The sequence below is a fragment of the Hibiscus syriacus genome, unplaced genomic scaffold, assembly GCF_006381635.1.
Source record: "Hibiscus syriacus cultivar Baekdansim isolate YM2019G1 unplaced genomic scaffold, ASM638163v2 tig00111402_pilon, whole genome shotgun sequence".
Taxonomy (NCBI): domain Eukaryota; kingdom Viridiplantae; phylum Streptophyta; class Magnoliopsida; order Malvales; family Malvaceae; genus Hibiscus; species Hibiscus syriacus.
The window spans coordinates 8,992,693-9,057,482 of NW_024063082.1; the positions used below are offsets into that span (position 1 = coordinate 8,992,693).

General features: G+C 32.7%; 1 protein-coding gene and 5 pseudogenes across 1 annotated transcript; 3 read left to right on the forward strand and 3 right to left on the reverse strand.

Annotated features, from left to right (window-relative positions):
* Positions 1-374: 374 nt before the first annotated feature.
* On the reverse strand, positions 375-2,624 carry LOC120161537 (annotated as a pseudogene).
* Positions 2,625-17,469: 14,845 nt separating this feature from the next.
* On the forward strand, positions 17,470-22,714 carry LOC120162564 (annotated as a pseudogene).
* Positions 22,715-23,386: 672 nt separating this feature from the next.
* On the forward strand, positions 23,387-25,172 carry LOC120162104 (annotated as a pseudogene).
* Positions 25,173-25,410: 238 nt separating this feature from the next.
* On the reverse strand, positions 25,411-28,104 carry LOC120161538 (annotated as a pseudogene).
* Positions 28,105-46,419: 18,315 nt separating this feature from the next.
* On the forward strand, positions 46,420-48,044 carry LOC120161539 (annotated as a pseudogene).
* LOC120162232 (sulfoquinovosidase-like) lies at positions 48,031-52,485 on the reverse strand. Its single transcript, XM_039172402.1, has 8 exons — positions 51,488-52,485; positions 51,257-51,389; positions 50,785-51,000; positions 50,383-50,538; positions 49,887-50,139; positions 49,005-49,402; positions 48,489-48,605; positions 48,031-48,385 (listed from the first exon to the last, which is right to left on the reverse strand). The coding sequence occupies exons 1-8, from the start codon at positions 52,483-52,485 to the stop codon at positions 48,050-48,052; spliced, it is 2,607 nt and encodes an 868-aa protein (XP_039028333.1). The 3' UTR covers positions 48,031-48,049.
* Between the last annotated feature and the right edge of the window lie 12,305 nt (positions 52,486-64,790).

Consider the following 64,790-nt stretch of genomic DNA (forward strand, 5'->3'; position numbering starts at 1 on the left):
AAAATATCTTCAAAGCAAAAAGTTTCGGCCAGCCCCGGTCTAGGCCGACTTGGCATTAAATAAACCGAACTTGATCGCCTTATCTATAATTGAAATGACTTAATCAAGCATATGCAACAAGATCGAACTAATGAAACCTTTAGCAAATAAACAAATCTGCATAATCGAACAAAACATGCAGAAGTGCAATCAAATGGGACTGTTCTGAATCTCATTCTGTAATGTTGCTTGCGTGCAATCATATATACATACATACATGCATGTCGAAAACTAGCCTAATAATCAAACATAATCACTTTACATATTCGGAAACAAACAGTAAACAAAAATGCATGGAAACAACGAAAGGAGCAATGAGAATAGCTGTGTAATACCACAATTTATTACTATCAAATAATATAATCCAACTTAAGTTGACTTGAAGACAGAAGGGAAAAGACAAAGCTAGGGTTACTTTCAAAATAATTCCAAAAACAAGTCAATTTTTACATTTTGATTTTAATGTCATTCAAGCCACATTACATGATATATGAACAGACGAGATACTCAGATTTAAGTACTCTCCTCTAGAGCATAAGTGTGGAAAAGTACTGCTCGGATTCTCGATCAATGGTAGGTTTCCTTTTGGTTTGTGGAGCCTCTACAGTACAGTATAAATGAAGGAACCCCAAATCAACAAGTGACCACATGGACATTGTATGAGCAACGCATATATTTTCGAAGTCTTATGAACTACCTCGGTCGACGCTCCATCGTCCAGATGAAAGAACATAAACGTTTGGATTCCCCCCGTCAGAGTTGAGGATTTCTTCTATTTCCTTATCTTGGTATTGCTCTATGGTGTAATTTCCATATCCTGAGTAGATGTAATCTACGTCGCTAGTCGCTATCCTACCATACGGCAAGCGTCTCCTCGAGATTCTCAGCTAGTCTGGAATCAGCTGTTTCAGGCTCGTCACCAGGAGAAGATAGTACATCCGTTTCCACACTGCTTGATGCAACAGTTGTACCATAAATGGGAACCTTGGGAGCTGGATCCCTATTGGATGACGAGGAGGAAGCACTCTTATGTAGCAAATACTTGGCATTGGCATGCATAGACATTGCAGTGTCCAAAACTTCAGCAAAGCTATTGCTATCTTTTGTCGACTCAGTTTCGGATACATCATAAACATTCCCTCCCTTTCCTTTGAAAGTGCAGGGACTTAACCCATCTACTTCTGCAATGCTGCCTAAGGTAGCAGGCTTCGGTGATACGCTTTGCTTCCGATATCGATGCTTCGATAACGGCAAGTCCAATTACTCGTCCTCTAATTTCCTTTTCTTGTTTATGTCTACAACGATGAATGACTGATGCTTCGATAACGGCAAGTCCAATTACTCGGCCTCTAATTTCCTTTTCTTGTTTATGTCTACAACGATGAATGACTTGTCGATAAGCCGAGAACGATAATAGAAATGGGAATAAGAAAAAGTGAGAAGACAACCTACATAGAAAGATCAATGATCTTTCTCATCAGCTAAACAAAGTCATAACATAGAAAAAATCTAAGACGCCTTGGACATTGATTATTTTTTGGCCTCATTGAGGTTTTAAACTAGAGCAACAATTCAGGTACTTAGAATCCATCGATAAACCTCTAAATGATCAGCATGAGCAGAAAGAATACCATCAAAGGACTAATAGTATTTTTCCTTTATTTTAAACATAGTTAATTGTTACCTCAAAACATATATTGAATGGACCCGTCGATCATGATCCGAACCAAAAACAAAAACCCGAATCCAAAAATAACCTGAAGAAAATGACTTAACCTGAAATGTCTTGAATAAGTAACTAAAATGACATATACCGATAATGGAAATGATCTGATCGGAAAAACTGAGCTAGCAACCCCAATTATCCAAACCCAAAATGACCGGTATATGAAATAGCTCAATCTCGAAACAACCCAAACCTGCAACGACCGACTCAAGTTGGTCTAATCCAGAACCAATCCGGCCACCTAATCAGGGACTGACTTAATATTTTATACCATGCGATAAACTTATAAAATTTATAGAAGAAAATAGATTATCAATAATAAATAAAAAATACGAGAATTTGAATTGTTCATAACCCCGCCAATACCTTCAGTCCATCCCTACACCTAACTGACAGGTCTAACTGAGAAACTAAGAGTAAAACCCCATCAAGCAAGAGAAGCCATAGCTGTTAAATGACAGTTGCAGAGCTAATAACATCAAAGGATGCAACACTAACAGTCATAAATCATTACTTCAATACACAAAACCCTCTCAATTTAGTAAAGATGTTAGCTGATTCATAAACAAAAAGAAAACAACTTGAAAAGAATGCTGTGACCTCAAAACAGAGATCCCATGAATCGAAAGAAAATTAACTAATAGGTACATGTCACTGAAAAAAAAGGTAAGAAAATTAAAGACCCAAAACCGAACCTCTTAATCCGAGATGGGTGGGTTTTTTATTATCAATTTCCATTTTCTGACAAACACCGCCGGAAAAAATCTTCGTTCTCAGGTGAAAGTAAAGAGGAAACTTTAAATAAAGTACTACCTTTTTCTTTCCCTTGTTCCCGGATATCCGATATTAAATCCGCCATTTTTTTCACTTATCATACAGTTGAAAATTTCACCGATTCTCGGAAACATTAGCCAATCATTTTTCGACACGTTGTCCTTGTTCATCTCATCGTCCAAGCAGCAAATGAACTGATGAATGATGATAACTCAGATAAGGATCCTGCTGAGGGCAAGAGAACTTATCGGCGGTGGCACGATGTGAAAAAAATAGGGTAAACTACAATATTAGTCACCCAACTATTAATTCTCTCCTAAAATACTGTGACCTAGCTTCTTATTGAAAAATGAGGAAAATATACGGGTTCGGTAGGGATCTAAATTAAGACCTAGGCGAAGTAAACATATGAGTTTGTATTATCAAATTTATCAAAAGCAAAATTATTAGATCAATTAAATAATTATTAAAATTTAATAAAAATATTTAAGTTAATTTTATTGAAGTTAATTAATATATTTTTAATCAACTTATAGTAAGTACAAATTATATTTTTTCAAAGATAACTCTTAAGTCTTTTAATATTAAACGCTCGCACCCCTAACATTATTGGTGCTCAAGCCCGAGACCTTAAGAACAACACAATTCATTTACTATCGAGGTCACAAAGATTCATGCTTGAATAAACATAAATTATTTTTTAATTAAAACGGATATTTTAATAAGCCAATGTTTGATGATTGGTCAATTATATATTTATTACATTATTAATAAAAAATATTTAAATAAATTCAAATTGAACCCAATTAACAAGGAAAATATGGATAAAAAATTAATTTTTTTAATAGTATGAGATGAATATGATTACAAGGTATTATTTATTCACAACTTTTTTAATTAATTGACAATACATACAGTAATGTAGTTGTTCGAACTTAAGACATCTGCAAAAGATAACATTTCATTTTACCGCGACGTCACTTGGTGAATTCTAATGAAAATCAAAATTAAAACATAGAATAACATAATGTTTAACGGCTAGGAGAAATTGAGTTAGGAAGATTGTCGTTACTTTTGCAATACTCGATTCAAATTAATCAATTAATATATCAAAAAAATTTATAAAAATACATAATAATATTAAAATAAATTATCATATTAAAAGGTAAAATCTTATTATTGGTCTATTTAACTTTTTTGAATGTCAACATTTTAAAGTAGTTGAAAATATTAAAAGTTGAAACCGGAGAAAGAGGGGCATAATGGCATAAATAATACATCTCTACATATTTAATTCCCAAAATAATGTACTTTTCAGATTATTTCCCCATATGAGGTGGAAAAAAAACTATTGAGCCAAAGATCCAAGATTACTTGGCTTCTTCAAGTCAACTACAAATATTTCAAGCTTATTTGGCGTCTTCATGCAAAATAAAAGACTCTAAGATTACCTGGCGTTTTCATACAAATAAGAAGACTCCAAGATTACCTGGCGTTTTCATGCAGAAGACTCCAATTACCTGGCGTTTCAGGTTGTCGGTTACCTCCGACTGGGAAACAAGTAAATAATAATGGCACCATTAATTATCCATTAATAACTCGAGTAGGTTGGTGGTTGGTGATTGAATGAGAAAGTATATTAAATACCCGGTATGTTATAAAATAGGTGTTTTGGTTGAGAATTGGGGAGTAAAGCAGTGGTGAGGAAAGGGGATAAGAGGCAAAATTTGGAGAAGAATTGAAAGAGTGAGCATCCGGAAGAATATTAGAGAAATTTTAAACGATTTTTTCTTTCAATTTTTAATATGTAAGTATTACTCGAATAAAATATCTCTATTTATCTTGTAATATTTAATATTAAAATATTAATTATAATATATTGTTGCAGGTAAAAAGAAGTGAGTAAAAATTCAAAATGTTTTTTTATAACATCAACTTGTCGGAAGAAACACTCAAGTAAGTATAAAAAAAATTATTTAAAGTATTTTACGATTTTTTGTTAGTTACATATTGACTTAGTAAATATCAGTTTACAATTTATTGTTATGTAAATATCATTATTATAATTTTAACATTATTGATTTAGTATTTGTATTATAATGTTAAAAATATTTATAATGAAGAAAATAATATTTATTACAATGATGAAATATAATGACACCATTAATTATCTATTAATACTATGTAGGTTGGTGGTTGAACGGAAAATATAATGAATAGTCGAGATGTTATAAAATTGGGTGTTTTGGTTGAGAAATTGGGAAAATAAATTCGAAATAATCATAAGTAGTTATAAAAAATTCAAAGTAATAAATTTAATCATTATTATATGTAATCATAATATTTAATCATTTTTTTATAAAATATTGTTAAATATTATATTTTTTTTGCAAGGTTAAATAATTGTAGTAATTAATTTAATTTAATTTTAATTATAAATTTAATTTTTACCTTATGAATCATTAGTATAATTTGAATAAGATTGATTTAGTATTTGTAGTAAAATGTTAAAATAATTAGATCAACATTTGATTTAGTATTTCTAGAAAAATGTTAAAAATATTGTTATATATTTACATTTTTATAAAAAATATTGTTAATATATTTACATTTTTGAAATTTTAATAATATTTATTATAATTAAATAATAATGTTTTAGTAATTAATTTATTTTCATTTAATCCTAAATGTAATTTATCGTCATTACTATAATTTATTTTTATTTATTCTAAATGTCTATATTTTGATGTGTAGAAAAATGAGCAACAAAATTTTTACGATTGTCCATTATAATAGACATATTATGGAAAATGAGGTTGAAGTTATTTTCAGTCTGAATGACTTATAAATATGATGTTTAAAAGTGACATTACATTTGTAGAAATTAAGGAGATAATAGAAAGGAAATCCAACTACAGTTGATGGTTTGAGGTATAGGTTTTGGTATGTCCCAATCTAGTCATATATGCTACAATACCACTTGAAGAAGATGATGATATACAATTATGATTGAATTACACGACTCAATAAATATTTCAATTATTGAGTTATTTGTTGATGTGTGTAATATATCTGATGTGTATGAGTCATCAAGAAATATGCTTGACACTTCATGTAACACCCCAATCCGTATCCGGATTCGAATCCGATGTGTCACATTGACTTTTCAAACATTTTCTTTACAAAATTACTAAAATTCAAATTCATAATTCAAGAAAATGATTTCTTTGCGTTAATAAAATCAATTGATTTTACAAAACATATCAGAGTGTATTCAACTCAATTCTATTAGTACATGTCACTATATTCAATAACAAAATACATAATCATATCCATTTTTTCTGATCTAAACTTCGTAAAAGAGATGATGACTTCTGGCTCCTCTTACCTTCTCTTCTCACTTTCCGAAACCTACGTGTGAAACACCCACACGCTAAGTCTAGTGAGGCATATAAAACATCTAATATAACTATAACTTCTAACAATGAATTCATGTTTCATGCTATCATAACCTCATATCCATTTTCATAAAATAAATTCATACATTCACATATATCATATCATATATGAGTGTTTACTATTCATATTCTTATAATCATTTATTTTACACCACTTAGCTTATATCACATTCTACTGTCATCATTTAAGTCGTTTTATTTACATAATTCCTAATCATATAATTATCACAAATTCACATATCTTATCTCTTATTTTCATATGTTTCTATTTAACATTTAACAAAATTCTTGTTACTATTCTATATCATATTCTTGTATCTAATTTCTTATATTTTATTAATTAATTTTCACATAATTTTGTTACATAAACATATATTTGCATAACTTATTGTTATTTGATTCCCCTAATGTTCTCATATGATTTCTTAAATCCTTACTAATTTCATATCACTTAAGAATTTAACAAGTTTATATCACAGTTCTATTTAAACGTATAGACCTTCTTATACAACTTATCTAAAATACTCTTATACTTATTTAAATACTTGTTCCTAGTTATATATATATTTATCTCAATTCATTAATATAGTCCACCACCTCATATCTATATATATATACTTATAGGTCACTATATTTCTCATGTAATTACTTATAACATATCATATAAGTTTTTATATTCTCTATATCAAATATATCAGACAAACATATTTCACATAGAAAAATAACTAAGGGGAACCATATACTCATCCAAGTGTTCAATCATATACAATCATATCATAATTTAGTCATGCACACATATGATCATATAAAAAATATAATATAACATATACTCATGTAAATACCTTTGATATCTTTTATAGGCCCATGTTGTAACATCCTGAAATCCGAGTCAGTGACTAAAATGAGAAATTTTTGAAATTTGGTGATAAAAGTAAAATAGTTTAATAGTTTAATGAGTTATTGGAAATATAGTTGAAGGTTGTTTGGTAATTATTGAATGAATTAAAGGGCAAATTGGTCATTTGATAAGAAAGATATTTTCCTCCTTTTATAAGAATGAAACACGTGGGGGAAAAGAAAGAGTTATCTGGGAAACTCTCTTCTTCTTCTTCTTCCTCCCGTATCTCCAAGCTCAAAGGTAAGTTTGTGAATTCTTGATTATTTGTTGATTTAAAGGTTGGGTTATGATCACTAGATGATAATTAAGCTTAAGGAAAGTTTAATTTGTTCTTAAACAACAAGATGAAAGATATATGAGAGATTAAAGATTTTGAGTTCTTGAATGAAATCTTGGAATAGAGTTCATTACTCATATTGGAAGACAAATTTGACTTGTCATCCACTTAATTAAGGGATATGATGTGATAGAATTGAATTTAGAACAAGTATAAAATTTAGTATGATTCTTGGATTTCATATGGAAGATATAATTTTGAGTTTAAAGAAGTGATTATGGAGTAGAAGTGAGTTTAAGTATGTATATGAAAGTTAGGAATATTAAAGGAGGTGAAAGATGAAGAATTAAGCTGAAAGAGAGTGAATTCGTGTTTTAAATGTAAATTCTGGGTTGTGTGCATCGATGCATCTTCAATGTGCATCGATGCACTCTCAAATAAATGAACATCGAATGCAATCAGTGCATCGATGCATAAGGAGTGCATCGATGCACCTTCTTAAAATACAAACATCGAATAGGATTTATGCACCTATGCATGAATAGTGCATCGATGCACCTGTCAAGGGATGTATCGATGCATGGTGTAGTGCATCGATGCATGCCTTCATTAAAAGATAAAAATAGCTTTCTTATTAGCCTAAGGAATGATAGTTTAGAATATATCAATTAGTATACTGATATGTATCAATGTATTAATATGTAGATTTAGAACGTGATCTCGTTCCGGAACAATTGAAGGATTAGAATCGAGTCAAGCCAGACAAAGGTGATATATTAGAAGTATGGTACAATGGAATAAGACTTGTGATAAGTCTAATTCCTATGTTGATTTTCATAGCACAATAGTTATGAACATGCATACATGATAATTATGTGATTACAAGAGAAATGACATGAACACATGAACACATGAAATAAGAATAATGCCCATGGTATACGATATGAGAGCTATAGGTATAATTGGCATGCCAAGAGTCGAGGGTTCTACGTGGTCATTCGGGACATATATGTATCCTTTGGAACATTTACAGTGTCTTTTGAGACAGATCTGATCCACTGGAATATGTATATGGTCTTAAGGAGTGTTCATTCGGGACAATACATCATAGGTCATTCAGGACAAATTTCATAGCCCCTAGTGGGACCTATACGAGCTGTGGTGACAGCATAGTGCACAACCTCAATGTACTCAAATACCTTGAGTTCTCAAAAATGTACATGGGCCTATAAAAGGTTATCAAAGGTAATTACATTGTTATAGTTATAGGTTATCATATGATTATTGTTTACATTGAATTGTATACGACAGGATTGAATGGATAGATTGCATGTTCATATTCATACTGAATGCATTATTGTTATATTTATATGTCTCACTAAGTCTATGACTTAGCGTGTAAGTGATTTACACGTAGGTACCAAGAATCAGGAAAAGTGGAAATAAGGTTGCAAGAACAGCAGCACTGCTAGAAGATCATATCAGAAGTAACGGATAAAGTATGTCTTTTGTCGTGTATAGGGTTGGCATGTAAGAAAAGTGTCTGTTACAAATGCTCTGATCAGTTTTGTCTTGTTTTGGTTAACTTGTGTAAAGTAACAATGTTATTTTAATGAAAGTTTTAAATTTCCTTGATTTTTTTTCGTCAATAGTCAAAGTTTGAAAAGTCAATATGACACCTCAGACTAGTATCCGGGTCGGGTACGGGTTGAAGGTGTTACATTTAACATTACTGAGAACTTAAGGTATGCGAGTATATTGAGGTTGTGCACCTATGCTATCACCAAAGAAATATGCTTGACACTTCATGTAACATCCCAATCCGTATCCGATCCGGATTCGAATCCGATGTGTCACATTGACTTTTCAAACATTTTTCTTTACAAAATTACTAAAATTCAAATTCATAATTCAAGAAAATGATTTCTTTGCGTTAATTAAAATCAATTGATTTTACAAAATACATAATCATATCCATTTCAACTCTGATCTAAACTTCGTAAAAGAGATGATGACCTGTCTGGCTCCTCTTACCTTCTCTTCTCACTTTCCGAAACCTACGTGTGAAACACCCACACGCTAAGTCTAGTGAGGCATATAAAACATCTAATATAAACTATAACTTCTAACAATGAATTCATGTTTCATGTTATTATATCATATAACCTCATATCCATTTTCATAAAATAAATTCATACATTCACATATATCATCATATCATATATGAGTGTTTACTATTTCATATTCTTATAATCATTTATTTTACACCACTTAGCTTATATCACATTCTACTGTCATCATTTAAGTCGTTTTATTTACATAATTCCTAATCATATAATTCTTATCACAAATTCACATATCTTATCTCTTATTTTCATATGTTTCTATTTAACATTTAACACAAAAATTCTTGTTACATATTCTATATCATATTCTTGTATACTAATTTCTTATATTTTATTAATTAATTTTTCACATAATTTTGTTACATAAACATATATTGCTAACTATTGTTATTTGATTCCCCTAATGTTCTCATATGATTTCTTAAATCCTTACACTAATTTCTATCACTTAAGAATTTAACAAGTTTATATCACAGTTCTATTTAAACGTATAGACCTTCTTATACAACTTATCTAAAATACTCTTATACTTATTTAAATACTTGTTTCCTAGTTAATATACTATCTATTTTATCTCAATTCTCATTAATCATATAGTCCACCACCTCATTATCTATATATATATACTTATAGAGGTCACTATATTTCTCATGTAATTACTTATAACATATCATATAAGTTTATTATATTCTCTTATATTCAAATATATCAGAAAAACATATTTCACATAGAAAATATAACATATGTAATAAAGGCAACCCATATACTCATATCCAAGTGTTCAATCATATATAACAATCATATCATAATTTAGTCATGTCACACATATGATACAATATAAAAAATAATAATATGGTAACATATACTCATGTAAATACCTTTGATATCTTTTATAGGCCCATGTTGTAACATCCTGAAATCCGAGTCAGTGACTAAAATGAGAAATTTTTGAAATTTGGTGATAAAAGTAAAAGTTTAATAGTTTAATGAGTTATTGGAAATATTGAAGGTTGTTTGGTAATTATTGAATGAAAGGGCAAATTGGTCATTTGATAAGAAAGATTTTCCTCTCCTTTAAGAATGAAACACGTGGGGGAAAGAAAGAGTTATCTGGGAAACTCTCTTCTTCTTCTTCCTCCCGTATCTCCAAGCTCAAAGGTAAGTTTGTGAATTCTTGATTATTTGTTGATTTAAAGGTTGGGTTATGATCACTAGATGATAATTAAGCTTAAGGAATTAATTTGTTCTAAACAACAAGATGAAAGATATATGAGAGATTAAAGATTTTGAGTTCTTGAATGAAATCTTGGAATAGAGTTCATTACTCATATTGGAAGACAAATTTGACTTGTCATCTACTTAATTAAGGGATATGATGTGATAGAATTGAATTTAGAACAAGTATAAAATTTAGTATGATTCTTGGATTTCATATGGAAGATATAATTTTGAGTTTAAAGAAGTGATTATGGAGTAGAAGTGAGTTTAAGTATGTATATGAAAGTTAGGAATATTAAAGGAGGTGAAAGATGAAGAATTAAGCTGAAAGAGAGTGAATTCGTGTTTTAAATGTAAATTCTGGGTTGTGTGCATCGATGCATCTTCAATGTGCATCGATGCACTCTCAAATAAATGAACATCGAATGCAATCAGTGCATCGATGCATAAGGAGTGCATCGATGCACCTTCTTAAAATACAAACATCGAATAGGATTTATGCACCGATGCATGAATAGTGCATCGATGCACCTGTCAAGGGATGTATCGATGCATGGTGTAGTGCATCGATGCATGCCTTCATTAAAAGATAAAATAGCTTTCTTATTAGCCTAAGGAATGATAGTTTAGAATATATCAATTAGTATACTGATATGTATCAATGTATTAATATGTAGATTTAGAACGTGATCTCGTTCCGGAACAATTGAAGGATTAGAATCAAGTCAAGCCAGACAAAGGTGAATACATATTAGAAGTATGGTACAATGGAATAAGACTTGTGATAAGTCTAATTCCTATGTTGATTTTCATAGCACAATAGTTATGAACATGCATACATGATAATTATTATGATACATGCATAAAGTAGTATATATATGTTCATATGATTTGATAAATGATATATGTGAAAAGACCCAAATGCACATGTGATATGATAAGTGATATGAGCTATGTGATTACAAGAGAAATGACATGAACACATGAACACATGAAATATAAGAATAATGCCCATGGTATACGATATGAGAGCTATAGGTATAATTGGCATGCCAAGAGTCGAGGGTTCTACGTGGTCATTCGGGACATATATGTATCCTTTGGAACATTTACAGTGTCTTTTGAGACAGATCTGATCCACTGGAATATGTATATGGTTCTTAAGGAGTGTTCATTCGGGACAAATACAGTCATAGGTCATTCAGGACAAATTTCATAGCCCCTAGTGGGACCTATACGAGCTGTGGTGACAGCATAGTGCACAACCTCAATGTACTCAAATACCTTGAGTTCTCAAAAATGTACATGGGCCTATAAAAGGTTATCAAAGGTAATTACATTGTTATAGTTATAGGTTATCATATGATTATTGTTTACATTGAATTGTATACGACAGGATTGAATGGATAGATTGCATGTTCATATTCATACTGAATGCATTATTGTTATATTTATATGTCTCACTAAGTCTATGACTTAGCGTGTAAGTGATTTACACGTAGGTACCAATAATCAGGAAAAGTGGAAATAAGGTTGCAAGAACAGCAGCACTGCGAGAAGATCATATCAGAAGTAACAGATAAAGTATGTCTTTTGGCGTGTATATGGTTGGCATGTAAGAAAAGTGTCTGTTACAAATGCTCTGATCAGTTTTGTCTTGTTTTGGTTAACTTGTGTAAAGTAACAATGTTATTTTAATGAAAGTTTTAAATTTCCTTGATTTTGTTTCGTCAATAGTCAGAGTTTGAAAAGTCAATATGACACCTCAGACTAGTATCCGGGTCGGGTACGGGTTGAAGGTGTTACATTTAACATTACTGAGAACTTAAGGTATGCGGGTATATTGAGGTTGTGCACCTATGCTATCACCAAAGCTCGTATAAGGGTCCACTGAGTGGCATGTGAAATATGTCCCAGAGGGCCTATGAATTTATCCCGAATGACTTATGAAACCCTCGACTCTTGGCATGCCAACTATACCTCTAGCTCTCATAACATATAACATGGACATTCTCTTTTATATCATTTACCATATTCATATAGACATATGGTTCACTTCCACATATCACATATACTTTTCTTTATGTATCTCATGATTCTTTCACATATCTCATTATCACATTTTCATATCATATGTCTTATAATAGATTCTTATATCATCACTTGTATCATTTATACTCATTCACAATTACACTAACATGTACTCACACATATCATTTAACATATGGAATAATCTATAACATACATGTATTAGATCAAACATATGCTCATATTAATGAATTCATGCATTCTACTATAGAAAATAGACTTGTCACAAGTCTTCTTTCCATTACACATCATATAACTAATAAGCACTCACCTTGGTCTCACTTAGTTTCCAAATCCACCTCTATGATTTCCTTCTTTGGATCGAAACCTAATTCGGTGATCGTTCCGGAACTTGCTTACATTTGATGTCTACATAATCATACATTTATATATATCAGTATTCCAAATAACATGCTCTAATTTCTCATTTCTTGAACTAAAGGAATGGCTAAATTTCATTTTCTATTTAAAGTAGTATTGGTACCCCCTATAGGGTATCGATACATTCCCTAATTGTGGTATCGGTACCATGCCTAGGAATCGATACCCATATTGCATTCTGTAATTCTCGTTTCAAGATGATATCGATATCGTCCTAAAGGTATCAGTACCCTTGGTATCGATACTATTATTCAGGTATCAATACCTCATGAATGTCTTCCTTATTTTTACTCCTGAAGTATCAGTACCGATACCCATAGCCCAGAAATCATTTTTAAGCCCGGAAATTCACTCATTTCAGCTCAACATTCCATGTTTCATCCTCTTTCATATTTTTAACTCACATACACATGCTTAAACCCATTTATACTCATTTATCACATCTTTAACCTCAAAATCCTATAATCCATATGTAAATCAAGAATTACACCAAATTTTTAACATGTTCTAATTCCAATTTTATCATTTTATATCTCTTAATTTAACTATTAACAAGTCGAATTTAGCTTCCAATTCTACTTATCAACTCTTTTCCAAGATTTCATTTAAAAACTCATTCTCTTTAATCTCTCCTAACTTGTTCATCTTTATGTTTAAAGCCCCCTAAAGCTTTCTTTAAACTTTCTTACCATCTCTAGAATCAAAATCAACTTAAAAATGAAAGGAAATCTTAACTTGAGACCAACTTACCTTATTCATGGTGCCACGAGAAGAAGAAAGAAAGTTCCACCCATCTCTAGACTTTTGTTTCCTTTTTCCTCTTAATCCCCACGTGTTATATAGCCCACAAAGGAAAGATAAAAATCTTTCTTGTCAAATGACCAATTAAATCTCTAAACTTTTAACTTATTTCGAAATTGAGCATAAAGTTTCCAAAATTTACATTTTAGTTACCAACCCTGTATTTGAGATCCTACAATTTATCTCAAATGGCTTTCTAAAGTCAGATTGAGAACCCGACATATAAGTCTATAAACAGTTTCGTGGCGATGTTGGAAAGTGCAAATGAAGTCGGTGGAACATTTGTAGCAGCAGAGTATGGGGCAAGAAGCATAAATCATATACATTCGACTATTGATGTTAATGTTAAAATCTGCTAAGGATAAATACTTGATGATTCCAGTGAAGATGAAGAAACTAAATAACCCGTTTTGGCTGAGGATAACAATATTTTCGATGGTGATGAACCTGATATCAATGTTGATGAATATATGACATCGTATCAACCTACCCCTCACATGCACAAGATAGATTATGATGCGATGTGGGCGCCTGAATTCCCAGATATGCCATATTTAACTTCAGGCTACTTAATTGAATCATCTGAAAACTCTGGTGAATTATCAATTATTAAGCAATATAGAGGAAGAAAAGAAGTTACACTGACGATTAAAGAGTATTGCATAAAAGCCCATGTAGATTGCAAGGTTGTAGAGTCGAACCAGAAAACTCTATAAGCGAAGTGTGTTAAATATGAGCCCGAGTGTAAGTGGTTGATCAGAGTATCCAAAATGTAGAGGAAAGATGCTTGGGTCATCACAAGGTACAATGGTCCATACACATGTTTTTTGAAAACTCTATCAAACAAGACCACTGACTACTAGATTTTGATGTAATATGTCAAAATGTGAAGGTGTTGGTTAAAAAAAATCCAAAGATCCCTTGCTCGATGTTAGTTACATCTATTCGAGACCAATTCAGATACAATGTAAAATACAAACTTATTTGACATGCGAATGAGAAGGCAATGAGGTTGATATATAGCGATTGAGATACATCATACAATGAGCTACCTGATTTGTTACAAGCTATGAAACAATTCATACGTAAAACCATCGTGAAGTCTCAGACCATGCCTATATACAACCCAGAAGGTTAACTTGTTCAAGGAAAGAGAATATTCCATAGATTTTTTGGGCATTCAAGTAATGCATATAAGGTTTTCCATTTTGCAAACATATGGTCCAAATAGATAGTACATGGTTATACAGTCAATATAAACCTTGAATTATAAAGCCACATCCTCCAAAGTGATCATACATTCACCACACGGAAGATGAAATATATGAGTTATTGTCTCCACAGTTCAATTAATGCACTGATCAAACTGGGGACCAACTTATATTCTCTTACAAATGTTACTTCGTAAAATCCCACCTTTTGCAAATTCTGGACAATAAGTTTATCTAGCTTATCACAAATGTTCACTCGACTATGAAGGACTCGTTGTTCATCATCCTACAATTTATTAATCAATGTAATTAGAATTAATTCATCGTTCTCAAATAAAATATATAATTCGATCATAATACAAGTGCTCCCAAATGACTATAAATATATCGATCATTTAGTCTCAAAAGAACGTTTTGTTCTGCCATGCTTCAACAAATCTATAAAAAATTAAATAATTCAATTTATAATATTAATCATAATTAAAGAAAATTTAAACAAAAAATATGTTAAATCAAAATAAATAGTCTAATTAATTTATATTTACAATAAAAACAAAAATAAAACAATAAAATTTAAACTAAACTTACCAAACTACTCAAATTCGATTTAATATGTAAAATAAAAATAAATAGTCCAATAATTTATATTACTCAATAAAAAGATAAAAATATAATTTAAACTAAACATACCAAACTACTCAAATACAACTTAATATGTGAAATCAAAATAAATATTCTAATAATTATAATTTAAATTAAAAACAAAAAACATACTAAAAATTACACAAAAATTATTTTTTAACTTACCAAACCACTCGAATACAGTTTAATGCGTAAAAGCAAAATAAATAATCTAATTAATTTATATTTACAATAAAAAAAACAATAAATGTTAAACTAAAGTTACCAAACAACTCAAATACGATTTAATATGTAAAATAAAAATAATTAGTCTAATAATTTATGTTACTCAATAAAAAAATAATGTAATAATTTAAACTACACTAATCAAGATTTACTCAAATACAACTTAATATGTAAAATCAAAATAAATAATCTAATAATTTAAATTTAAATTTAAAAAAATTACACTAAAAATTACACGAAAATTTAAATTAAACTTACCAAACCACTTGAATACAATTTAATATGTAAAATCAAAAATAAATAATCTAATTAATTTATATTTCAAATAAAAATTAAAAATGAAACAATAAAATTTACACTAATTTTATCAAATCGCTTATCATACCACTCAAATTCTTTCTTCCTTCAATCAAACTCCCTCACAAATGCTCTCCCGTAAATGCTACCTTTCTCTGAGCCTCACTCAGATTTAACCCAAATGCTCTCCCTCAGATTTCACCCAAAATCCAACTCCCCCTTTTATAACATTTCCCCGTACTCCATTATTGATTGATCTAATAATGACACAATTATTAGATCTGCTCCCCCACGCCATGCATGCACTTCTGTAGATTCCCACGCCATGCAGCAGCTTTAGTTCAGAGTCAGGGTTGCAGTTGAAATAAAGTTGAAGATGATACATATTCTTGAAGTCTTTTGCAAGGACCGAAGACCCCATGTAAATTTGGAGTCTTCATATTTTGCTAAAGACAAATAAGCTTAGAGTCTTCATGGTTGACTTGAAGACTTAAGGTAAGTTTGGAGTCTTTAATTTGATATTGTAAATTTTACCTTAGATGAAAAATAATCTTGAACATACATTATTTTGGGAATTGAACACGTGAGAGAATTATTTCGGCCATTTTGCCGAGAAAGAGGATTTAAATGCCACGTCTCGCTTACTTGTATTTGATTTATACATATTCATTCAAATTCAATGCATATTGTCACGGGCCGTGATTGACAATATGCTCTGGTCCACTCCCACGATTTTTTAAAATAGTGAAAATAATAAAATAATTTAATTTAAATATTTTTTTTAATTTCAAGAACTAAAATGTTATTTTAATTTTAAAATATATTTTTAAAATGATAGGAAGGTCACATAAACAAATTTAATAATTGTTATGATGTTTTAATTATTAAATGGAAATAAAATAGCTAGAATTCTGAAATAATATTTTTAGAATGATCACAATTGATTAAAATCTGAAGTAATAGGAACTTATCGGGTTAGAGTGAAGCATGTTGAGTTTGTCACAAAAAAAGCAGCTGTTGCTTGCAAGCAAAAACAACTAAACTCCAGTAGTCGTTTACGCATAGATTTCTTCTCTCTTTTAAACGTTTTATATATAGAAAGTTAGTTTCCCAGCGATCAGGATATTATCTTCTCCTTCATTTGCTTATCTTATTACACACACAATCTTCTCGGACTCTATCCGGAATCTTCGTTCATTTGCATTATCTCTTTCACATATCCCAAAATTTTCGCTTTCTTGTTATATTTAGCTGCCGAAGTATATCATTGCAATAGGGACTTTTCTGCTTTTCTTTTCCCGGGGTTTCCTTTGCGAATGTTGGATTGCCAAAGGAAAAACCCTTGATTTTTTAGTTGGTCATGCAAGTGAAATTTGATATTGCAGTCAAACTTTCAGGCCTTTTTGACTTTCTGGGTTTCGTTTCGTTTAGGTTCTTGATTCTCTTGTGTTGATGGGAATTAGAATTCTGGGTTTTCTTTGATTTTTTCTTTTTTTGTAGATATTAAGAGAATTGGGTTCTTGTTGGTAATTAGAGTCTGACGGTTCTTCTTTGATTTTTTTTCTTTTTCTAGATATTCAGAAAATTTGTCGGAAACCAGGAGCTGAATGATGTGGGAACTATTACTTTTGTCCCTTTACTGCGTCATACTATGTTAAAATAGAATTGCCTTTTTTCTGCGGACTTTCTATATATTCGAAGAAAAAATCTTCTCCTTTTCCTTTTCCTTTTCGTTTAATGCTATACGAAGAGGATAGTTTAAGCTTTAAGCAAGTATACAACGGCAGGAAGTGAAATTAGGCTTATAGGAGGATCAGCTTCTCTTGTTCTTTAGTGATTCTGAATTCAATTTGGTGCAAAACAAAACCAATACTGTCTTCATTGATCTTTAGTGATTCGAATTCAATTACTTAGATCGACGTTCTCTGTTTCCGTTTTTGTTATCCGGTCCTAGTTCTTGGCTGTTACCAAATAGAAAATCATACCAACACAGAAAAGAATATCATTGTAAACTAGCTATGGATATAAGTAACGAGGCCAGCGTTGATCCATTTTCAATTGGTCCCTGGACGATCATTGGTCGGACAATTGCTTTTAGGATCATGCTGTGTAAGTCAATGTCACATTTCAGGTATCGAATATTTCACGTGTTGTTGGATTTGTTCTATAGATGTAAGGACTTCTTTTCACCTATTATATCATGGTTGCATCCACGAAATCCACAGGGGATAATGGCATTGGTGACAATTATTGCTTTTTTGTTGAGACGATACACAAATGTAAAATTGAGGGCTGAAATGGCTTATAGAAGGAAATTTTGGAGAAATATGACGAGAAATGCATTGACATATGAAGAGTGGGCTCATGCTGCTAAGATGCTTGATAAAGAGACCCCAAAGATGAATGAATCGAATCTGTATGATGAGGAACTTGTGAAACAAGCTTCAGGAGCTCCAGCGTCGTCGTGAAGACGGATCTCTGAGGGATATAATCTTTTGCATGAGAGCTGATCTTATCCGAAATCTCGGTAATATGTGTAACCCTCAGCTTCATAAAGGAAGGCTTCATGTGCCTAATCTCATCAAGGATTATTTGATGAGGTCTCGACTCAGTTGAGAATGGTTGCAACTCTGATACAGAGGAGCTCTCCTTGGAAGAGAAACTTGCTTTTATGCATGAAACAAGGCATGCATTTGGTAGAACTGCTTTGCTTTTAAGTGGGGTGCTTCTCTTGGAGTATTCCATATTGGTGTCATTAAAACACTAGTAGAGCATAAGCTTTTACCCAGGATAATCGCTGGTTCTAGTGTAGGATCCATTATGTGTGCTATTGTTGGCACCAGGTCATGGCCTGAGCTGCAAAGTTTTCTTTGAAGACTCTTGGCGCTCGTTGAAGTTATTTGCTGGGGGAATATTTGCTGTTGTTAGGAGGGTCATGAGACAAGGGGCTGTTCATGATATCAGGTACATGCAATGGATGTTAAGACACCTCACAAGTAATCTTACATTTCAAGAAGCTTATGATATGACTGGACGGATTATTGGGATAATGGTTTGCTCTCCAAGGAAGCATGAACCACCTAGGTGCCTTAATTACTTGACTTCACCTCATGTTGTCATATGGAGCGCAGTAGGCGCTTCTTGTGCCTTCCCTGGCATTTTTGAAGCTCAGGAGCTAATGGCAAAAGATAGGAGTGGAGAACTTGTTCCTTATCATCCTCCCTTTAATTTGGATCCTGAAGAGGGTTCTGGTGCATCTGCACGTGCACGCCAGTGGAGGGATGGCAGCTTGGAGGTTGATTTACCTATGATGCAACTGAAGGAGCTGTTCAATGTCAATCATTTCATCGTGAGTCAGGCAAACCCTCATATCATACCATGGTTGAGGATGAAGGAGTTTGCAAGAGCCATTGGTGGTAACTTTGCGGCAAAGGTATGTGTATGTGGTTAAGAAAGAAAAAAGAATCCTTTTATCTGGGTTCATATTTTCTTTTCATCATTGTTTTATATACTTATCGTTGTCTATTTCTTTAGTTGACTATCTTACATGTCTGTGTTCAGAGTTGAGACATGAATGAAAATCTCTGACCTTAACTGCACATGGCCTTCTAGTTTCTCTCTGATGCATAGACATGCACCCACATATAGAAAAGTAACTAATCTTACAGTTTAAATAGTTATATCAGGCAATTTCACTCAAATGCTGTTTTGTATGGTTGAGTGGAGCTGTGGAGTCATTCTTAGAATGTCATTTTGTTGTAGTGCATTTTTGTAGGAACAAAATGATCTGAATGTACAGTATTACATTTTATTTTGAGGTTCTGTCATGGTTTAATAAATAGAGCTGAAACAAAGAAGCTTCTGAAAGAATGCTTATGCGTGTATTTAAAATACTTGATCTATTATGAATCTTGCTAGTCATTACAATATCTGTCTGTTTGCTTTTCCTATTATCTGCATGCTGAAATGAAGTAAACTAGTTTTATTGTTTCAAATTGTAGCTTGCACACCTAACTGAGATGGAGGTTAAACATAGATGTGGTCAAATACTCGAACTAGGATTTCGGATGGGGGGACTTGCCAAGATATTTGCTCAAGATTGGGAAGGCGATGTTACTGTTGTTATGCCAGCCACAGTTTCTCAGGTATGTTCAAAATTATTTTAAGGCTTGCCTTTGGTGACATTCAAATTAGAAAATGGTGAAAGCTTGAGCACTGGCATTCAGTGGCATTCAAACCAAGATTTGTAGCAGGGTGACTTCAACTTTTATGTATAATCCGGGTCTATCTATGCTGTTTTTCATATTCACATCATTCAATAATCTTTTCAATGGTGACCGACTGTATTTTTTTAATGGTTTTAACTGTTAACAGTACTTGAAAATTCTTCAAACCTTACTCTTGTGGAGCTTCAAAAGGCAACCAAGGGAGTAGATGCACTTGGGAGAAGCTTTCAGCTATGAAAGCAAACTGTGGCATTGAGCTTGCCTTGACGACTGTGTTTCAATTCTTAACCACATGCGTAGGCTTAAACGGAGTGCTGACAGAGCCGCCGCTGCTTCTGCTTCATCTCATGGCCCCACCAACACAGCCAGATTCAGTGCTTCGAAGAGAATTCCTTCTTGGAATTGCATTGCTAGAGAAAACTCAACAGGTTCCCTCGAAGAAGATCTTCTCTCAGATGTTACCACATCTTTGCATCATGGAGTAGGGGGTTCGTCAGGAATGCCAACTCCTGGGAGGAGTTTGCGAGCTCACTGCAGTGCATATGATGGAAGAGATAGTGAGTATGAAGGTGTAAACATACATTCTTGGACAAGATCCGGTGGCCCGTTGATGAGGACCACCTCTGCAAATTTGTTAATCAATTTTGTCCAAAATCTAGATGTTGGATCTGAAGTGTGTTGAGACCGTCGGCGCACCCCACGGCGCAGTAGAAATAAAAACTCGACGGTCTCACCAACGATCTAAGAACGTAAAACCGAAATCGGGAGAAAATGATGCAAATAGTTATAATGGATTCCTTGAAAAACAACAAAGACAACAACGACTAGTGGTGATCACAAACGGTTCAAATCAAAAACCTCCACGAAAACACGTCTCGCCATCTACTTAGTTCACATGATTGAGAGTAATTTTTCCCCCCAAAATCAATTTTGAGAAAAAGGGTTGCTAGACCCTATCTCATTTTAAATATATCAGTTACTCTAACATATTAGGAATTTTAAGTTATTTCGAATTAATACTAATAAAAATATTTTAATTCAAATTAAATATATTAAATACTTATAATCTGAATTAAAATCTTTAATGTTTATTTAAAATCTTATTTAATTATTCCAAAATAAATATTAATTAAAGAGTTATAATCAAAATTACATTCATTTAATGTTTACTTATTATATTTGAGATAATTAAAATCATATATATATCAAATATACACATATATCAACTCTAGATATATTTTAGAAACATACAATAAATTGTACATCTTTGCTCATTTTAATCTTAGGGTGTGACTTTGTGGGTTCTTTTAACGTTAGTAGTAATTATTAGAACAATTCTAATATTACATACAATGAGTGACATCTAGCAATATACCATTGTCACCTAAGTTACAAAAAATTATTAGAACAAATTGTCACATAATAATTTAAGACATATGCTCATGGTGGGTCAATCCAATACATTGTTCTCCAACCGTATAATCATGTATCAATTCTGACATCTTTATGTCAATGACAAATCGTTGTCATCAATCAATAACATATGTTAGTCTTAAGCGCATTTTATTGTCTATGCACATAATAATACTTGACTATGGATATTTTAATAATAACAATTATGTTATTATATAGACTTTATTATCTTCCAGTTTATGTTAAACACATATGTATAACTAAAAATAATAGTGGCAATGTCTTTATTCAATAAAATCGATAAATAAATGTATTATTGCAATCATCATATGATTGATCTTTGGGCATGTTATAACAAAGTGAACAAGGTCTGATGGCTCATCCTAGTTCTCCTGGATTTCAGATGGCGGTGGGGATCCTTTTAGTCACAGCCCAAGGATGACAACAAATAGAGGTTCAGAACAAGAGTTCGGTCAGAGGAATTTCGTGAACAGGGCACATGTTAATGGTTCAAGCATTATGGTCTCTGAAGGTGATCTCCTGCAGCCTGAAAGGCTCCATAATGGACTTATACTCAACATCGTCAAGAAAGAAGACTTGGCACTCTCAAGTAGAAGCTTCGGTTCAGAAAATTGTAGCACTGAAGTAGCTGAATGTCTGCAACTGGATTGTCCAGAGAAGGATGATAACTCGGTATCCGAATGTGGCAACGACGATGATGCTAATGCAGCTAACAGCCTGAGTCAAACAGTTGCTACTGAAAATCCCAATACATACCCTAGTGTCCATGATGGCGATAATCAGGGGGTGTTGTAGATGGTTAATTTTAAGATGAATCTGATACTTGCCAAGTTGGCAGGGCTATTTTTGGGGGTAACAAGTTGGCTCCTGGCATATTGAATGTCAAGCAGTTGACAACTTTCATTTTGACTTGTTTAGAGAGAAATTTTACTATGATTAATTATTTTTTTATTTACCATTTTAATTTTGTACGACATAAAAGTATTGTCCCCATTATTGTTTGCGTGCTCAATTTCATCCCATTGTGGAGAATATTGTAGGAAGAAATGAACTACTTAATTTTCATTACAATTCTTTTCCTTAGCCTCGTATATCCACAATTACTATATAGATGAGTTTGTTATCATTTAAATTGAGAAATTCTGAACTAATTATTTACATAATCTTTATTAAGAGGTGTCATTTAATAAATAATATTATTTGTATTTGTGTACCATTTTGATTAAAAAACGTTGATTCGGGTATTATTTCCATAATATTACCTTGAACTGAAGTAAACACGTGGAGTTCCATGCATCCATAAAACGAACGTGCTCTCTCCACTCTCGTACAGCAATGACAAATGAGGATTTATTGTATGAATTTATCTTTTTTTTTTTAAAAAAAAGGGAATCCACACTTCCCTTTGTCGTTGAGGGCAGACCACACAAGCTTTAGCTATTGCCACATATATCTTCTTTTTTTCATGAAGCTCCAAAAATGAGGCAAACCTCAATTTTCTCTACATTTCTTCAACTAATTTCCCTGTCTTGGTGAGTCTCTTCTTCTTCTTCTCACTCTTCAATATTCCTTTTCCAGATTCAATGCCTTAAGCTCAATTCTAGCAGTAATGACCTAGAAGTGTATTTTTAAGAAATATTTTTTGGATTTGAGTAAGGCACTTTGTTGGAACTCCATGGATAATTTACTTAGAACTCACAGCAAGCTTGAATTTTCGCGTCTTCTACTCCATGGGTTCTCTGAGAAAGCTTGTAATAAAACCCAGGAGGTTAAGTTTGGTCCCAAGAAATCCTGTTTGAGAAGAGGTATGGATAATAATGGTTGTGTTAAGATTAAGGCAAGTAGAGGTGCTCTTTTGGAGTTGGTTCCTGAAACTAAGAAGGAAAATTTAGAGGTTGAGCTTCCTATATTTGATCCATCAAAAGGTACTGTGGTGGATTTAGCCGTTGTGGGAGGTGGCCCTGCTGGTCTTGCTGTTGCTCAGCAGGTTTCGCAGGCGGGGCTTTCGGTGTGCTCCATCGATCCATCTCCGACTTTGATTTGGCCTAATAACTATGGTGTTTGGGTGGATGAATTCGAAGCTATGGATTTGCTTGATTGCCTCGATACGACTTGGTCCGGTGCCGTTGTGTATATTGATGACCAGAAAAAGAAACATCTCGATAGACCTTATGGAAGGGTTAACAGGAAGCAGCTCAAGTCCAAAATGTTGCTAAAGTGCATATCCAACGGTGTAAAATTTCACCAGGCAAAGGTTATTAAGGTTATTCACGAGGAATCAAAATCCATGTTGATTTGCAATGATGGTGCCACGGTTCAGGCTACCGTTGTTCTTGATGCGACTGGATTTTCGAGGTGCCTTGTTCAGTATGATAAGCCTTATAATCCAGGCTATCAAGTGGCCTATGGAATTTTGGCCGAGGTGGAAGGACACCCTTTTGATGTAGAAAAGATGGTTTTTATGGATTGGAGAGACTCGCATCTTGCCAACAGTAAGGAGTTGAGGGAGAGAAATAGTAGAATTCCCACATTTCTATATGCAATGCCCTTCTCGTCGAACAGAATATTTCTCGAGGAAACTTCTCTAGTCGCTCGACCTGGAGTGCCTATGGATGATATCAAGGAGAGAATGGTGGCCAGGTTAAGGCACCTAGGAATAGAAGTTACGAGCATTGAAGAGGACGAGCACTGTGTTATTCCGATGGGCGGTCCCCTTCCAGTGCTACCCCAAAGAGTTGTGGGAATCGGTGGCACAGCTGGGATGGTGCACCCTTCGACAGGGTACATGGTTGCAAGAACTCTTGCAGCTGCTCCAATTGTTGCAGATGCCATAGTTAGATGCCTTGATCCCGGAAGGAACTTGGGGGAAAAAAATTGTCAGCAGAAGCATGGAGGGATTTATGGCCCATAGAAAGGAGGACAAAGGGAGTTCTTCTGTTTCGGCATGGATATTTTGCTTAAGCTCGATTTACCAGCAACGAGAAGGTTTTTCGATGCATTTTTTGATCTGGAACCCCATTATTGGCATGGATTCTTGTCATCTAGGTTGTTTCTTCCCGAGCTCATAACATTTGGGCTTTCTCTGTTCTATCATGCCTCAAATACTTCCAGGTTAGAGATTATGGCCAAGGGAACTCTTCCTTTGGTCAGCATGATCAATAATTTAGTGAAGGATAGAGATTAAGATGATCAGGATATATCCATTTATTGCATGCTTAAATTTGTTGGTTGGGTTGCATTTTACTAGTTTTTTCCCTATAAATGTTTATAATAAACTTCGAATTTGTTTCTATATAATTATGATAGTTACATTATGAATTATGAGGAAGAAAGAACACTGTAATTTCTTACAGAACAGAATTATTAAATTTCTTCATTTTTGTACTCACATACATGTTGGATCAAAGCCATTCATGGTCTCTTGCATGTTGTTCTGAAAACATGAAAAGCCAATTTTTATTTTTGTTTTTAGAAATCGTTTTACAAATTAAATGAAAAAATGAAAATGAGTTACAGCGTGAAACGAAACAACTCTTTAAGACAATAAACCACAGAGGAAAATGTGGCCAACGCTGGGCAACAATGGTGGCAGGACAAAGTATACTATAAAGAACCAGAAGATTATTGGGGGAGAAAACACAGACAGAGATGACTGAAAGCACACTCTTTTAAAGGACTGGTTTCAAGGAGTTCACTGATTTTAATGTCGGTTCTGCGGCAACGAGAATAAGCCTGAGTAGCAGAGAAAAGAAGCCCTATAATGGCACCCAAAAAGGCAAGGATACTCCATGAGCTACTAAAATGGGTGTAATAGGCATAAGCCAGGGCAGCCGTCCATGGATTGTTGCAGCACTTATGAATGTCTTTTACCACATCAGAGTACCACTGCTGGTCAGGCACCAAATCCCTGCTCATTTTATTGAAAAGATCAGCCACCTCTTCGTCGCTGCCCAAGTAGTTGTGAAGCATTACCGTAACTCGCTGCTCCTTAACATCGTCCGCTGTATCGATGAGGGAGTTGAGGAAGCATAAGTAAGTGGTAATCCACATCAGAGTACCACTGCTGGTCAGGCACCAAATCCCTGCTCATTTTATTGAAAAGATCAGCCACATCTTCATCGCTGCCCAAGTAGTTGTGAAGCATTCCCGTAACTCACAGCTCCTTAACATCATCCGCTGTATTGATGAGGGAGTCGAGGAAGCATAAGTAAGTGGTAATCTCAAATTCGTTCCTGAAATCCCGGCACGTTTCTAAAGCCACCAAGTTCAGGAACTTGGAGACTGTCGAGTCATCCACCAAGAGGTGTGGCATCATCAGTTTTCCCAGAAACTTACAGTAGAAGTAAATGTTCTTGAGGTTGATCGTCTGGGTGGGCTTCACATGAATCCCTGATTCTCTAAGCTCCGTGATGCTATGAAAGGTTTTCCCGTGTCTTTGACTATCTGCACAATACAGAAGCATATTTCCGATCGTGCTACTCTCCCTCTTAACTTCGTCTCCTACCAGGTGCTCCGCCCGTAACCACTCCAGGAGGTGAGCATAATCTTCCCTATCTGGAACTTTTACTGTACTTCTCTTGTGCTCACCTGGTATGTTTGTTACAAGGTTCTGAGCTATGAAGCCTTTGAGAGACTTTTTCCACTTTTGGGGATCATTGGCTGACTCAATCAGTATCTGGAGGACTCCGTAATGAATTTGGTTTTCTAGCAAAAACAAATCAAGTTGCGCAAATACCAGAAGATCTGGTTTAGTATTCAACTTGTCAAATTCACCTTCCATTCAGCAGTTTACGGCATGCAACACCGCACAACCGTCTATGAAAAGCATCCATGCTAGCTTCTCGTAGTCATAGTCTTTAATGTCGTCCGGCTTAAAACACTTCCTCAAATCTTTTATCTCGGCCTTAATCTTACCGAACAGACTATCGTCAGTAGTTCTGTTCTCAAGGGCAAAGAAAGCGGCAAATTGAAGCTTCGAGACCTCTGCACTCTGGAACTTGGGGTCACCATGATGCAAGGGGCCGAGAGATACCAGCCTTGGCTCGAAACATTTCTTAAATTCCAGCGTCATGTTGAGTAGGACCGGTGGAACTCTTTGTATTAACGGTTTGGTTCTCTGAGATGACGAACCTCCTCCCTGGTTCTGAAAACCATCCATTGCTGACTTAAATTCCTGGCTCTTTTTCTTAATGAAATCCGATTTCTCAGCCTCGGGAATATTAATTGTATGATCCACCGGCTGGCCCTAGTTGCTCGTCATTTAGTATGTAGGGAAATTTGGAAATCTAATAGCAACAGTGCTTGCTGAAGGTGGCTGAAGGAACAAAGGATGAAAGGATCAATGAGAAAGGTGTGTAGGCTTATTTGTTTCTGGACATAGCTACAAGCTGCTGAATTAAAAGCTCTATAAAATAATAGCTTAATTTGGCTTCGAATTGATCCCATCATCTTTGCACTTTATTATGGTAACAAGTTTGGTATATAGATATATATTTAGTACATGTATGCTTTATACTTCCTGAAACAGTGACTGTTAAGACTTCATCCATGAAACTTGGAATAAATCTTTCTAATTACCATGATTTCTTTTTATCTGTACATCCTAATGTACCACTTTCTAGTCCCCTTTGTTGCTTGGGATGGAAGGTAATAATAACTACGTTCATTAACAAGGATGCAGTAAACGGTGATTTGGATGATGTTTGATCCTATATTGGAGTTTTATCATGTGTATGTTCGAATTTTTAAATTTCGTGTTGAATTAAAGTTGTATTCTATATAAGTTTCGTTCAGATTGATCGTGATTTAGGTTTGAATCGATGTATATATTTATACTGAATATAGTTGTAAATTATTGCTATGTATGTTTCTTGAAATGCTGTTATGTACTTTAGTTAACTAGAATGTCAAGTTTAGTATATTCGTACCTTTTTCTTACAACGATGTCTTGAGTTGAACATCCCCTTCTCTTACTGGTCGTATGATATTTGGGTTAGGTTAGATTTTAGGATAAATAGGCCTCTGGTGGCAGTTGAGTCAGTTTGGGATTGGGTGTAATGGTTAATGGGTTGACAGAAAGGGGTTTCAGTTAAGTATCTGGGCCCATTGATTTAATTTGAACCGGATAAATTAAAAAAGCTTAATAAAACTTACTTATCCAAAGGGTTGCCATTTGAAATGCTCCAAGTCCAAGCACACATTTAAGCAAATTTATACATATTTGTCTACACAAATAAAACTGAAACATATTAGATCATATCGTAACTATACTTACTTGATCCATTTTTTTTAAATATCTCGAATCATCAAATTACTTGAAAATCTTTGTTTTTTATTTTCGATTTCAAGTTTATTCAAACATTATTTTCTTAACAAAATTCACGTTCAAAGATACATCCTTGATGTAAACCCAAATTCAACATAAACACTAAATTGTCCTGAACTCCTACAGATGATTTAGGGTTTAGAAAATAATTTTACATCGATTAACCTTTAGAAAAATGACACCAAATGGAAGAATAAGACTTTAACTCTTGAAATCTCGTTTCGATTTGAATTTAAACCCTTAAATTCTATAATTCTAAATACATTTAGTTTAGGGTTTGATTATTGTAATTCGGAACAAGGAAGGAATGATATCTAAAGACGGGATCTTTTTAAATATGTAAATTAATTTGAGATTTTAACTATTAATTTAATTTAATCCTAAATACTGGTCAATCGTTCATTGACATTAATAATTGATGATCAGCATTGACTGACCATTATACAACATGGACCATATATTATATAAATTCAGTTTAGGGCTTTGATTCTTTTAATTCGGAATATGGAACAAAGAATACTAAATGATATCTGAAAATATAACCTTTTTAAACATATAATTAATTTGAAGTTTTGACTATTAATTTAATTTAATCTCAAATATTGATCAATCGTTAGTCGATATTAATAATGAGAAAATAACCTCAGTGACCGAAAATGCCTTATAATATACGATTTTAACCAATTTTTTTTTGGATTTGCGAAAATGACCAACAAATTCGCAACGCGATCTCAAATTCACATTGCGAACTCCTATTTCGCAACCCAGTTTCCAAATTCGCAACGCGAATTTGTAAATCGCAACACAGAAGTCAAATTCGCAACACTGAATTTCAAATTCGCAACTGAATTTCAAATTCGCAACTCGATTTTCGAATTCGCAACACGAATTTAATTTCGCAACAGGTTTTAGTTTCGCAACACAAATGTTTTGGGTATATAACTACGTAGCAGCAGCAACTCATAACCTAAATCCCTAAATCGCAACTCATTCTATCTCCATCTATCACTCTCTCCGGCGACATCTGTTCCTATATCCAACGTCATCCTTCCCCATCTCTATTTTTTTTTTACATAATTTTATTTCTATACAATTTTTCAATGATTTCTCTCCCAAATTATCAACTATCAACTTAATAAATGTATGTTTTTTCTCTAAGTTAGTGCTGATATCTAGTTTATAGCTCGTTTGTTTAGTAAATTAATTTACAATTTGTAGAATGAAATCATCTAATGTTGATCATGTTTGGATAGATTTGTGTTTTGGATGGTCATGGGAGAATGTTCATGGTGTTTTACAATATGTGCCTTTACCCATGAATCTTCAACTAAAATTGTCATTAAAAAAGTTAACTTATGAAACTTTAATGTTACGTGTTGCAAAGAAATTGAATTTAGAGCCTCTAAGTGTATTTAGGCTATCTTATCAGAAAAAAATGTAAAGTTTATTTGTTAACCGACAATGAAAATGTTAAACGATTCATTGCTTACATTAGTGTTTCGCAAGATGATGTTACATTGTATGTTGTTGAACCTAGAAGTAGTGAAGTTGGGTCAGTAGCGGGTAATAATCAACTCAGTTCTTCAACCCCAATTTATAGTGCTCACAATGTACAACATTGTTATCAACCTCAAAATTAATGGTTCCACCACAATTTCATCACCAAGAAAATTTTGTTTCACCACTTTTCCAATACCAAACACAATCTCAAAACCCACAACCTTTTCCTAATCCAAATCCCAATCAACTTTCAGCACCAAATTTTGGTTTTCGTATTGACCAGTTAGACGTTATGAGCCAACAGAAAAAATTGTGAGTACTAGTCAGTATTCGAAATTTGATCTTGGTCAATACCCGGATTGTGATCTTGGTCAATACTCGGATTTTGATGATGTTTCAGAAGAAGAAACAGACCCTGCGTGTAATGATTTTGATATTGGTCAATACCCGAATTTTGATGATGAAACAGTCGCTGCCGAGGAAGATGTTGTTGATGATAACGAGGAGGAAGTTACGATTGTGAATGAACATGTTGAACATCCATTCTGTAATTCATATAACCCTGAAGAAGAAAAAGAAGAAGTCCCCAAAGAAAAGAAAAAGAAGAAAATGTCACTGGAGTATAATTGGAATATGCCAGAATTACTTCAGATACCGGAAGAATAGTTGGTAAAGATAGCAGTTGATTGTTATACAAAAGTTATTTGTATCAAGAAAGATGATTGTTTTGATACAAAGGAAGACTTGAAGATAGCTTTGTATACGAAATGTGTGGAAGATGGCTATCAACTAAAAGTTAACAAATCAAGCAAAGATCGTTTCGAAACAAAGTGCATGATTGAAAAAAACTATACGTGGCGTATGATTGCAAAGAGGATAAAAGATTGCGAAATGTTTCAAGTTACTTTTATTGATAAACATACATGTTCAAGAACCCAAGTTTTTCCTCACCATAGACAGGCAAACAAAAAGGTGTTGGGTGGTTTTCTGGTTGAGTTAATGTTTATGAATGGCAGAGCGGGGACATGAAATAATGACTGACATGAATGCTCGGTTCAAGATTAGTATCTCATATTCTCAAGCTTGGAGAGCCAAATGTTATGCATTGGAATTGTTGAGGGGGTCTCCAGAAGCATCGTTTGCCCAACTGTCGGCTTATTGTCACAATTTAAAGCTGAAAAATCCTGGGTCGGTAACTCATATCAAAACAGATAGAGATGGACGCTTTGAGTTGCTGTTTATCGCCATTGGTGCTGCGATTAGTAAATTAATATAATTTTGTTGACTCATTTTTGTTAGTTACATGCATTTCACATTTAAATGATTATATTTCTTGTATATATATTATTTTGTAGATTCGTTCGTTTATTACTTGCATGCGCCTAGTTATTATAGTTGACGGAGCACATTTGAAAGGTCGATACCTTGGAGTAAACTTATTAGCAGTAGCCATGGATGCTAACAATGGGATACTGCCAATAGCTTACGGGGTTGGCAAATCTGAAACCTCTGATTCATGGACATGGTTTATGGGGCATCTTAGGGATTGCATTGGTCCTATTAGCAATCTGACAATCATATCCGATAGGGCAAACTCAATTGACAACGCTGTTAGAAGGTGTTTTCCAGATGCTTTTCATGGACTTTGTGGTGTTCATTTGTAAGTGAAAAGACGTCGACATAATAGTCCATAGAGTATTTCTTATTTTCCTCAATTTCCTTATTATTAGAAGACGTGACACCCATGCATCAATATGTTGTTTTATAAAAAAATACATATATTAGTGAATTTATTAATAATTAAAAAAACAATTAATCAAAATGCAATATAAGAAGAATATAAGACTTACCACCCCTTCGAGATAGCCATTATCTTCAACCCCTAATAAAATACCCCACCAAGACCGATCAAAAAACAAATGTATAACATCGTTGAGTTTGCATAGGTCAGAATAACACCCATTGCTCCGCTCATGTAGATAAAAATCAACTGCGGTCTTAGCCCAAAGGGTATTATCCGTAATTGTGTCCGGTAATGTTTCCCTCTCCTGCTGAGGAATGGTACTAGTCGGTAACACGTACGAAAGCCAACTCGCATCCATCATATCAGGCACGAAAGGGGGTTTATCAATATGTCGACATATGACGCCATGTGAATCGGGCTCTTGAACGGCGGGCGGGACCTCTTGAACGATGATAGGGGCCTCTTGAACGGTGGGAGGGGCCTCTTCAATGATGAGAGGGGGCCTCTTGAACAATATGAGGCGCCTTTTGAACGATGATAGGTGTATCAGGCTTCTTACGGAGTCTTGGCACTAGTGGGGTGAACGGAGACGTAATGACACGTGCACGATGTCTGATGCGTGAACCCCGTCGTGCAAGAAAAAACCCGACGTAAAACATATACCTTATCGGGCCGCTGAAAATAAATTAATACATAAATCAGTAAACAAATAAATAATACCGAAAAAAGGTTATTTGTATTTTTAGTATAGTATTAAACAAATTTACCTTATTGCGTAGAGTATGAACCTCATTCTGTAACGATAAAACAATCTCGCGTAGAGCGACAACCTCATCACGTAAAGTAGATACCTCACCACGTAGCGCACCATTGTCATCGCGTAAAAAATCCACCTCCCCACGTAAAGACCGAACCTCATCACCCCATGCACCATTGTCTTCACATAAAGTAAAGACCTCATGATGCAAAGCATCAACCTCATCACGCAAAGCACCGACCTTATCACGTAACTCCCCTAACTCATCCCGTGGAGGTGGAGAACAGGGAGATAAATGTCGTGGCCTCTTTGTCGGTCGCCTATCATGAGGTGATGGTGGAGAAGAGGCTCGATGATGTGATGGAATAGGTGATGGTGGAGGTGGAGAAGAGGCTCGATCAGGTGATGGCTCCGGGTGTTGAGTTGTCGAATCGGCCCGATCAGGTGATGGCTCTCGAAGTGGGGGGTGCTCATCATCCGTCCCATAAAAAAAATTGCTTACTAGCTTGCGACCAATCAGTGGCAAGCTCAGCCTCTGTGGGTGTCAGCCTCTGTAATGGATAGTTGACATCCTAACAATATAAAAACTCAAACAAAGTTAAACGTGTACTAGTAATAACTTGTTTATATATGGTATTATTTGTGTGTTAACTTACATCATTCATCGTCGTATATGGGAGTAACTCTTCCCAATCCAACATGCAGATCCTCTTCCAGGTAATAACCCTAGGAATATCATTTGATTTTTTTATCGCATATGTCCGCATGCTGGGGAAAGCCTCAAATATCCAAATCTACGAACAATAATATAATACACAAACATTAGTAATTGTTAAATAATTAATTATAAATTTGGAAACATTATATAGAAATTCTTACCTTGAAGGCCCAAGTAAAGCTTGAGTAAAGCCTGTCAAAGTGTATTTAGAACCATCGCCCCGCAAACATTTTCGGTCCTCAAAGGCAGACGAAAACTTCTTCCAGGTAGCTTTCTATAGATATGAACCCCACATAAACAGGTTCCATGCATTTTGGTCCTCTACCAATAATATTAGGTCCCCAGAGATAGATTGTCTGCCCTCTTTGCCTAAAAAGCTGGCATGCAAAAGTAATAAATGACATACTCGGATAACATCAATGTCATCCATCCGAGTAAAACCATCTTTAACAAATAATCTCTTCAAGTCGTCGACGTGTAAACTTGGCTTAGACTTTGCCAGCTCAGGAAAAACCCGAGATAACCATGATGGGCGGGAGATATGACTAGTGTACCGGGTTACATCATCGTGTCCGAAGCGTAGACCAGTGATTAAGCAAAACTCCTCCCGCCCAAAACAAGTATACACCGGAGGAAAATGAAATCATATCTCTTCATCACCACGTTGTATCCTCTCAAGTAGATCGTTAGTCATGGTCTGAAGAAGCAAATGTGTCAACATAGCATCTCCACCCGGATGTTGTATTTTCAACCATGGCCCGAAGCAAGTATCCTCAAACAATTTTCTTTGTAGAGGTGTAAGCGTCGACACAATTTTAGTGGCTATGTTTAATTTATTCCTTAAGGTCAATGCAGCCAAAAAAATTCTACAAAAACAATAAACATACAAAGTTAGATATACCAAAAACTACAAATTATACACTACAAATAGACATGATATTAAATAGTGAAAACAAAGCCAAATATGTTTCAAACTAGCACGGTATTCACCCAAGTCATTATTTCATCATAGTTCACAAAACATCATATAACATTCCAGAAGTAAGCACTTATATAAACATTTAAAAGGACAACATATAGGTTTAGTGCAGGTTCAAGGACAACATAAAGAGTAGTAGTTTATTTTTGAAACTTAAATTCGCAACACTGTGAAGTTAGTATTTGTCTTTGTTTTTTGGTTGAAGTAATGCAATTCATTCAAGTTTCAATTTGCAGAATAAGAGTAGTTTCTGAAACTTAAAATCACAACGCGGAAATGAAAATCGTAACGCGAAAATAAAAATCGATCGCGTTACGATTTTCATTTTCGTGTTGCGAATTTAAATTTCAAAAACTATTCTTCTGCAAATTGAAACTTGAATGAATTGTATTTCTTCAACAAAAATACAAAACAAAGATAAATACTAACTTCACATGGCAGTATTGGCAGCAACCGAATGAATTTACTAAGCAATCTAAGTGAAATGGTTATAGATTATATATTAAAATTACCAGTAAATTTATCATCAATATCAGAAAAATCTAATAATAATACAACAATTTCAAAATAAAAATAAGATATTAAACTAACCATCGGTGGTTGATTTTCCATTTATGATCGTGAATGGTTGTGAGGGTTGTTCTGAGAGATGGAGATAGACGAATTTCGCCGGAGATGGGGACGGATATCGCCATAGAGAGTGAGAGATGGAGATGAGACTGAGTTGAAATTTAGGGTTTTAGGTTATGATTTGCGATAATAATGTTTACATTTGTGTTTCTCAATTAATATTGTGTTTTGAATTCGAAAATAAAATTCGCGTTGCGAATTTGACTTCTGTGTTGCGAATTTGACTTCTGTGTTGCGATTTACAAATTTGTGTTGCATTTACAAATTCGCGTTGTGATTTACAAATTCGCGTTACGAATTTGGAAACTAGATTGCGAAATAGGAGTTCGCGTTGCGAATTTGTTGGTCATTTTCGTAAATTCAAAAAAAAATTGATTAAAATCGTATATTATAAGACATTTTCGGTTACTATGTTATTTTCTCTATTAATAATTGATGATTAGCATGGACTGAACATTATATAACATTGATCATGTACCCATATCTCCAATGGATACCAAAGTATAAAAGTTCCGAACGGATATCCCGAAATTCTAAGGGGGGCTAGAGTTTTTAAATTGAAAATTTTCTAACGAAATATCAAAATTATGGGCTTGATTGATTTTTTTAGCCTAATTTAAGGGCATAAATAATTTAGTCGAAAGTTGGATAGTATACTTAATTTTAATTGAATGTTCTAGGATCTATTTAATTTAAAAATAAAAATTTATTAAAATAAATAAAAATATTAAAATTTATAAAATAATAAACAATAAATTATTTAAAGAACAAAGTTTAAAAACATTTATAAATAATTTCATTGAAAATATCTTTAATTGTATTTCTAGTACCATTCTTGAAACATATTTTCAATGAAATCAAACTTGCATTATAGTAATAATATTTAAAAATATAAAAATTATTAAAGAAAATTATTTATATTGTAATTATATAATTATTAAAAATAAAAATAAAGAATATTTATATTTATAAAATATTCAGACTTTCACTAGAAAAGTCTTCGACTGTCTCGTCAGCATGAGTCTACTATTATTCCTTAAACATATATTTAATAGAATTAACATTGTGTTAGAGTAACAATAAAACTCAAATGCTCTTTCGTTTTGCTATCGCAAATTAATACTCATTTATATTATTTTTACCTCATTAATCTTATTTAATAATGGAGCAAATTAAAACTCATAAAATGATCTCAGTGGTAAAAAAAATAATATTCTCCTTAAAGATTTTGAGTTCAAGTACGAGTGTATTATCAATTGATTAAGAAATTTATAAATAAATATTACCTTATAATCACTTCATACTATTAGAAAAATAAATAAAATCAAGTCATTTTATATTGTTGTATCAATTATATCATAAATTAAGATACAAATAAGAGTCATTAATACTAATTTAGTGTAAACTCTATCCCATCATTTTTTAACATGGACTAGACCCATAAACATACGAAAATTAACGGACCAAGTACTCCACTTAAACTTTTTTAGAAAGAAAATATCTGATAATTTTTATCAAATAATCAAATCAATGAATTCAATATGTCAAATCAAATATTTTTTATTAATAATTAATCAATATAGTGAAATGAGATAATAAATCTCTTAAACAAAATCAAGAGTTCAAATCTCGTATTTACATAGCAAACAAATTGAATAGGAAGAGTTATCTATAATGAATCTATAAAAAATCTAATTTAAAATAGTGTATCATTATATAGAATTTTGATAGATAAAAAACCAATTACATTCTTATTCATAGAATCATAGCCCATTGATGATTAGACTGGTTGTAATTAGGGATGAGCATGGGTCGGTTTAGGTTAGGTTTCAACAAACTCGATCAGGTTCGAAAATTTATATCCTTCATCTAATTTGATCCGACCAAAAAAATATATATCATCCACCTGATCCAAATTGACCTAACTTTTCGAGATAAATTTCGAACCCGATCCTACCTGACCCGAAATAATAATAAAATATTATGTTTATTCAATAAAAATAATGATTTAATTAAAAATAATAATATATAGAGTAGTATTGTTTTAATTATTCATAACTATATAAAGTAAAATTATATTTTTTAGTGGGGTCTGGTATGGTATTTTCACTCTAAACTCAAACTCGACCCGATCCGAACTTTACCTTTAAAAAATCAGACCCGACCCGATCTCAATTTTTTTATTTAAAAAATATGACCATATCAGGTCAGATCGGGTCGGAATACTTCGAGTTTGGGTCCCATACCCCAACCTAGTTGTAATATTATATGTGAGAAAATACCAATAAATAAATGCTACAGTAAGTGGTATCAAATTTCAGTTAATTGAACTGAGACACAAAAACGGAGTGGGGTACGCCCACTTGTAATGACTATGGGCAGTTCTGACTTCTGACATATAAATCCAACTTTTCAATTGTTTAAACATTTTTATTCTTAACTATTAGTTTCTCATTATCTCTATATTTTACTTAAATTTTCACTTTGATTTTACATAATTTTCAAATTATCTTTCTTATTATCATTTTATTCTTAGTTAATTATATAACATCATTCTATTTTATTAGTTATTTCATAATATTTTTCTTAAAAGAAATATCATTTGATTTAATCAAATGTTTTATGTATTATAAAAAATTCGTAAAATTATAAAAATATAAAATTACTCTATAATTTTCAGAACTTATATTTTGAAATTTATATATTTCAAAATTGTATTTAATTTATTTTAAAAAAATAAATCGTTAAAATTGTAAAAGAATAATAAAAAATGAAAAAAAACTTTATAAAATTTATTTTATTTATATTTTTATATCTTTCGATTCTTTTAAAAAATTAAATATATTTTTTAATTTTTTATCACAAGTGACCATCTCTAATAACATCATGTGATCTTTTAACAAAAAATATTACTAAAATGACCAATAAATAATAATACAGGAATAACTGAGGAAATATACAAAAACAAAATATAAATTAAATTATTATACAAAGATAACAAGATATTAGACATATTTTTAATAAGGAAAACTGTAAAATTTATTTGATGATTAATACAGAATTATTATAAGTTAAAAGTTTAATATAAATGTTTTATCATTTCACTTATGATACATTTTAAAAAAAATTATACTTAATTATGCTTAAAGTTATAAGTCTTTTTACTATAATTTTAGATTTTTTTTATTTTTTAATAAGATTAACCACTTCTATTTAACTTAAAACAAATTTATATTTTTTATATATATCGGACAATTAATCATACAACTATATTAATTTTTAAAAATTTAATAAATATATTTATTTATAGTTTTTTAATACTAAGTACAAGTTTATAGATTTATATTGTATTTAGTTTTCAACTCACATTTCAATTCTTTAAACGCCAAGGAATTTGAAAAAGATGAGATGCTGTGAATGATGAGAAGGCAGGATTTGATTGCGGAAATCTAGTGCCATTGACCGAGTCGTGGATCTTAGGTTTATCGGAGCATGAGATGGATCATGATGGCTTTAGCAGCGGTACTGCTGTTGCTGCCGCTGCTTCTGCCGTCTCTGCCACCTCCGCCGTCGATGCTTCTTTTCGTTCCGCTCCTGATAATGATTCTTCTCCTTTTCTTGGCCTTGTCTCCGTCTCAAGGCCCCACCGTCTTCGTTGGTGCAGTTTGAACGTTGCGGGGGAAGCAAAAACGAAAGAATAAAATCCAAAATCCGCCGGTGACTGATCAGATGTAAGGTTCTCTCCTTTTTGTATGTACTTTCTTCAAGGATGTAAGTTTAATTCATTTTTCTTGTTGAATCTTTGACGGAGCAAGTTTGGATTCTTCTTCCTAATTGTCACTTAGATTTTTCATCTTTTTCCCTCATATTTTCTTTTCTTTCTTAAACAAAGATAGGCCTTCACTCGCACACTAACATTTCCAGTTTCAATATTTGATTGGAGAGAAAGAATAACGAAAGAAAGCAAATTTGATGCCATAGGTAATCATGCGATGCCACGTATTAGTAGTCGAGGGTATACAACTATAGATATAGCCATATAGGTGTTTATTGTTAACGATTGTTAAGCAGGTATCGTTACAAGTTTCACTATGATATTTAGGTCCCTTACACAATTCTTCATCTAGATCTTTTTCTTTCTCCCTTTAAACTTTTATCTTATGTAGTATGATAAGAGATTTAAATTGTAATGGCCGTCGTGTTTTCGATTGAATTGTATTTATCGTGATTACGGACATAGAAAATGCTATTACGGTAATTGTGAGTATCATAATCATATAATAACAGTTTCGAACAACACCACTACCATTATATAACGTATTTAAAAAACGGGCTGCTATTTAAATCTATGACGTAGATCTAGTCTGTCCCTCTATTAGGTGCATTCTTCGATTTGTGTTCTAAGTGACCCATCTGTAAATGTGTTTTTCTCACCATATCCTCTTTAGTCAAATCTATTCTTCTTTTTTTCAGCCCAAATTCTGCCCCCACATAACAAAGCAAGTTCAATAGTTATTCTATATAATTTATTGTTTAAACTCGAAGGTATAGTAAGATGACAAAACTTTATTTGTGTAACATCCTAACTAAAATTTGGTAAGTTTGATGGACATGCAAGTGTGACATTGAAATCGTCAAAGTGATTCATAAATAAAACTTTTAAATTTTTTGCTTTAAACGAAGTAATTTGAAAATTGAATAAGTTCAAACTAAAGCATAGAAATTTAAAATGCAGTTATTACAAAACCTGGAGTTCTAATATCGAATACTGTAATAATCGGCAAAATACATATAAAAAGATTTATAAACTAAAATTACATGGTAAGAATCCTACGAATACAAATGTATATTAAAATTATATAAATATAGTACCTTGGGATATCTACTATTAGAACTTCTTGATGATGTCGTTCCTCAAACTTAAATCAAAATTCAATAACATGTACACAGAATATAATTATGAACATTGAACTTACAAAGTTCAACTGTACACATATAATAGTCTACTTTACTTCATAAATCTCATGAACATATAATCACAATATAAGTAAAAAACAATTGGAGTATATACCTATAATACACGTATCTTAATTATCATTTATCATATTTATACACATGATATAATCCCTTCATAATTGTTATCGCCAATATGTATAACTTACTTGCTATCCAAGTAAACCTTAATATAACAGTGCATATAAATAATAATTAAATATCAAGTATCTGGATAGTCCTTCGTCACTAAAATTAAAAATATAATATTGAGTGTTCAAAAAACTAACTAACCCACAACACTAGGTCGACATGCAGTTAAATTAGTGCCTGTAAATCTAAATAGTAATAGCATAGTGATTATGGTCATTCATCATAACATCACACAATGGCAAGTTTATAGTCAATGCAAGCTCATTACAAACTTAATAACAAATAGAATATTTGTATTCACATTTATGTAACTCTAAACGTATTTTAATTATTCTAAGTCTTAGGATCTCATAGTAGATCGGTAGTCATTACATAAGAACATGAATGTAAAGCAGTCAAACTAGGCCTTAAAAAACGGAGAGTATTGATACTCTCATTAAGTATCCATACTTTAATATGGATATTGATACTCATAAAAAAGTAATCGATATTAAAATGACACATTGAATATGTTAAAAACTTAGAATTAAAAACAAGTTATAAATTAATTCAAAAAAATTATAAATTACATGTGATAATGGTTTATGCCTAAATTTTTAATTGTATGTGTATTCTTGCTGATGGTGTAAAGATTGATTATTCTTGAACATAAAATATCTTTTAAGTAAATCTTGAATCAAGCATAAAATTTTACAATAAGTTAAAAAAAAATTGGGGTGAATAGAAGATAATATTTGTTTAAAGACTCTTAACACTTTGATAATAAACGCTCATTACTCCTGCATACGTGGTACTCGAATCCGAGTCCTCAAGAGATAACAATAAATTTCTTAACCAATGAGATCACTTGATTTGTGCAAACTTTATAATGGCTTTGATATCCATTATCCCACCAAAACCAGGTGTACAACGCGGGTCAGGTCGAATTAATCAAAACGAAGCTTTGAAGTCGGGAGGGTAAACAAAAAAAAAATTGAAAAGACTCTTAAAATTTAATGATTACCAATATAATTTACTCTTAATTATGTAATAAAGTCTTTCAAAAATTATTTTTATCTATCTTAGTGGTTATGATATAATTTAGTTAATATTTTCCGGTAGGCTTGAATATCCTTATTTCCTTGAGAGGAAAAAAGTTCCAAAATAAATGAATAGAAGGAATATCTCTAACGCAGCCTGGAGCCATCATTGTCCTTCTCAAAATCCACATTTGATTGCCTTCATTTTCAAACAATGAGCGCTTTAATAAATCTGAAGGCGGTCGCCCATGTACCCATGATTTGGTGCATGTACTTGACATTCCCTTGTTCTTTGGACTTTTTTAATGGTACATTGAATATTAGGATTTAATCCCTAACCCTAATTATGTATAATTTGCATTCTAGGCAGTTGAATACAATAAAATTTATAGATATACTTTCATTTATCATGAGTCAACAAATTTAATCATTAAGAAAATTATTGTTATCTTTTAAAATTTCGGATTTAAACACTGAGTATATAAGAGTACAAGCGTTCATTATTATTTATTGAATAATTCCTATCTAAGAGGAGGATAAAGGAAATTTTCCTCCTAATGACTATTGAAAAATGAGAAAATGTGAATTGAAAACTTTTAACAACTTGTTATATATATTGTTGACTTCTATTTTTAATTATACATGTAATATATTGATTTTTCAATATATACTTTTATATGTTATTATGCATGTAATAATCTAAAAGTAGATTGATAACCAAATGAATATAAAATTAGCAAGTAACTAACTTGTGCAATGTACGGACATTTAAACTATTCATTCATACAATACAATAATTAATGAGTTGGTTAATTAATTTTATCATTTAATTATCGTTAAAAATATAGCTGATATATTTTTAAAAATATGATTAAACATAATTTAAATGGAAATAATATATACCTGTATGACATAATTATTTCTTTAAAAAAATTAAAATAGATAACGGACAATATTTAATATTTGACATTAAAAATCCAGTATTCTACTGATTGTTTGCAGTTTCGTCCGTATCCGATTCAGATTTTATCAACTTTAATATAAAGAAATAATGAACAAGAACAAAAATCATCATAAAATTTAGAAAGTGCCCGAAGCAATATTCTAATTGCACCCCCACACATCTTCAACCTAAAGCCCTTATTTTAAATTAATATTTAAACTTTTAAATATTTTAATTTAATTCTTAAATTATGATTTTAATATAAATTAATCTTTAAACTTTTAAACGTTTTAATTTCATCTCAAATTATTAGTATATGTTAGTTGAATTCCATATTAATAGAACTATTATAAAAATTATTAACTTTTATGTAAATAATAATGTATATCATGTAGTAATATAATTCGACATAAATAATAATTAATATTACATTTAAATAAAATATTTACTTAATTTTGAAACATAGAAATAATTAATAAAAATTGAGAAAACAAAAGTAAAAGTCAAAGAATATTTTGATTTTATTTTAAATAACAATTTTGAGGTGCGTTAAAATAAATTTAATTAATGTTTATATCACATTATATTATTATATTATATACCTCAATACTTTTTTTTAACAACTATACATCAACGCTCACGTGATAATAAATAATGTCTTACCATTTTATTGACATATAACGTAATTAATATATATATATATAGCTAATTTGGAAATAGAATTGAAATGCTTAAATTTTTCACCAATATAGAGTTACCTATTGTTGATAGAAATCAAATTGATAGTAGAAACCAACAAACATAACTAGCAATGCAGTGTCAAATTTCAACGTTAAATAGTTGCTGTTCTTTTGTCCCTTTAAATTGGTTCATTAAATCAAACTTTGAAACAATGTGATTAACATATTTACACGTGATACTTTGAAAAAGAAAATCATTCTACACGTGGAAGATAAACTTGTTGAATTTCATTTTTTTGAAAGATTATTGAATTTCATAAATAAAATAAATCGAGACATTTAAAAAAAAATTACTGCTAAAGCGTAGAATATTTATTTCTAATCTTTATATTATTTAATTTAAATAAGATTATGTGAACCCAGACATATTAACCTTTTAGTCAAAAATGTGCAGTGATGGTGGTGACCTTTAACAACTCAAAATGTAACACTGAACCCAGCAAGAATTGGTTGCTATTTTGAAAGAGAGGATCGGCCTTGTCTAACACTTGACTTTCATGGTCTTCTCCCTTTTTCTTTTTTGGAAACTCTTCATCGTTATCATCATCATTTCGTCATACAATTAATTCCCTGTATAAATGCACGAAATTTAACCTATATTGCTTGCTCAGATATTAGCAATGAAGAAGAGGATTTAGATCGTATAGGATCATATATCCATATATAACGTGAAGATCCAGAGCGGTGAAGCATTTGATGTTGATCAAGAGATCGTTCATTTTCATGGTTGTATTAACGACGTTGATCTTAGTTTTCCCGTTGGTGATGCCGGAATTGCCGCCGCCGCCATTGATATTTCTCTGGGTTCCTGTATTGTTAATGTCCATTCTCCTTTTCTTAGCTTTATCTCCGGCAGAGTCTCCGAATATCGGCATGTCTTCCGTTTCAGGTAAAGCAAATACCTTTCTTTCTCTTCTTCTTTTTTCTCTTAGCATGGCAAGAATTGGTGGACATGATCAATTTGCAGAACTGAATAAATATCATCTGTGTTTTTATTTCCACTCGGTTCTAATTCCCGGTCGATTTTCCTTTGTGAAGAAAAAATATAAGAAAAATACAGAAGGTTTATTATAATGTTTAAACATAATCATCATGTTGTGCATTGGGTACTATTTTAGTCCATTTGTGATTTAACGGTGGAGTGACCAAAACATGAGCAATGTTAAAGTTAAGTGATCAAAATGAACTTCTTAAAAGTTTAATGCCCAAAAATGTGATTGATATTAAAGTTGAGTGATGAAATTCGTAGTTTATCTTTGTGATGGTTGGGACAATGCCTTAAAACATATAAAAGCTCGTACCCCTCTACCAGTAACTTCATGGAAGACTCGTGTAAAGCTGAAACAACCTAAGCAGCTATCTTCTGCAAAAGCTTTGAATATAAACCGCTTAGAATATTGCTTAGGAACCACAGCTGATATTAAAGCAGGATGGTAATGGATTGATTTATATGGCTGAATGGTACTGTTATGAAAAAATAAAAAACATGTTTTGCAGTAAATAGACTTAGTGGTGTGAAACACTTTGTTCAAAGAAATTCTTTTATGCTTCCTGGATATAACAAAGTCTTAAAACATCCTGAAATAGAATAATAAAAATGGTTAAAGCAAAGTTCATTTTATTAGATCTTAACTTGTGGTGTTCTTATACAACAAAATTCCCACGAAATGCTATGTGTTCCCTTTTCAATAATAATCCTCTCGCAATATTTGAGCCAGACCAGCTTGCACCACTCGCGCTCACTAGTTTCCAGTCTAGTGCACTCCCAAGCTTCAAAGATTCTAAAACCTCCATTCTTAAATGATATCAGTTCCGTATTTTTCACTGATCCATCACCTGGCAGCACGGTACCCCTTTTTAGAATAAATTCTCGATAGAAAATAAAAATGATATATCTAAAATACATGAGAATTTGAAAATTTTAAGAGGATCGATATATTTTTCATTACACTAAATCATAGAGTAGAGATATTGCTTATCCACAAACTTCCTAATAATTTCATGTACTAACTTCTCGTTGTTGCTTAATTATCCACAAGCTTTTCGTCGACGGAGGAGCACATTCTTCTCCATTCGAGATCAAAACCCGAGATTGGACCATGATTGTTGGGGAGAACAGCCCCCATCGATCAGATGGGAGATAACCGCAAAAAACAAAGGAAACAGGAGACAGTGCCAATAAAAGGAAAGAAAACCTGTGGAGAAGAAAAAGGGGAGACAAAAAGGAAGGTGATGGGTCAATGGTAGATGATCAGCATAAAATTGATGTCGCCACATGCCCACAATGACGGGGAAAAAAGAAGAAAAATTTAGCAATGGCTCATTCTTCTCCACTCATTTCATTTTTCATGTCATGGGAAATGAAATTGCATTATGCATTTCATTACTACTTGTACTTTCTCATTGAACTTATAAATAGAATATGTTGTATTATATTTATTTATATTGTAATTTAAAGAAACTAAATAGGGAAAAAAAGAATGATCAACTCGTACTTTTTATATATAAAAATAATAGAATTACAACCTAACAAGTCGGGAGCTACCCAACCACTTTATATCATTATCAAGTAACTTAAGAATCGGCCTTGGAGGGTTGGTAAAGCTAGTGCAATCAACAACATAACTTGCAGCTAACGTTGCCATTCGATCAGCCACAACATTCCCTTCTCGGTTGGCATGTTGTACTCGTTCATTTCGCAGCTTTTGTGGTAGCATCTTCAAAGAGCGCATAACACCCTAACTACTGTGCTCCAAGACTATGTTTCTAAGAACACGTACTACCGCAAGATTACCAAGCTCCAAAATTACATTACGGGCATCTATATTGCGGGCTTTACACTCACCGTCCACAAATCTGCTTCAAAAAATAAACAGCAACCAATCATACGTCCATAGCACCAATCACCATTAGAGTCACGAAGAACTCCCTGACATAAGCTACTCCCGTCACTGCATTTCTTGCCCCATCAGAATTCGCTTTTATCTACCCTCCTCCACCTCAGACCAAACAATCAATCTCATATCATACTTGAAATTAAGAATGATAAGAAATACAATTAAAATCAGCCTATCTAAGGAAACCAAATCCGTACATAAATAAATATAATCCCCAAAAGAAATCAGCTTTGGTAAGCTGTCGACAGTCAACAATTTATTATGCAGCATGGAAGCATTGACTATTGCAATTGCCTTCTGTTATGAGTAACACGGGTTGGTGAATGATTTCTATTGTTTCTCAACTCTATTACTTGAGGCTCTAGGTTGTAGTTAGTGCTGGACCATTCCTCTGCACTCTTTATTACGAACGCTATTATATAACATAGGATAAATATTTCAAACTGTAGACCAAAAGCAGGACGATGATAGTTTCTTTTGGGTTGTTTGATCCAATTACCTTTTGCTTTTGCTTGTATAAATGTTTAAACACTTCAATTGGTGTAATGTAATTGATCATACTCCCATCCTATGTATAGTAATGATAATAATCATCCAACACTAGATTTTGGTTTGTATAGATAGTCAAGCAAATCACCCCGTCATGGGAATTGTTATCTAAGAGATTTTGGTTGCAAATGAGTGGAAAAGATGGCAAATAACAAGTTATGCCAATAAAATCAGTGGCTTGAGGAAAGAAGATTTCTTCAGGCATGTTATGTTTTCTATACCAACTGTTGTACCACGTTGCTTCCTGGTCTGACTGAGAGTTCAAAGAACCTGGAGTCTTTGATTGATTGAATAATGCCGAATGAAAGCTCTGGCATTTTATATCAACAATTTGTCAATTTCTAAATTCTAATGATATCATCAGCTGACATATCCATCAACTTGGAAACGAAACAAAAAATCTGAAATATTTGAACAAAATTCAGGAAATTGGATTTGTATTCGAGATTAGAAGGAGCCGGCCTTGGCCCCCTAAAATTTGAAAAAAAATACTATATGATCCTTTGAATTTTAAAAAAATTTCCCTTTAGACCCCAAAAAGCTAGAAATTTACCTTGGCTCTTAAAAATGTTGATTTTTTTTTTACAATTTTATAATTGACCCCTCAAAATTTAGTGCCATGAACACTTGTACACGGTAAGACTTGATTTTCATGACGTTGTGCTGGAAGGGATCTGCCATCAACTTCTCAAACCTCCCTCGGACGGAGACCTATCCTCTAGCATATGGAAAAGACATTGCTGCTAAATACAGTTCAATATCAGGAGCAAGGTACTTCAATGAAAATAAAATGATCAACACATTGTTGACTCGGTATGTTTAATTTGTAGCCATTGTTGTAATGAATCCTGTTGAGTGCTAATTGCAGGAGTTGCTATCCCGGATCCTTAGATCCAGCAAAGGTGAAAGGAGAAGTGATTGTTTGTTTGGACAGTTTCCCAGTGGTATCAAGGGAAACCAAGAAATTAGTAGCCGAAGATGCTGGATCCAAGGGATTGATTTTGATCGATGAAAATGATAGAAGTGCTCCTTTTGATTCTGGACCATTTCCATTTGCCGAAGTTGGAAGTACCATAGGATCAAGTACTTCAACTCTAACAAGTAAGACCACCTACCTATATATACATATTTATTATTTTTCGAGTTTGTATTTGATGTACTTCCCGTATACAAATCTACACAGATAGTAAACAGTGCATAAACTTATACACTGTCAGTTTCGATATGATTTAAGTTTTCCGTTTATGTTGTGATAGGAATCCAATTGCGACTATCCTTCCTACAGATGAAATTCCAAGGCATAAACCAGAACCAGTGATGGCATATTTTTCATCAAGAGGTCCCAACCTGCTAACAGAACATTCTCAAGGTAATATATTTCTCCATCACACAAATACCTACAAACTTACTGGTATTTTACTTTCCCTTCCTTTAGCCTGATATAATGGCTCCAGGGGTGGCCATTTTAGCTGCGGTGATTCCAAAAGTTGAAGAAGGGAGTACCTCGATTTGTAAGAAGCCGCCCGGATATGCCATAAAATCCGGAACATCGATGGCCTGTCCACATGTAACAGGGGCTTCTGCATCGTAATGTCTGTCCATCCTAAATGGACTGCTTCCATGATCAGATCGGCACTCATGACAACCGGTAAAGTTACCAACTTTATCAGTAAATGAAATCCATGATTTGGACTAATGTTGGCCCTTCCTTTTACCTAATGCATCAACGGTGTATGATAACATGGAGAAAACATTGATGGACAGTTTGGGATCCTTTGCCATCTCACGAGACGGGAGCCGGAGAAATCAGCCCACTCAAAGCCCTTAATCCAGGACTAGTCTTCGAAACAACAAGCAAAGATTATCTTAGATTGCCTTGTTACAACGGATCCCCCATTCGATCCATGTAGAAGACAAACTTCAAATGCCCGAGAAAATCCTCCAGCAATTTCATTTCCGGCATCAATTATCCATCAATCTTCATAAGCAGACTAACCAAAATTGAAGGTTATCGAAATATTAAAAGAAGTGTTACAAATGTTGGACTCCCAAATGTGACATACACTTTCATTGTGCAAGCTCCCTTGGGGATGGAAGTCAAGGAATATAATAGGATTATATCTGGACCCAAATATGAACAATTACAATCACGATATAATAGGAATATATTTGTACCCAAATATGAAACGGATAATGGTTATTGTTTTATTATTTATAACTATGTCTGCATGACACACACATATATGAGTAGAAACTATGCTACCTTCAACAATATAGTTTGCTTATAAAATTTCAAGATTTCTCAAGTTTGTCAAAAAGGTTTCTCCAACTGTGGAACCAACCTTAACAAACACAGCTGGATAACCAAATGGAGCTTCAATCCGAGCTTCAGAACCATGTTTTTGGTATAACTTTCCAGTCCAAATGTGTTTCCAAGCACAAGTTTCTCCAACTGGGAAATAAGCTTTTACATTTTTCTTCCCTTTGTAAAGGACAGGAACTACTAGGATCTCACTGCCTACCAAGAACTGCTGGTAACTCAAGCTTTGAACCCGCTCATCGTCCGGGTAGTGAAGAAACAGGTGACGACAGACAGGTAATCCCTTTTGAGCTGCTTCCTGTTTGTTTTGTGTAAAAAAAAACCCATCAAGTTTGTCAGATCATTAGAAATATGTTGCTTGAATTATCGTTGCATATGTAACTGCATGTTTCTCGCATTACCTTTACGAGTTGGACTCTGTAGAACTTCCATGCTTTGTAAACTTTAGCAAAGCGTGCAAAATGGGATAGAGTTTTTTCATTAGAGTAAAACTGGCTGTTGCACCGAGGCTTGTTTCCCTGCCAGACGAAACATTGATATTAGTAACAATATCACACCACAGTACCAAATATAGTTATCTTTAAAAGAATTCAATTTTGTAAAGAATCTGGTGATTTCGGCTTCCTATGACCAAATCTATGATTCCTTCTTTCAATATCTCGTAATCTTGAAAACATACTTCACTATGCCTAAACCTGCGTATCATGTTTCTATAAAGCTCCTGAATTATGTTAGGGACATACTTAACATTAAACCTAAAATTAGTGCAGTAACTTGTGTTCTAGGTAACAATTAAAAGCTTTTGTTGATGTTTGAGGAGTGTTCTCGTCTAATTTTAACCAAACTAAAATGATGATATCGAAAGTAACTGTATGTTTGATTGTTAGGATCTTTCGGAATGAAGGACTTTGACTTGCCTCATGAGTCCGGAAAACTATGGTGAACGCGTTGAGCTCCATCCATCTCAAAAGCAACTCTTCACTTCGACAGTACTTAATAACAGGTAAGTTTATGGTACAGTAGCCTCCAATATCACTATGGTTAAAAGCAAAACCCGAAAGTCCACTGCTCAATAAGGCAACGACAGAACTTTTTATCCCATCATTAACTTGCCAGCTTACCATTTGGTCCCCTTCCCAAAACAGCATCCCCCATCTAGGACTATCCCTGAAACCAGCCCTCATGAAGAAGACCAAGTCTCCTAGATCTTCTCTCTCCTTTCCCGCATGATTATTTTTCCATTCTTCCACAAATTCGCGATTTATTTGAGCCCATAGTTCTGGGTATTTGTTATGGGCAGAAATAGGATCTTCACCTGAAACGATGAGTATATATTCATTGATATAGTTTAACAGAAAAACAGTAGGCATAAAGGAGACGAGGGGGGCTAAGAAACAGGAAAATAATTATCATGTAATCATTTGATCTGCAAAGGAGATTATACAAATAGTCTCCTACCAAGAAACTCTCTAGTTTACTGCACGTGGCAAGAAAGGCTGCAATTAATTTGAGGATGTTGAACCACAGAATGGCTATAACACACTTCGCAAAAGGACTATTTACTATGCTTGTTACTAGAATTGAAGGGAAATTTACTAGGGTAATAAATTCAGAAAATAACATGTTAAATGATCTAAGCATTTCTGGAAGACAGCATGGGAATGATAGCCGATTGAAATCTTGAAATATTGTAGTTTAGTTATGAGATGGCAAACTAGTTTGGAGATGATTGAAACCAGTGCCAGCAAAATGAGAGAACATTAATAGTGCATCAGTAAATGTATGGTTCACATATGAACCTGAATAGAGCACAGCATCCACAGGCAGACCTTCACCAAAATCAGCCATCCAACCTCTCACGCCATCAACCACCATTTCCTGTAAAATCTGCTTAAACCAACTTGCTGTCAGTGGGTGTGTCAAATCTAACATTCCCACATCAAATGCTGTATTTGGAACCATGTATAGTTCTCCATGCTTATCTTTCACCAATATGTCCAGCTCTTTTGCTTCCTCGAAGAGATTTCTCCTTTTGTTAGGCTTCTCATCCACCTGTAAAAGAGAAGTTGAAATTCCAATAAGGGTTCAAGCTTACATCATTATCAAACTAAAGTGCAGTGGTTCATAAAAGATTGTTTGGAAAACCTGTACTCAAAATGAAATATCTTCAATAACTGGGTAAAGAGAAATAATTGCAACACCCTATATTGGTTAGACAAGTGCATATATTTAGCTTGTTCATTGCTATGGATCTAACAAGACATCAAAGAAGCAGCAGCACAGGAAGAAAAGTACCAGTGCCAAACAAGGGTTGCAGTATGTCATCACTTTAATGTAGTTTGTGCCAAGATCTTTAACCAGCTGTTGCCATTCGGGGTATCTTGTTACGTCAACTTCCCAGTTCCACCATAGTTGTGATCCAATCAATGTTTCCCTTTGCCCCACCCAATCCTACATCATAATGGCTTCAACATCAAAGTGACAGAAAACTTGTATCTGGATTTCTTAGTTTATTATGTTTGCTTAAACATACTAAAATTTATTTTGAAACATCTCATACTAGCTGATAGATCACAAGTTGCAGCCCAACTCCTCTAAACTTATCAACAAAACAAAACTAGCTTTACTATGTTTCAAGTTTTTCTGAAACTAAAACACAAACTTGTTGATTTCTATCAGTTTCAGTATTGAGCAAACCTGCAACCAAAATGCGGAAATGGGAACCTTATAGGTTTTCAATTTATCCCAAACAGAGCGTACAGTTTCCGTGCCCCCTTGCATGCCAACCACTGCTCCTGATATTACCCATTCAGGGAGCTCAGGAGGCCTCCCAATGGTTTCCGTGAAGTGTTCAATGATCTCCAAAGGTGAGTTTCCATGCAGTATCCTCCCTTGCATTGCTTTTCCATGTATCTGCAAGCTCCAGCATACAAAAAATAAGAAACTGCAAGTTTTAAATCTGATTGAGCCTCAAACAACCTAGTTCCTTACGAGCTTTATGACATTCATTAATCTTAAGTATACATATGTTTCAACGGACTACAATTAATAACTCTAGGATATAAAAAAGATACAACTTTGCATCACTTGTTTCATAACCAAATTCAGTAGTCTTATGATTTGTTTTAAATCTGAAATTCAGTTTTATGCGACCTGTATCTAAAAATACCTGTACTTGGACCCTATCATATCGAGTCAGATCAAATATGGAATAGTTGTATCCTTCCAAGTAAAGAGACCTCATCTTGGATGTCATATAGAAGGGGGAAGGAGCATAAGTAGTACTCCAGTCTCCCCCAGCTCTGCAACAACGAAATTTCGTCTTGTGATCAAACTTCAAAGCCATCAAATTCACGCTTAAGCAGCCTAAACCTCTAACGATATTGCAAAGTAACCTTACCTGTAGCTAACCAAGTTGGCAGCAAAAGTAATAGGTTGATCTCCTCTTCCAATGCCTTGTTCTTGAACAAAAATGGGCACCCTTCTACCCTTAAAATTCATGTGAGAAAACTGCTCTCCAAAACCAAAAAATATCTCATTTTCTTCACTTGCATAGGTTAAACAAACCCTGTTGAACTCTGTTATAGTTTCCGCGACATTCGATTCTCCTAGTTCCTCCTCTGATGAAGAATTTGCGGTCAACCCTTTTTTCCTTGAAAGGAACCAGCACCATCCCACATTCCATTTTCGGCGCCGTCTTAGTTTCCTCCTTAAGCGGCGGTAACTTTCCGATGCTGTTGAAGGTGAAGCTTTGTGGCGATGAAGCTGAAATTTAGGTTGTCCAATTTTCACTTGGAATCCAATTTGGTTATTTTCCTTCTGATCAAACAATACCCAATACCTAGCTGAAGCAGAAGATATCTTTGCCTCGGATTTTATGCAACTTCGAGGCCCTTTCATTTTCCTTCTGCTGAAAATGTGACCTGTTATAACCAAAACAGGGCAATCTGCGAACTTGGGGTTTCTTTCGAGATGATCCAAATCCAAATAATCAGGCAGAAAGCCATGATGTTCATCGAAAAATCGATTGATAAAAATTATATCTTCAATACTCTGGTGATGGCAGACCAGTTGAATATATCTGCTTTTGATAGCAAAAGAACCCCTGCTTTCTTCCACCTCGGTCTCAGCCACGGCTGCAGATATAAATGCCTCTCCAGGGATGGTGGACCATAATGACTTTGAAGGCTGAGAAAGGTGAGAAATTGAGAGACATCCACCATTTTCGGTGCTCCAAAGAAGCTGAAAATCCTTCCCAACTTGGAAACTTTGGTTGGGAGGCAGTGTCTGGGAAGTGGTGAAGAGATTACCTTGAATGAAGGGGATAGATCTTGGGGTGGAAGGGAAAGGATTGTTTAGATGTTTATGGTGCTTTTTAGTGATCTTAAAGGTTGACATATTGTGTTCATGGACAGATTCTTGTTTGTAGTGATTTCTTAACGTTCTATATATAAAATATAAAATGCCAGTGTCTGGTCTTACCAAAATAAATTGCAAGGGGTAACGTTTATTGTAATTTCAATAATAATTTTCATGTAATAAATAAAAATTAATGTACTAGGAATTTTATTAGTTACTAATTCATTTTTTATTGTGATGCCTTTATGTAATTTTATTATTTATTAATCAATTTATGTGATTTATATTATGAATTTCATTCAAGTAGTTAAGGGATCGATTATTTCTCTCAAGAGGTTAATTTTTTATTGGTAAATTAAAGAATTATTGTAACACCCTCAACCCGTATCCGATCCGGATACGAGTCCGAAGTGTCACATTGACTTTTCAAACATTTATTCATATAAAATAGTTAGTAATTTAAAAACTTTGATAACATTTAACTTATTCAAAACGTTTACAAAATATATATCAGAGTTCATACAATTTATGTCTTTAGACTACATGCCAACTACACTCTATATACAATACCTATATTTTCTGATCTGACATTTGGTAAGGAAAACTGACCTGTCTTGCTCCGCATTACTCTTTACTCTTCTCGAAACCTACGTATGAAACAATCACACGCTAAGTCGAAGACTTAGTGAGGCATAACAACTTATAATGCACTTTATAACATATATCAATACATGCATGTTCTGTTCTATCATGTTATATCAATTCCATGCATTCTTCGTATCATATAAAATCATATCAGATCAATTGCAGTAAATTCATACATACACATAATTCATCATTAACAGTTTATCATGTAATCACATACTTTTATGGTTAACCTTTTCAATCAAACACTATACACACACAACATCATATCATTTCTATAACATTTATCATACCACTAACATATATTTGTTCATGTCTCTGGATTAGCCCATGTACATATGTGAGAACTATCGATATGTGAGTCTATAGAGGTTGTGCACTAATGCTGTCACCACATCTCGTATAATTGCACCGAAGTGCCGCGTAGAATTGCGCCGTAGTGCCATATAAAAATGTCCATAAGGACCACATATTATTCCTTAAGAATCATATACATATACTAGGGATCAAGTATGTGTCTTTCAAGACTTCACACATGTTCCACAGAATATATATATATCCCGAAGGACTGCGTAGAATTGCACCGTAGTGCCATATAATGATGTCCATAAGGACCACATATTATTCCTTAAGAATCATATACATATACTAGGGATCAAGTATATGTCTTTCAAGACTTCACACATGTTCCAAAGAATATACATATGTCCCGAAGGACCGCGTAGACCCTCGACTCTTGGCATGCCAACTATACCCCTAGCTCTCATGACACATAACATGGGCGTTATTATTTATTTCATTTCAAATATTCACATAAACTTGTAATTCACGTATCACATATCACGTATCACATAGCTTCTTTTCATATTATCACATAGTCACGTAGTTCACTTACACGTAGATCATTTCCATATAATTCACATGTCACATATATCATGTTATCATATAATTTCTATCATTTCTCACCCAATCACATTTATTCATGTAAACATACTTATCATATCTTGTTCACATAAGATCATATACTTCATATAACATATAGAAACACCTAGAACACCTTCACGTAGCTTATAGTCATAGGTCTTATCTCATAACATATACTTGTTTTCACATATATATTTCATATCATTTCTTATACCCTCACATAATTCATTTAACATACATAACATATCATGTAACATTATAATAGAAATACCTATAAGTCATATCACTTAGAGCACATATACTTATAGTCACATTGCTTATATCTTAATCTTATGCCTTCTCTTAGACATATATATATATATTCACATGTTCAGGTAATCCACCATTTCATCACATAATTATGTATTCATATAACTCATTTCATTTCATATCTATATATATATATATATTCTCAAGATTTATCCTAATATAAATCATATAGCACTCTTATAATTCATATTCATATTCATCTATGTCAGACTTATAAACACATCTCACTTCTATTATTTCTTTATATATATAATCTAATCTGTTTACTTAATTCAATTTCATATAACTCTTATAATCTTCTCATATAGCTTCATAAATTTCTATCATATAACCCATGTGTTATAGTTTTATTAAACATATGAATCTTTCCCATCTAGCTTATCTATATGCTCATATTATCATTTATGTTCAAATCTCCTAGTTAGTGTACTATTCTCACATTATCCTATAGATCAATATTATCTAGCTTATTTCACTTATCATTTAATAATAATTATATTTTACTATGATCACATAGTTTATATCTCATATAATTCATAACCTTTATTATATAATCACTTATACTTTATCACCTAACACATAAAAGAACAAATCAATCCATATAATCAAGCATACATACATGCATATTCAACTCATGCCTTTAATCATGAATTCATGTGTAACACTTCAGGAAATAGACTCATCGCAAGTCTTATTCCCATCGCACATCATATACTATTGAATATGCACTCACCTGGCCTCACTAGTCAAATTCCAATCTCTTATCTTTCCCCTTGATCGATCTTATTTGTCAATGATTCCGGAACTGCTTTACGCGCAGAATCTACATAAATGTACATTTTGAGGCAATCATTAGATACCTACACCTTTTAATTAGATACTAGCAACTTAAACGAACTTATTAAACCAATATTCCCATTTTCCTTTAGGGGGAATCGGTTCCCTACTATGGGGGTATCGATTCCCTAATGACATTCTGGAAATGTTGTTCGTTTGAAGGGGTATCGGTTCCCCTTGAATGGGAACCGATTCCCCTTGCCCAGAAATCATATTTTCAACCCGAAAATTACTTCATTTCCTCTCAAACACTTCATATATTATCCCCTTTTCATTCTTAACTCTAGTACACATACTTAAACCAATCTATATTCATTTATTTCATCTTAAACCTCAAAATCCTATCTTCCATATGGGATTCAAAAATCATACCAAATTTTCAATGTGTTCTAATTCCAATTCTAACACTTCATACTTCTTAATTAGATTGATGACAAGTCAAATTCATCCATAAAACTTCAACAACCATACCATATCAAAATTTCATCTTAAAACTCATATTGCAAATTCCTTCATAATTCCTTTATCTTATTGTTTAAATCACATATAAGCTTTCCTTAAGCTTATTTAATACCCAAAGAATCAAAACCAAACTTAAAACTCAAGAATTAACCAACTGAAATTAAACTTACCTTTTGTAGCTAGCCCCACGTGAAGAAGAGAAAGCAAGAAGAAGAAAGCTTCCAGATAGCTCTCTTCCCATGTTTTTCACTCTTATAAAAGGGGGAAGAATATCTTTTAAAGGAAAATACCATAATACCCTTAATTTCCTTTAATAATTACTAAATAACCTTCAATATATATATCCAATAATCATTGAACTATTTCATTCTTATACTTTAGTCACCAAATTCTGAAACTTTACAATTTGGTCACTAACCCGGTATTGAGGATGTTACAAATCTCCCCTCCTTATAAGAAAATTCGTCCTCGAATTTTCACTGCACATCTTAATAAGAACATATCTTCTAATGTTCTTATGTTGCTTCCCTGACTTATTCTTTCTTGTCATCATCAGAAACTTACTTTTCAATCCTTAAGTTTTCCGACTATCTTTTTCGTTTATACATTCATCCTCTGTTGCTTATCATATAAACAATAACCAGTAATACTAATCCATTGTTGTCTTTTCTCTTATTCGATTATGCATCTTTCCTTTGACCTTTCTAAAATTCAATATAATGTCACTCATCACGTTGACAGTAACATACATCTCTATATCATAAAATCCATCTATTTCTTCATAACTCTCTAATTACCTTATAACCATACCAAACTTATATTTCGTCATCATTTGACCAAAACACAACTCTAAATCTTCTTCAATGTCATTAAACATATACTTTAAGGAGTCAAACAATATTTTCACATCACCTTGCACACTTGTCTTATTTCTATATCAAAATTGTCTTCTGTACTTCCATATTTATCGTATCTGATCCTTTAAATCAATCCTTTTCATTTCTTTATTCCTTCTTCCTTATACATAAATCATATATTTCATTTCATGTTCCCATACTCTTGTCTTATCACTTATACTCATCTTTATGTACCAATCTTCATTGCATCCTCATTACTCTGATAACCCATTTCTTATACATAACTTCATTCTTTATCATTTCTTATACTTGTATTTTTCCTTCCTGAAGGTTCCATGCAAATACTTATCTCAGTGTCTTCATCATAGCTATCTGCTCAGAACATACAACTATATTCAAATTCACATCATAATCAATTAACTCCACTTTATCTTTCCTCCAATCTTATAACTCTAGCACCTTTACTCTGACAACTAACTAATAACTTTTGTTCAATCTAAGGCACAAGCCCTATTATACCAATCATATACATCCTTTCCAATCTAAATTATCTCAACATTCGCTTACTCAACTTATCAATTTCACCTCTATTTCATACATCCTGAAATTTCTTTTACTCAAACTCAACATTCTGACTTCATGTGTCCTATAATCTGATCATCGATATACACATTCTCAAACTCTTCTTATCCATCCTCAGCTTTACTTAAATATACAAATTCTTACTTCCTTTTCCTTTACTATACCACATTACTATGATCCAAATATGCAACTATATCCAGATCCATTGCAGATCTGGTTATCATATCCTGACAATATCTTATAATCTTATAATTCCAGTACATTTTTATCATATACTCTAGTTAGCCAATGCTAACTCTTTCCATCTTAACTGCAAACCCTTATCATAACCATACTCTTGTTTATGTGCAATATTATCACTTCATTTCAAACTCATAAGCTGACTTTATACATCTTATACACTTGTCACTGATGCACTTATCCTTGAGTTCTTCTATACGTACTCATCACGTCCTAAGATCTTTTAACCTTCTTATGGTGACACCTGTTCACCATATTCTATCTTATCCACATAATAACAAAACTACTCTATATCGTTTTTCCGATTCCAAACGATGAAAACTTTCTATCATTATTCAGATATGATTTCAGCTTTCTGAAATCAACTTTTGATCATACTAGGCATTTCCTGAGGTGTCCGCTCTTCATCCTGCCTGGCCAGGGCAGGTGAATAGCTATCACAATCAGGAATATCACCTTTCACTTACTTCAAAATTATCACGATCGATTTCTACTGTATTAAATTATTCTTATTCTATTAACAAGACAACATACTCCTTACACTATCAGATCAGAAATTTTTCAATCTAGGTTGGCATGTACACCTTTTATGACACTTTGGACTTCGGTTTATGCCGAGAATCGGCTAAACCATAGCTCTGATACCATTAAATGTAACACCCCCAACCCGTATCCGATCCGGATACGATCCGAAGTGTCACATTGACTTTTCAAACATTTATTCGTATAAAATAGTGAGTAATTTAAAACTTTGATAACATTTAACTTATTCAAAACGTTTACAAAATATATATCAGAGTTCATACAATTTATGTCTTTAGACTACATGCCAACTACACTCTATATACAGTACCTATATTTTCTGATCTGACATTTGGTAAGGAAAACTGACCTGTCTTGCTCCGCATTACTCTTTACTCTTCTCGAAACCTACGTGTGAAACAATCACACGCTAAGTCGAAGACTTAGTGAGGCATAACACTTATAATGCACTTTATAACATATATCAATACATGCATGTTCTGTTCTATCATGTTATATCAATTCCATGCATTCTTCGTATCATATAAATCATATCAGATTAATTGCAGTAAATCCATACATACACATAATTCATCATTAACAGTTTATCATGTAATCACATACTTTTGGTTAACCTTTTCAATCAAACACTATACACACACACATCATATCATTTCTATAACATTTATCATACCACTAACATATATTTGTTCATGTCTCTGGATTAGCCCATGTACATATGTGAGAACTATCGATATGTGAGTCTATAGAGGTTGTGCACTAATGCTGTCACCACAGCTCGTATAATTGCACCGAAGTGCCGCGTAGAATTGCGCCGTAGTGCCATATAAAAATGTCCATAAGGACCACATATTATTCCTTAATAATCATATACATATACTAGGGATCAAGTATGTGTCTTTCAAGACTTCACACATGTTCCACATAATATATATATATCCCGAAGGACCGCGTAGAATTGCACCGTAGTGCCATATAATGATGTCCATAAGGACCACATATTATTCCTTAAGAATCATATACATATACTAGGGATCAAGTATGTGTCTTTCAAGACTTTACACATGTTCCAAAGAATATACATATGTCCGAAGGACCGCGTAGACCCTCGACTCTTGGCATGCCAACTATACCCCTAGCTCTCATGACACATAACATGGGCGTTATTATTTATTTCATTTCAAATATTCACATAAACTTGTAATTCACGTATCACATATCACGTATCACATAGCTTCTTTTCATATTATCACATAGTCACGTAGTTCACTTACACGTAGATCATTTCCATATAATTCACATGTCACATATATCATGTTATCATATAATTTCTATCATTTCTCACCCAATCACATTTATTCATGTAAACATACTTATCATATATTGTTCACATAAGATCATATACTTCATATAACATATAGAAACACCTAGAACACCTTCACGTAGCTTATAGTCATAGGTCTTATCTCATAACATATACTTGTTTTCACATATATATTTCATATCATTTCTTATACCCTCACATAATTCATTTAACATACATAACATATCATGTAACATTATAATAGAAATACCTATAAGTCATATCACTTAGAGCACATATACTTATAGTCACATTGCTTATATCTTAATCTTATGCCTTCTCTTAGACATATATATATATTCACATGTTCAGGTAATCCACCATTTCATCACATAATTATGTATTCATATAACTCATTTCATTTCATATCTATCTATATATATATATATTCTCAAGATTTATCCTAATATAAATCATATAGCACTCTTATAATTCATATTCATATTCATCTATGTCAGACTTATAAACACATCTCACTTCTATTATTTCTTTATATATATAATCTAATCTGTTTACTTAATTCAATTTCATATAACTCTTATAATCTTCTCATATAGCTTCATAAATTTCTATCATACAACCCCTGTGTTATAGTTTATTTAAACATATGAATCTTTCCCATCTAGCTTATCTTATATGCTCATATTATCATTTATGTTCAAATCTCCTAGTTAGTGTACTATTCTCACATTATCCTATAGATCAATATTATCTAGCTTATTTCACTTATCATTTAATAATATAATTATATTTTACTATGATCACATAGTTTATATCTCATATAATTCATAACCTTTATTATATAATCACTTATACTTTATCACCTAACACATAAAAGAACAGATCAATCCATATAATCAAGCATACATACATGCATATTCAACTCATGCCTTTAATCATGAATTCATGTAACACTTCAGGAAATAGACTCATCGCAAGTCTTATTCCCATCACATCATATACTATTGAATATGCACTCACCTGGCCTCACTAGTCAAATTCCAATCTCTTATCTTTCCCCTTGATCGATCTTACTTGTCAATGATTCCGGAACTGCTTTACGCGCAGAATCTACATAAGTACATTTTGAGGCAATCATTAGATACCTACACCTTTTAATTAGATACTAGCAACTTAAACGAACTTATTAAACCAATATTCCCATTTTTCCTTTAGGGGGAATCGGTTCCCTACTATGGGGGTATCGATTCCCTAATGACATTCTGGAAATGTTGTTCGTTTGAAGGGGTATCGGTTCCCCTTGAATGGGTACCGATTCCCCTTGCCCAGAAATCATATTTTCAACCCGAAAATTACTTCATTTCCTCTCAAACACTTCATATATTATCCCCTTTTCATTCTTAACTCTAGTACACATACTTAAACCAATCTATATTCATTTATTTCATCTTAAACCTCAAAATCCTATCTTCCATATGGGATTCAAAAATCATACCAAATTTTCAATGTGTTCTAATTCCAATTCTAACACTTCATACTTCTTAATTAGATTGATGACAAGTCAAATTCATCCATAAACTTCAACAACCATACCATATCAAAATTTCATCTTAAAACTCATATTGCAAATTCCTTCATAATTCCTTTATCTTATTGTTTAAATCACATATAAGCTTTCCTTAAGCTTATTTAATACCCAAAGAATCAAAACCAAACTTAAAACTCAAGAATTAACCAACTGAAATTAAACTTACCTTTTGTAGCTAGCCCCACGTGAAGAAGAAAAGCAAGAAGAAGAAAGCTTCCAGATAGCTCTCTTCCCACGTTTTTCACTCTTATAAAAGGGGAAGAATATCTTTTAAAGGAAAAGACCATAATACCCTTAATTTCCTTTAATAATTACTAAATAACCTTCAATATATATATCCAATAATCATTGAACTATTTCATTCTTATACTTTAGTCACCAAATTCTGAAACTTTACAATTTGGTCACTAACCCGGTATTGAGGATGTTACAATTATCATCAATTATGTATATTTAATTATCGATCCAATTCCTAATCATTTATAACATCAAAAATTATACACAAACATACTTCTAGCATTAAGAACATATCAAGATACAACCAAATCATACTTTCCAACACTAATTCGACAAATGATCTTACTTTAAAAATTAATTTTCATATTTGATCCTAATGATCATTTTGACTTTTCATCGACAACTCTAGGCAAATAAAACCAATTGTCTATATTAACATGTTGAAAATATGTTTACCTATTAAATAAGTCGTCCTAAATTAATTATATCTATTACAAACTATCATTATGCATTCAAATTAAATGGCAACCAAATTAAATCATCATATTTATCGGAAAATGTTTTTAAATTAAAAAAATGTCCAAAACAATAAGCAAAAAGTTTTAGTCCGAAAAAATTATGTCTTGTATTGCCACACAATTCACCAGTCTCAAAAACTAATCATTACCAGTTACATTTGACCCTTTGAGGATTTGTCACTTGCACAATTCTTATTCATTTTCTTAGTTATTTACGTGAAAAGTTTGATAAAAAAAAAGAGTGTATCAGGTCTGAATTTTTTCTATCATATCCAGATTTAGTTCATGTTTATAATGAGTTAAGTCGAACCGAGTATTAGGTTGAGTTAATCGAATTAATCAATTTTTTATTCGAATTTATATCAAATCCTTTAGTTTTCTAGTCGATTATCAATTTTAAGTGAAACGTATGTGTAAACACTCATAAGTATCATATGATGAATTTATGCGATATGTATGTGGTATGTTCAATCGTTTTTAATAACATACAAAATGTTCCTTTAAAAAGTATGATATGTATGTGATGAGAATACATGATTTTAAATAATAAATTGGGTCGAATTTAATAATATAATTAAAATTAATAAATCAAATCAGATTTATAATAAGTCGGGTATATAGAAAAATATGATTTGAACGCACAATTCACAAGTCTCATAATAATGTAGTTTCCTCTAGTTTTTTTTAATATAATTCACATGTTTTATATTTGGAATTTGAAAGAGAAAAATTGAAGTTTTGAAAAACTTATTCGATTCAATTGAGTTATGAAAACAAATATTGTTTTTATTTATCTTTTAAATCCTAAATATTTACCATATTTATTTTATAACTTTACGGTCTTTGTTTTCATATTATAATTTTTAAAACATAAATGATTTTTTTATACTTTTAAATATTTTTAAGATATATTTGTCTAGAATCACTAATAAAAGATTTCTAAAAATATTGTAATGATTTTCAGTTATAATTTATGAATTATATTAAATATTAACTTTTAAGTTAACATGGTATGTCGTCATCCCGTTGATGGATTTAGTTTGATAAAATGATTATTTTGTAAGTTTGTGAGAACCAAGTAATTATATTATAATGTTTTAATAATTTAGTGAAACATAAATATTTAAGCTTACTTTAGTGACTAGTTTTGTAATTTACTCTTTTTAAAGAACGGGAGAAAAAGGAGTCGTCATAAAAAAAATAAAGAAAATAATATATGAGAAAGGGGAAACTAGAAAACGAATAGAAAGAGGAGTATTCCAGTTCTGTAATTTCGTTCCATATAACAGACAGGCAAAAAGTGTGAAAATTGAAAGACAAAGCTTGTTGCTTCTTCATCCCAACCAATTCTAAAAGATGAACGGCGGCCCTTCTGGTTTCAGTGCGTCCAATTTCTTTTTCTTCATTTTTACCATGATTTTCCCTATTTTCCTTGAATTTTCATTAATTTATATTATTTTGGTTATGGGTTGCAGATAATGCTCCAGTGACAAGAAGCTTTATTGTTGCATCTGTTGTCTTCACCGTATTTTTGGGATCCAAAGCCGTTCGTTTAAGCTCCGATTTTCCTATCAGGTGAACGCTACCCTTGTTAAGTAGTTTTGCTTTATCTGGATTCAGTTTTCTGTTTCTAGGATTTGTTCCTTTTCTTAATTTAAACATTTTCTTTATGAATTATGATCCGCAGATTTTTCCTTCTTTAACTTCACTTCCAATGTTAATTCGTATTCATAGATATGTGCCCCTTTTTATGTTTATTGTGTGAACTTCTATGGTTTTCCCTTTGATGCATCTTTGATCTACCATTTCGATTTCAGTATAAGCTGTTGTTTTTGTTTTTCAAATTTACGAGGATTAACCTTTGTTTTTTCCCCCTGAAAATTAAGTTCAAAATCTGTCTTGCGTAGTTGCGTTTTTATGGAAAGAATGAGAAATGTTTATTCTTTTGGTTTTGTAGTGGATCTTTTATTGAACGCATAATTGTTTTGGATGTCAATGCATCACGTAGATCATGACTTTCTTTTACCCTTTTTTTTCTCATCAACTGCTGACTTAGAAGACTTCATTTTGAGCAAGCATTGCGATTGGAAGTTTAAGATGAAAGTGATTTCTAAGTTTTCTGTTTTTACTTCATTAGATCTTTCATAGGTTTTAATTAGTTTCTATTAATCTTACTCTGAGTATATCAGTTGTTTAGACGATTAATGAAACTCATCTTATAAGAAAACTAATTTCTGAATGATATTCAATTATCAGTTAGTGTTTCATCTTTTATTGTGGTCCAGTAAGTTTGCTCGAAATCAAGTATCTTCTGTCACTGATTTGACTGAGGTTGAGAATTGAGATACGAGTAGAGATTGCTATGATCTGCTCACCTTTATGAAATAGAAGAGCAATACAATACTAACACATTTTCCAATCAATATATTGTAAGATTATCTCATAACTTACACACATTTTTCACTCACATTTCCACTCACATTTCCCCCTGCTAGATGGTATTGGGCTATTGGCTATACAGACATATTACTTCATATTATTTAAGACCATATCCCTAGTAGTTCATGGATGCACACTAATAATATACTGAAGTAGAAAATTATGATATAGAAACAGATTTTGAAGTAGTGACCTCTCAAGAGGAAACAAGCTTATATTTAACTTCTTAGTTTACCCTTAAGCAATAAAAGAGCCTGCTTATTTCTTTGAATGTCTCAAAATATACTTGATAATGTTTTTGTACTACTTCAATCATCGTTGTGTCCATCTTTAGGATAATAGTGTTGTATTAGTTGGTGCTACATCTTCTCAAAGGCACTTACACAAGTGTTGCAATGCTGTTCAATTTATTATTCGTTCGGAGTGAAAATTATCATATTTAATTTAGTTAACAAATGCAGAATGTCACATTTTTTTATTTTCCTCTCCAGAGTCCAGATTTAAGTGCATCTGTTTATATTCTAAATAAAATTAATTCAGGAACTGTGCTTCCCATTTCCAAAAGCTTAGTTGTCTCAGAAATGGGAAAGGAGGTGTTAAGGGGAGGGTGTATTAATGTGTTGAACTTTTTTCAGAAATGCCGGATAGTAAAGTATGTAATTTCTCAAAATGGGAAAACAAGGTGGTTGAACGTATTTGGTCTTAATTCTACTGTAAAGCTGCTAAATATATTGTAAAATTAAATTATGATAAAGAACTGATTGTATTGCCTTCTTGTTAATGGCTAATCTCTCCACACCAAAATGAAGTTGAATGGCATTGCATTCGTTTATTTGTTT

Coding starts and splice junctions, on each gene's coding strand:
- LOC120162232 (XM_039172402.1), bottom strand. CDS start 52,485: ATGTCAACCTTTAAGATCACTAAAAAGCACCATAAACATCTAAACAAT. Junction 50,140..50,382: donor GCAACCCTTGTTTGGCACTG/GTACTTTTCTTC, acceptor TCTCTTTTACAG/GTGGATGAGAAGCCTAACAA. Junction 49,403..49,886: donor GGATGCTGTGCTCTATTCAG/GTTCATATGTGA, acceptor TCATCGTTTCAG/GTGAAGATCCTATTTCTGCC.